The following is a 72,089-nucleotide window of genomic DNA, read 5'->3' on the forward strand; positions in this document are numbered from 1 at the left end:
GGGAGGTGAATCCCCTTTGCTATCTAGGGGCTCACTTTACCCATTTTCCCAGCCTCCTTGGAAACAAAGCCCAAAGTTCCAATAACCAGAGGTATCTGCTCCAGGCTTTCTCTCAGAAGCTCCTGAACAGGAAGGAGGGGAAGTGCGCTCTTCCTCTGGGGCAGTGACTCCTCTCTCTGTGCCTGTCTCTGACTCTGTCTCTTTTTCTCTCTCAGTGGCTCGAAGAGTCAGGCAGAAAATCAGTGCTTGGTGGTGGCTGCAGGGAACTCCTTACTAACATTTTTCTGAGACTTGATTCTGGCTTGTTCCTAGAAGTTGGATCTTGTGCCTTCATTCTCTGGCCTTTCTAATAATTTTTCTTAGCTATCAAATATCTTTTTCAAAAAAGATTTTTAGAGATGACTTAACATATGTAGAAGTACAGAGAAGAGTATAATAAGCAGCCATATATCAGTTATCTTCTTTAAATGGTTATCAGCCCATGGACAAACTTGCTTCATTTCCACCCCTACTCATGTTCCCCCTCGCCTGGATTATTTCAAGCAAATCTCTTATTTCCTCCAGAGCATTTTAAATCTTTATTTCCAAAGTATTAATATTCTTTTAAAAATTGCTGAAGTATATTATGCCATTTAATAATAGCAGCTTAATATCAAATTCGAATTTCTCCAATTATCCTATATTTTTTAAACATTAAAGAACACCTTCAAATCGGGACCAAAACAATGCCTTCTAATCTGTAAATTCAATCTCCCTCCTGCTCTTTCTTTTTTAAATTTGCAATTGGGGAAGCCAAGTTGTTTGCCTGTAGCATTTCCCACAGTTAAGATTTACTAATTGGATCCTTGTGGTATCATGTATCATGCCCTCTGTCCCATGCATTTTCTGTAAATTGATATCAGTTAGCTCTAGAAGCTCCATCAGATTCATTTTTGTTTATTTGTCAAGTCTACTTTGTAGGTGGCACTGTGAACCTCTATTAAGTCATCTAATATCTGGTTGTCTCTCTTGGTCAGGTCAACAGTGATTGATGAGCATTATTTAGATCCATTATTTCATTAGGAGATGTTGATTTTATAAACTGCTTTTGAAAATTAAATTCTCTTATTGTTTGTTGTGGCTTTTCTCTTTATTATCTTGGCATTTCCAAAATCGTATCATCTGTGGATAGAGATAATTTTACCTCTTTCTCTTCTATTCCAGCATCCTTTTAATAAACTCCTGTTTTAACTCAACCACCTAGAATTGAATTTCCTTGCTTGCAACTGAGAACCTTTTATAATAATCAAAGATCAAAAATCTAGAAAGTGATAAAAACAGATTCCAAAAGAAGGTCTACTTTCCTTAACCCAAGCTTCCTTTTACCTTTCCCTTGATGACATTTATAAAGAAAACCACATGTGACAGAAAGCCAACTTAATTTAAATGAAAGGGTGATATTTTTGGCTCATGTGATGGAAAATCCAGGAGCAAATCTGGCTCAGAGCAAAACCTAGGAGTTCAAATGATAATATTAGGGCTCTATTTTTCTCTTTCTTGGTGCTTATCTTTGCATGTTGGCCTCTTGTTTTTGTATTTCAAATGGCTTTCACCATTGTGAATGGCGATTCAGCTACAATAGCTTTAGTTAACATTTCCTTGCAGTTTCTATCTTGAGGAAAAGACAATGAAGACTAGCTCTTTCAGGAAAGTTTCAGGTGTGACCCTGATTGATGCAGCTTAGGTCACATGCTCTCCCCAAATCCAGTCAATATGCCCTAGAGTGGGGTACTCTCCTATGTATGGATCATACACCCATTTGTGAATCAGGTAATGGAGTAAGCCCCACATGAGCCATCATCAGGCCATGAGCTACAAAAGGAATGCTTCTCTCAATAACAAGGATGCTACACAAACAAGATATGTCCACAATACCAGACCCTGGTATCCCTTCTATCACAGCAGTTCTGTTACCTATTTACTAAGTAGCTGCTGTTATTAGTTTCTAATATTACTAATGTCCACCCTGTTCTAAGCGTTGTCTATCTAACATGGTGTTTAAAAAACATGAACCATGTGTTGCATGTTTCTGTGAAGAGTGCTGTTCACAAAGTTCACAAAGCAGAATATAAATAAATACAACAAAAGAAGGAATATAAGGGAGCATTCTGGGCTGATGAGGATGGGGAAACATCTTGTGGAAGAGGTGGAACTTGAAATTGAGAGATTCATGCAACAAGGAGATGTTGGGGACCCAGACACTGGTTGTAAAAAGAGGAAGGCAGCTCTGGTCCTCAAGAAACTTGTGGTCTAGAGAAGAGATTAATAACAGCTTCATGTTATTTGTGCTCTGATGGAGGTATGTGAAAGGTATAAAGGGGGTATGAAGGAAGCAGAGTCCAATAAGCCTGACGAAGGCCAGAAAAGTACCCACAGGTCAGTCGATGTCTGGTCTAGTCTTGCAGGAAGAAGAGTTGGTCCGGTGAGCCCTTAGGGTGGAGTGAGGCTGGGTGGGACCAAGGTACAGAACAATCCTCAGTTCAGAAATGAGTTTGAAGGTGAAACAGAGTTTGAGGGAATCTGGGAGTGAAGAGAAATAAAGTCAGAGGAAAGTGCAAGATTCACAGCCTTACACATTAGGTAGGCAAAATTACGTGAAAGAAATCTTTTTAAAAAAGATTTTATTTATTTATTTATTTATTTATTTATTTATTTATTTATTTATTTGAGAGAGAAGGGACAAGGAGGGAGGGACAAACAGACAGTTCACTGGGCTTGGAGCCCGGCGTGGGACTCTATCCCAGAACCCTGAGATCATGACCTGATCTAAAGTCAGACACTTAACCAACTGAGCCACCCAGGGCCCGCATGAAAGAAATCTTAATAAGGTTACTGGTGCTTAGCTCTCTCTAAAGAAATAAAAGTTGCCAAATCTAAACTCTAAACAATAAGCACTGACATACTAATGTTCTCTTTGTCATCGTAATTTCATTTATTTTTTTCTTAAAGATTTTATTTATTCATGAGAGAGAGAGAGAGAGAGAGAGCCAGAGACACAGGCAGAGGAAGAAGCAGGCTCCATGCAGGGAGCCCAAAGCAGGACTTGATCCTGGGTCTCCAGGATCACGCCCTGGGCCAAAGGTGGCGCTAAACCGCTGAGCCACCCGGGATACCCTGTAATTTCATTTCTGATGGATATTTAGTACACAGTGGTTCAGGTAACTTCTCTCTTTATTTTCTTCCTATATAGATTATTTAATGATCTGGAAATAACACTTGAGTAAATGCCATCAAATGGGTCCTGGTGATCTTTTGGTGTTATGAGGAATCCTTTTGAGATGTGAACAATTTTATCCTTTAGTTTGTGTGTTTAGGAAGAAGAGAGTTAGATGCAAAGTCAGAGATCTGTTTATAATTGGCATGTGGAACCCCTAGGAAAATTCCCAAGTAGGTCCCGATGATAATCAGGTAAGGCTGTGTAATCACTTTTCCTTCTTGGTTCGGAGCAGATGAGAGTAATAGGTTTCTCTTAGGCCTTTCTTACAAGTTGTTTGTATGTTCAATAGGAGCAATAAACAATATATACAAGTACTTTATACAAGGTCCCAAAGTAATAAAAGATAGTTTTATATACTTCTCTGATGGATGGAGATTATAAATCCCATCCTCTATCATAAAACTCTGCCGCAAAGAAAGATGATGAAAATAGTCAGATACTATACTTCATTTTGGTGCTCGCTTCGGCAGCACATATACTAAAATTGGAACGATACAGAGAAGATTAGCATGGCCCCTGCACAAGGATGACATGCAAATTCATGAAGCGTTCTATATTTTTGAATTAAAAAAATATACTTCATTTTGCTGGAATAAGCATAGGTTTGGGCCACCCTGTGTGTTTGCTCTAGAGGAATAACTATGATAGTCTCACATTTTCAGGTAAGGGCTGGACATAGAGCTGGTGATATTGATGTATTATTTCTCATTATGTTTGATAAGGAATAAAGGGCACATGAATTGATTTGATGGGCCTCTATCTAAGACAACTCCAATCTTTTTTCCTCTTCTCATTGAGATTGAAAGAATCAGATTATCTCCTGGCCCAGGGAGAGCAGCGACTCACAAGCCTTGCAGACCCTAAAAACAATAGAATAAAAGACTTGTACCAATGGAGTAGGGGGAAGTATATATCTTCCCGAATTTCATTTTGGAAGAGGAACCTGACAGCACAAATCAAATTTTCTGGATAAGATTACTCCCCCAGCCATCTGGATGTAGAAATGTAGGGAGAGAGGAGATCACAGTTAGGGAGACCAGGAAGGGGTCTATTTCAGGAGTTCAGGCAAGACACAGTGAGGGCCATAACTGGACTATTGGCTTTGAAAATGAAGATGAGGTGGCAGGTTTGAGAGCCATTTAGGAGGTATGGAGTGGACTGGAGACAGAGAAGGAAGAGGAGGTTCCCAGGTTAATAGGGTTTTAAGTGTGTGGTCATGGGTAAAATTTGGAAAGATGGAGGAAAGAGCTGAGAGCCCCCAAAACTAATAATGTTAGGGACATACATTCCTGCTCTGAGCTCACCTGGCCCTGGGATACTCCTACTTTTACTAACTCTTGGGCTCACAGCCTATCCAAAAGTGCAGTGAGGAGATAGGCCCAGGAGCTTGGAATCTATGGAAACGAGTGGAAGACTATTTCAATTTCTTTCCAGGAAGAAATATTGAGCATTTCAAATGAATGAGAGAAGGAGAATGGAAGTACAGCCAGTGTCATGGATGTCACTAAATGCTCAGCCTCCTCTGCGGACACTGGACGTAGGAAATGGGCTACAAGGGCTCCAGAGATGCTCAAGTGTCCTTGTGGCCTTTTTGGTTAATGCTGTGCATCTAATTTATCATGAAAAGGGTACAGAAGTGTTCACAATCCCAACTAAACTCTGAGGTATTTGGGTGTTTGTTTCTTTGCTTGTTTAAAATATTGATGCATGGAAGCTAGAGAAACTACCATTTAGAGGCTGTAAGCTGTTGTTTTGACTCCCTAAAAATCATTTCATTTTTCAGGGCTACCTGTTCTCTTGTGGAGGGAGAGTCATACAAATGCAAAGATATTAACTCAATGGTCTTTAGAGTAATATAAATTCGCCATTTACCTGAACGAACATGGTTTATTATAAACCAGTAACATCATAGACTTAAGGATGAAGAGCTCAAACATGGACCCTGAGCTTTACATGGTCCAATGATTCAGCTCTGCTCTGGCCATGCCTCTCCCTGTAAAGCAATTAATTTCTAAGCCAAGTGGATGTATCCCCCTGGAGCACAACCCCCTCACACCTTATAGACTGTGCACCAGGCAGGCTAATTTATACATCAGACACAGTAGGTGCAGCGCCTGGGGCCTATAATATTGTTAGCGGCTGCAAAAATGTTTTGGTTTCTTTTAAAATCAGAAACAAAAAAAATGAAAAAATGAACTTTTAAGTTGAAAATATGATCTATATAATATTGACATATTTGTCTCTGTAAATAGTCGTAAGATGCAATTTTTATTTTATTATTTTTTTTTAATGGAGGAAGGATGAACATAAAGGCAAGAGTGGCTAGGGCTTCTTGAAGACATAAAGTGGCCTTGCCTCTATATACCAGGACCCCAGAATTCCATGTCCAAATGGCCCAGCAAGCTTTCAGGGTCTGTGTGGCTCTCTTCACCATCTCTTCTTTTAAGAGAAGACTGTCCCACTGGTATGAGCCCCTCAAAGCACAGCCATGACCACAGGACACTCTTAATATAACCTTGGCTGGGCTTTGGATGTGTGGAGTAGTATGTTCATGTATCAGTGTGTGGGGTTCCCTGTGACATATGGCATTGGGGGTAGGGTTAAAAGGGGCAGATGAGGGCCGTGGTAGTTCTCCTCACAACATTGCATTCTGGTATAGACTGTGTGGACAGTAATACTTGAGCAGAGCTGTGTGACAATAGATGAGATAGTACTTTGAATGAATGTAGGATGTATTGCTGATCATTAAGAAGATAACGTTGTAAACTAAACCCATGAAAGAGATGTAAGTTAAACTAAGGCTAATACGTTTTTGGTAAATTATTTAATGATGAATTTTATCTAACAGCTGCCATTTATTTTCTCTTGAGAAGAAATTATCTTTGTTTAGGAAAATATATTGAAAAACCATTGAAATAGAAAAATCTAACATGCTGTGTGGAGGCAAGAAGATGTCAATCTCCTGGGTCCTTAAAGACATCATTGAGTCACTGGGCCACTCTTGGAATCATCTTGTATCTTAGTTGTTGAACTTTCTTACTATCCAAGATATGTTTGGGGATCCCTGGGTGGCGCAGCAGTTTGGCACCTGCCTTTGGCCCAGGGCGTGATCCTGGAGACCCGGTATCGAATCCCGCATCGGGCTCCCGGTGCATGGAGCCTGCTTCTCCCTCTGCCTGTGTCTCTGTCTCTCTCTCTCTCTCTGTGACTATCATAAATAAATAAACATTTTAAAAAAAAGATATGTTTGGTTGGAATTTTTATTTCTTGCATCAAGAAGGATCATGCCACAGGTCCATGAGCCAACCCCAGGCAGTACTGGGAAGATTCACAGCAATGTGACACCAATCCCAGAGAGGGGGATAAGATTCACTCCCTATCCTCTCTTCTAGCTTCATCCAATAGCAGAACAAGCCCTCATCTCTCCCCATTCCACCATCTCAACAGCCAGGTGACACTCTTGTCCTAGAACAGCAGTAATAAATGTATCTCTCCCTCCATCATTTCCTCTCAAAGGCTCTTCTTTTCCTGCAGGCACCTCCCGGGGTTGTAATGTTATACCTATTTGTTTATTTTGCTTGTTGTCTGCTTCAACCAACTTGACTGTAACTGTCATGATGGCAGTGGCTATGTTTCTTTTGTTCACCTAGGAATATGCAATGTCTATCATGTAGAGCCTGGCGTATAATAGGTGCTCACTAAATATTTCTTGTAGCAAAGAGTGAAAGAAAGAGGGAAGCAACAGTTTCTCCCAAGACAGTGGGACATGGGATCTGGACAAGCTGGGCCATTACTTTAGGCCCAGCCCTCTGAGTTAATGTGTATTCTACTAATGTCTCACAGTTGGTTACAACAGAGTGGATGTCCTGGGAGCACCACTGATAATTTCATGATTGTAGAAAGGGTTCAGTATCTACCACCATCCCCACCCCTTGCAAGGCAAGTCAGCTCTCTTCCAATAGCCTCTTAGACTGCAGCCTTTCTCATCAGTCAACACATCGACCCATCACAGAAACATCTGGGCAAGCCAAGTTAATCCTTAGCTAAACTGGGATAGTGCTGATAAGTCAGCCTTAAGAGTTGAAAAACAGTGCTGCTGAAGGAGGGGACATTTTTTTTTTTTTCAGATAATGTGAGAGGCATAAGCCTCAGCGAGGAGGCTTCAATCATAAGAAGATAATTTCTCATAAAAGCGTTAGCTCAAGCAGTCCAACTGCTGTTCTTGGACCAAAGAAATTCAGGGGAGAGAGCTCCTTGCTTTCTTTCTCATCCACCCAAGTAGAAGTCAATCTGTGCCTTTGAGCGCTTAGGCTCCAAGCCTCAAGTTTATCCTGGGAAGCCCAAGGGTTCCAAAGGCCTTTTATGGGATTCACAGGGATAAACAACATCTTAAATATATGTTCTCAGAGGTCAAACCTCTGCCCCAAATCTGAAGATTGAAGACATTGCCTCTCTAATTCTGCTGGTTCCTCAACTTCACACAAGCTATTACAGAATGTAAAACTTGAATAATCTTTAATCATCTACTGTTCTGTGGTCATTTAGAAAATACAGTAGCATCCCTTTTAATTAGAACAAAATGACAAGAATAAGCCACTTATGGATTTTCTTGATAATGGTCAGACTAAACACACACACACACACACACACACACACACACATTTCTCTGAGTGGTATTTTGCAGTAATTTTTTCTCCCTTCCTTTTCACTGCATTTTAGAATTCTAATAAAGGCATTTCTGGAAATTTTTTAAAACTTTTATTTATTTTTTATTTATTTATTTTTTACTTTTATTTTATTAAAGATCTTATTTATTTATTCATGAGAGACACAGAGAGAGGAAAAGAGAGAGAGAGGCAGAGACACAGGCAGAGGGAGAAGCAGGCTCTATGCAGGGAGCCTGATGTGGGACTCGATCCTGGGCCTCCAGGATCACACCCTGGGCCTAAGGCAGGCGCTAAACCGCTCAGCCACCCAGGGATCCCCTTTGTTTAACTTTTTAATGAATCACCCCCTTTGCGAATCAGTGGGGCTTGGGTGTGAGTAACTGATTTAAAATCAATGTCTCCTCAGTATATTCATTCCTCAAATAGCTGATGAGCACCAAATCAGAGGTCAGTTGTGGATAAGAGAAGCCATTGAACTAATTTCATCAGAAAGCTGTTTAATACAAGAAATTAGGTCCTACAAGGTAGAAGGCTCTGGAAGCCAGAAACCAGGGCCAACACCAGGTAGCTCAAGCCTGGAAACTGAGATGCCGGCTTGCCAGGTGCACTCATGGCTGTGGGGCCCAGCAGGCACATGGCTCTACCTCTTGACATGGTGGTTTTCAAACCTCACTTGGGGGAGACAGTTTGGGAGGCTGTTTCAAGAGTGGATCTTGACTCTAAGAGAATCTGCAAAATAGCTTTTCTGTTGTCAGCTTTCTGGCCCCTGCCATAGAGCATGGTTTTCTATAACAGAGATTTAAGGTAGTTAAGTAAACCAATTTTGTGGTGTCCGATATACATTCCTACCCTGCGGGGGATACAAAATGAATAAGAACCACTTCCTGTCTTTGAGGAGCTTCCAGTCTAGAAAGCAGCCGGGTGGGACACCTGGGTGGCTCAGGGTGTGAGCCTGGAGTCCCAGGATCGAGTCCCACATCGGGCTTCTTGCATGGAGCCTGCTTCTCCCTCTGCCTGTGTCTCTGCCTCTCTCTCTGTGTATCTCTCAGGAATAAATAAATAAAATTAAAAAAAAAAAAAGAAAAAAGAAAGCCGATGGCCACACGAGCAGTGAAGTCTATGCAGCTGCCAGGGCTGTGTTAGAGACAGATATTAACAGGGCCGCTGAGGAGTGATGTTTGCATCTGGGTTTTGATTCTAAATTTGAAAATGCATAAATTAATGTGTTTAACTGTAAAGAGAAGATATTCTATTATTAACATAAGACAGCAAATATATTGATGCCTCCTTTAATTCCCTTAAGACAGCAAATATATTGATGCCTCCTTTAATTCCTGCTGTCCCAGGGAGACCCTCTGACTCCTCGTGAGGTTCCTCTCCTGCCCCATCAGGAGGCATGCAGCACCATCATCTGCACTTACTTAGACCAAGGAGCAGGGCGGGTTACTTGGCAGCCCTTAGTCATCAGGCCACTGGCAGAGAGGACTGGCACACGGAAAGCCTGAGGTTGAGTTTACTGTTAGCCCTTTGAGTCACAGAGCAACCCCCATCACCTCCTCCCGCCCCCAGTCTGAACCCAGAGTCCTGTTCAAAGATGTTTCCCCTTCTCTTTGACTTACCTTCTGAATTCATTTTGGAAGAATGTACCAGGATCCTTTGAATCCTCCAGGAATGTTGAACTCAGTGAAAAGTGATGTGGTTAAGAAAGAAAATAATATGCTGAAAGATGTTCATTGCAAGTGGCTAAGGACATCAAAGAGATTGATGAATCTGCATTTCAAAAAGCTGGCAGGGGGTAACATTTCAGCTTACCTCATATCCACCCTGCTTCTCTACTGGGTGTTCACTGCCAATGATGTCTCTTCCTTCCCATCAGGACAGAATATGAATATAGCTAGCCCCAGGAAAGAGATGTCTGGGAAAGGTATTGTCTTCTTAAATCAAAGCAGCTCAAGGAAATTTGTCTCTTTTATTAACGATAGAACATAGTTGCTAACACTGGGTGAGCATTTACTATGTTTCAGGCACTGTGCCTAAACCCTTTATAGGGATTATTTCATTTACTCCTCAGAGCATTGCTGAGTGAGTTTATTAGTAGCTCTGTTTTTTTCAGGAAAAAATGAGGGGTAGTCAGATAAAGCAAATTGCCCAATTGTAAGTGTTGGAGCAAGGATTTGAGCTATGCGATGCTGACTTTTTAATTAAAAATCATACTAGGTTTGAGGTGAAGGGAAGATATATAACACATACAGTTTAGTGGAATCTATTCTTTTAGGACAAGCAAGAGAGGAGACATGCTTTAATAATATGCTGAAGTTTAGCTTCCATTGACAATTACAGATTGTTAAGAAATTGGTGGATAGAAGTGAATGCCAGGGAAGAAATAGGAATAAGTAGCGTAGGTAGGGCATGGAATGACACATCAGTGGTAGAGCCACAACTGCCACCGTCTTTGAATGTCAAGGTTTGAAGGAACCATGCAGAAGGTCAGGTACTGTGGATGACCTCAGATAAGTGGCTGCTCGGACCCTGCTCCCATATTAGCATCACGGCATGATCCACTTCAGGAGCCAGCTCCATTTTCAAATAATTCTTTTACTAAAAAAAAAAAAAGAAAAAAAAAGAAAAGGAAAAAAAAAGAAAAAAAGAAAGAAAAAGAAAAGAAAAGAAAAAAAGAAAGAAGTTTATTTATTTATTTATTTATTTATTTATTTATTATCCAAAATCTGCCTCCCTGTAGTATCTGTAGCATTTATCTAGCCATTGTTACTGGTTCTGTCCTCTGACATCATGTAAAATAAATCCAATCCCTTTCCACCTGACAACCCTTCCAGGTATTTATCCAAAGAAAATGAAAACACCTATTTGAAGAGATATATGCACCCCTATGGTTATTACAATGTTATTTACAATAGTGGAGACATGGAAGTAACCTAAGTGTCCATTGATGGGTGAATGGATAGTGACGGTGTGGTCTTTATATATAATAGAATATTACTCAGAGATTACAAATAATGAAAATCTTGCCATTTGTGACAATGGGGATGGTTGTAGAGAGCATTATGCTAAGTGAAGTAAGTCAGACACAGAAAGACGAATACCGCATGATTTTCATGTATATGTTAAAAAGAAAACAAACAAAACAAAATGGAGATAGACTCATAGTCACAGGAAACAAATTTGTTCCAGGTCGGGGGAGTGGTTGGGGTGTGGCTAAAATAGGTGAAGGGGATTAAGAAGTACATATTTCCACTTATAAAATAAATAAGTCATCCTTATCAATAAATAAGGATGTAAAGCACAACACCGGGAATATAATCAAGAATATCGTAATGACTTCACATGGTCAGTCTCCTATACAGTAACTAGGGGACCATTTCATAATGTATAAAAATATCAAATCACTATGTGAGGCACCTGACTGGCTCAGTCAGAAGAGCATGTGACCCTTGATCTTGGAGTTGTGAGCTTGAGCCTCATGTTGAGTATAGAGATTATTTAAAAAATATACTTAAAAAAATATCCAATCCCTATGACGTTCACTTGAAACTAGTAGGATATTGTGTGTCAATTATACTTCAATAAAAATAAATAAAAATAAAGTTCTTCCCTCTCTCAGCTCCTCTAACAGCGCTTTGTACAACATAATTTTGGACCATTCATCAGTCATCCAGTCTTTCTCTTTTTAGGCACATTTCAGTTGCAATTTCGGGGAAGAATTTTGTTAGGTAAAGTACATAACATTGAATGAGACATATTTAGGGTCTTTAAGCCTCCATTAGAGACAATTATATAAAATCAACTATTGTCAATAGTCCCCTTAAAAACGTATAGTTAGGCATGGACTATTAGGAGGCTATAGAGTAGAATTATGACCTCCCTTGGTCAGACACCTTTAATGAGATCTAAGTTTATATTAGCATTTTGAGTCATCTTGTGTCAACTCAGGCTCTAAATCTTTTCCACACCAATGGCTGCTAAGCCACAGACCAAAAGATAATCACTATAAAGGCACAGAAGAGGAAAGAATGTGGGCTTTCTAAGCGTTTTCACCCATCTAGCAATTCGTGTTAATATTACCCATTCATTCATCACTCCAGTTACTTGTCCATCCCACAAGCATTTACTGAATACATAAATCCACCCAGTTATGCATAACATCCTTGGGTGGGCTGAATGTGAAAGAAATATGAGACATTACTCCTTGCCTTCAAGAAACCCATAATCTAGCTAGAGAAGGGAAAAAAGTGTACAAAATGAGATGAGTTCTTGACACATCATAATGGAAAAGCATGGCATTGAATCAGAAACCCTGAGTTCTAGGCAGAACTTTGATTTAAGCCAGTCCCATCACTTCTCCAAGCTTAGTTTTGCACATAAATAATGAGACACTTGGATTTTTCAGGTTCTTTCCAGTTCTAAGGATCTATGCTTCTAAGTCAGATGACTATCAGCTTCTTGAGGGTGGGAACCACACTAAGTGAGTTTTCCATTAACTGTATAGCTGTAACCTGCAATATCAATTAATACATACTTATTGAGTTGGCTCATTTTAGTACTACCACTTGGATTCAGTTTGGGGTAGAAAAAGAACCCCAACGCAAGCCCAAAATAAACATGGGAGTTCTTACTCCAACGGTGACTAGTGTGAGGGTCCAAAGATTTGCACACATGGCCTTGAAGCTCAGGTACAGAGATAACATATATGCCCCCACACAGGCCATGATTAAGGGGTGAGATCCAAAGTACACACTAACTATACACACTCTGCCTCCTATTTTTCTGCAGAATTTCTGCCCCCTCTCCCTTTAGGTCTCACACCTTCCAAAAAGCTCATTTTGTTCCTTTTGCTCCCTTACCAAAGTGTTTGGTGGTCTGTCGAGAAAAGCTGGATGGAGAATCTGTAGTGTCCCACTTGAGCAACTCAAGAAATATTAATTGACTTTCTCTCAAAAGTGAGATAGTCCCAATACTAGCAACAGTATCTTCTCACTGAGAAGACAAGTTTTCCTGCTATGGAAGCAAGCGCACACACACACACACACACACACACACACATACACACAATTACCAGGTGTTTGCCCTTCTAGGTTAGTCTTTATGTAGCTATCAGTACCTACAGAAGGAAGGCTACAGAATAATATGCCAGGTGAGGTGAAACAAAAATGGTGCTTGCTGTTTGGAAGTTGAGTTTGAAAAGCTGCTTGTGTGGGGGAAGGCGGAAGGTGATAGGTTTTCTGGAAGACTCTGAGTGTTGAACTGGTGAGTTTTAGTTTGATACAAGAGGGAGCCACTGCAGGACTTTTAGCCATTGCAGGATTATGTCATGTATGGTACTTATTTATCCTCATGTCCAAAATCCTTGCTAGACTGTAAACTCCTGAAGGTGGAAAAACACAGGAAGCAGGAAGACAGGCATAGGGCTGGTCCCCCCAACTCTGGCGGAGTGGTGAAAGGCTGTTTTCCTACATCACTTTTAATGAGGAGACACACTGTTGCTGAAAGAGCCCTTGTAAGTGATAGTTAAAATAGCTACTTGAAATCTACAAAGTCTTGGTTTTGAAAATAACTTAGACTCTGGAAGTTGCTACCCTGGGAAAACTTGATTCCCGCCGGCGTCCATTTGAGAGACCGAGAAATAAAAGCTCATGCAACTTTGGAAACACTTAAGCAAATGGCATTTTGATGAGTTAACTGTAAGTAGATAAGGAACACATGGATTAAATCTTCCACAGAATACCCATTGGCTTAAAGCGTAAAAGTCCAGTATTGTTGACATCATGGAGTTTGGGTTTTGCTGAGCTCCCTATCTTTGGAAAATCAGTTTAAGACTGTCATCAGATGTATGCAGCTGTGGGTTTTTCTCAGATCTGCTTTATGGTTTTATGGCTTTCAGAGTGAAGCCAAAAGTCCTCCAATAGTCATGGCAAGATGAAGATCTGGAAATTTTTGAAAGCATGTTCCCAGGCAGACCCATCATGGGTACAGCTTTTTATTAGCTGGTACCTACCTAAGAGCCAAAGTTACAAGAAAACTAATGGGGAATTTGTGTTTAGAGACTGTCCTGGGTCACAAACTTTGCTGGAATATTGTAAATGGAAAAATTGGCCATTTCTGGTTTTCCTATGAATTTAAACTGCAATTAAAATGGAAAATAAAACTCTCAAAAATTTCTGAGCTCATGCATCTAAGTAATGATTGGAGGGATGTTTTGCAGTTCAGAAAACACAGGATCATGGAAAAAAAAATGAAGCAGATCTTGGTGGTTGATGAGCCTCTCCTCCAACTATCCCTTTCTAGCATCTGCAAAGTTAACAGTGACAACTGGAGGCACTGTCATCGTTTTGCAGGGAGGTCATGAGGAGGGGTAGGGGGAATAAAAGAGAGGCTGGGCAACTTTCAACTTTCATCTTCTTAAATGGCAGAGCAACTTTGGTGAAAACCATGCAATTGACATTTCAGGAATCAACGTTTAGTTTGCATGCACAGGATGGCTGCATATACATCATTCATTCTGCAAAGTGTCTGCATAAAACATTCAAAAGCTCGCACACAAAACATCCTGACATTTCAAGAGAAGTGACCACTGAATTAATATTTATATTATCTCTAGATCCATTCCTTTTTGCCATCTTTCAAATTTGATTGTACCTGACATCTCTAAAGGAAGCAAAAGTTTTCCATTTGGGTTCAACATTTTTATGTTGTAATTGATGGATGCAAAAGCTACAAGAGACCATATACGTATCAGCTTTGGCAACATTGATTTAAAAATGATTTTTATTAATAGGACAAGGAATGTCAAGAAAATTCACAGGACCAAGTCAGAAACCTGAAGGACCTGAGGATGTTTAAGATTTATTTACATAAAGCTAATGATTATTTAAAATATGGTGCATATCGTTCAAATGAGAATAATAAATGGGAAGCAGTAGAGCGAATTGATTGGATTCACAGTTTTGCTCCTTTCTGGACATATCACCTTGAAGATAATTAACTTCTCTAAGACTTGTTTCTTTATGATACCAGGATACAGAGTAGTTCCCGCCTATCCACAATTTTGGTTTCAATTTCCATGATTTTGGTTACCCATGGTCAATCACGCTCTGGAAGCAGATAGTCTTCTTTCTGACATATGTTGGAGGGTCAGTAGTAGCCTAATGCAATGTCACAATGCCCATGTCATTCACCTCTCTTCATTTCATCATGCAGGCATTTTAACCACTTCACATCATCACAGGAAGGTGAGTAGAGCACAGTAAGATATTTTGGGAGAAAGACCATATTCACCTAACTTTTATTACCATATATTGGTATAACTGTCCTATTTGATTATTAGTTACTGTAGTTGATCTATTAATGTGCCTATTTTAAAAACTAGGCTTTATCATAGGCATGTATGAATAGGAACAAACATTTATGTAGAGGGTTTGGTACTATCCAGGATCTCAGGCAACCACTGGGGGTCTCAGAACGTATCTTCCATGGGTAAGGGGAGCTGCTATAAAAGGACCTACCCAATGGAGTTGCTACGGTAATTAAGTGAGATAAAATATGAAAGGGTCCTAGAAAGATGCTTCCCTTAATAAATGTTGGCCCTAACCACTTTTGACATCAACAATCCTGTTGTTGCTGCTTCTGTCAGTGACAGCTGCTACTGAAGAGAATAGGACAAAAGGAAAAAAATCAAGTCACATATTTTTTTTTTCTGACAATGAATCTTCTCATGTGTGAGTAATAACTTTATGAGAGACAGAATGGAAAGCTGATAGCACAAGGAAGATAAAGTGAGAGGAAGAGTTTCTATTATAAAAATACTAACCATATAAACCGCTAGATACCTGAGCCCCTTTTAGTTTTCCTCTTAGGACAAGATCCACCAGGTTGTTTGGTCAGAAGCATTGATGTATGTGGATGGACACCATTACGTTTCATTTTTATGCCTCAGCTTCTCTATAAACAAACCAAAATTGCCTGTGGCCCAAACAAAAGAGCATAAACACTTCACTATGAGACTGGGTGGTCAGCTAAGTGAAGCTCATTTCCCCAGACTGAGTCCTGAAAGCTTCTGGTGAAGTTTCTACTGAATGGATCTTACAACCATACACAATGAGGACACGTTTTTGGTTGTGCTTGAGAATGGTCTGATCAGCAGGGAGAAAAACTCTTCCATGCTGCAAGTGGAGCTACTGAGAACTCTCTCCTGAAGTGGTAAGAATTTTTTTCTTTAATTGTCTCAGAAACTTTCTTTCTTTCCTTCTTTCTTTCTTTCTTTCTTTCTTTCTTTCTTTCTTTCTTTCTTTTTTTCTTTCTTTCTCTTTCTTTCTTCTTCTTCTTTCTTCTTCTTCTTCTTCTTCTTCTTCTTCTTCTTCTTCTTCTTCTTCTTCTTCTTCTTCTTCTTTTCTTCTTCTTTCTTCTGAAGGATCGGACAGGAGTCTGGTACCTCACTGCTTATGTTTGATCCTAGCTCTGCCACTTATTACCTGTGAACTTGGGCAAATCACTCAAACAGTCTGTACCTCAGTTTTCATATCTGTAAAGTGGGATACTAAAAAAAAATTAAAGTGAGATACTAATAGTGACAGTCGTGTGGATTAAACGAGTTAATATACTTTTAGTGCTTAGAAGAATACCTGGCCCATCATGAGCCCTCAGTATCTGCTGGCTGTGTTATAATTCCTCTCTTACATATAAGAAAACAAGGGCAGAGAAGTCAAGTAACTTTGCTAAGGTCACATTACTTATTGGGGAAGGAAGGCTTGAATCTGTCCTGAGATCCTAAGACCTACTGTCTTTGTTATGCTACTTCCTAAACAAGCCCTAATCAGGGGGAGAGATGGTCCTTCTGGACAAAGTGGGAAGAAGGAGCCATGATAAGATGAAACAGCAGCATGCATAGAACTCCACAACACTTGCTGTGGTTTCTGTCGCCAGGAATGGAGGGAATGATGGGGTCAGTATATTGATGTCATCTGGACACGCAGGGAAGATGTCCTCCTCTGGCTCTTTGCCATCCTCTGACAACTCCTGCATTGTTCCATGCTCAGCACGGTCCATAAGAAACAGTCTGGGGGCACAAATGCAGCCAGTTCACCATGATTATGAACACTTGGTTTGACAGGCAGATGGCAAATGGGATATGGTCTTCAGGCCTCCAACTAGGGGTCCATAAAAGTCTCAATACTGAATGACTACAGTTTGACCAAATCTAGATGACCTTATATCACTTGAAATTTATTTTAGAAAATTTCATATCAAAACCTGGCATATTTGACTTTTCTTTCAGAATAATGTGATGGCCAATCTAAAATTCTCAGTGCTAAGTTCATATTCTTATTCCATGTGATGAGTATTTATGAATATTTAAGTACAAATTACCTGGACTGAAATTCTTTTACATAAGTCTATCTTTACTCCTATTCTTTTTCAGTAATAAAAATTTCCTTCATGTAATTTCTTTCAACAAATCTAGTGTACTATGTAGTAATCCTAATTATTTTTACTATAAATATACTTCAGAATGTTAGTCTTAGGCTGGGTTTGTTAGGATAGAAATTGTCTTCTACTTACAGATGTGTAACATCTCTAAGGGAGGGTGGGGGGAAAAGAAGAGAGGGAGAGAGAGGGAGAAGAGAGAGAAAGAGATAAGAGACAGAATTTCTATTTTCTTTAGTGCATCGATTTTATTTTCCACCAGTTACTAGTGATGCCTTTTAAACTCTCTGAGCTTTGATTTTTCAACTGTAACCTTCTTTGATATCCAGGATTATGGTGAGGCTCCAATGAAATAATATTTAAAAATTTCTTCATAAATTCTCTGTGATTGTATAAAGAATTATAATTATTAATATGTGTCTAGTAAATAAGCATATACATGGAATGAAATTGTGTGGTTGGGCTCTTAGAACTCAATCTTAGTCTTTGGAAAAGAACATATACCTTTGATGTGGTAGGTTCTAACAGCTTTATATATTCTAATAAGACATTCATTTATGTATTTGATATTTGCCTATGCTGAACCCATGGCCCAAACCCAGTGACCTGCTAAAGCAAAATGATATATAACCACCCTCTTATTTTTCTTATAAGAAAAACATGGACATATATAACTGTCACACAGAGTTGAATATCAAAAATGCCATGAAGTGAGGGGTCAAGCACAGTTCTGTGGCTATATGGGGTCAGGATGGGGACCAGCAAATTACTTCCAGTAGGTCAGAGCAGAAAATGAAAATGTCCAGCAATGTTTTGCGAAGAAGGAAGGCTTGCCTGGTCCCTGATGGTGATGGTACCATGTGTGGGTGCTGGAGGTGAGGAATGGAAAGAGAAAAGGGTGAGTAGAAAACAGTGTTCTAGAAGAGGTTAACTCTATGAGCAAAGACATGAAGGTGGGAATATTTTAGACTGCTCTTTCTCAAAGCATGAGCTGGGGATTTGTGAGTTGATGAACAATGTGCATGTTCCTTTATGGGTTCTTGTGGGAAGGAAGGATGATGTGCAAGCTCCTAGGTTTTCATTGTTATGACTAAGAGCAAATTATTACTGACTGAATAAGTGAATGACTAAAGATGACTAATATTTGGTATATATACCAAAACTTGTAAGTTACTAGATTTTCCTTAAGTCTATGGCTCTATCCTACTGAGGAGTCTGACTGCCAGGATCAAGTTCCTGCTGTCTTTGTAGACATGCAGATAGTTGGATGCCCCGCTCCTCACCATTACCCCTCAGGCATCCCCGGAGGTGAAATCGTTATTTGTGCACTGTAGGTATTGTCTTCAGTGGATCATGGCTTTCAATTTTTCCTCTTTTATTATGAATTTTTTTTTAGGTTTACTCTTGTTTCAGTTTTTGATTACTGCATGATTGCTGGGCTTTTGCCATTTTGATAATTATTGAGCTTTTTCTAACTATATGTTTTATCACCAACTTCTTTTCTTTTGTACAAAGGGAATAAGTGATATAGATGGGACCACGTGTCCTCAGTCCTGACAAAATATATCTCTCCTACCCTGTCCTGCTACCTTTGGATAATCCTGTTAGCCTTCAGGAAAGAAGGTGATATGAAGGTAAAACACAAAGTTCCTGATTAGGTAGGCCAGGGGATAGCTAATTATGATCCATGGATGAGATCCAGTCTGTTGTGTTTATAAATAAAGTTTCATTGGAACACAGCCATGGCCATTTCTTCCTATATGAAGAAAAAGTTCCTGATTAGGTAGGCCAGGGGATAGCTAATTATGATCCATGGATGAGATCCAGTCTGTTGTGTTTATAAATAAAGTTTCATTGGAACACAGCCATGGCCATTTCTTCCTAAGGCTGCTTTGGCACTACAGAAGAGACATTGGCAGGGTTGAGACATTGCAACCGAAGTCCCAGAAGTCTTAAATTTTTACTTTTTGTCCCTTTACAGAAAACATCTCCTGACCCCTCCTCTAGACCTTAGGAGTGAAACTATTTCCCAAAGGAAAATCTGATAGCTCATTTGGGGGAAGAAAATGTGATATGGGCATTTCTAGGAGGTCAATCAGAGCAGGTTGTGGTAATTCACCGAACGATTCCTTCAAAACTCAGAGTGATCTGATCACTTTAGGAAAGACTATGTTACAAACCTCTTTCATCCTGAAAGGGCACAATCAAATCTTTGTAGGTGAAACAGAAGTACACCTATGTAATGTAAGTGATTACTTGAGGAATAATAATAAAATGTACCCACATAAAATTAGTAGTTCTTTAACTTTTCAAGGGTTGCCTATTTTTTCAAATTCCTCCTTTATTTTTTTATTTCCTCCTTTATCATTTTGAATCATCAGGCAAATCTACCTTTTTGTGGAGAAATAAGCTCATCTTGAAACTTTTCCCTCTGTCCTTCCGTCTTCCCCAATTATTGCTCCTAGTCTTCTGTCACTCATATATCTTACGACAAATGGTGTTCGTATGTCTTCTGGTTTGTTAGAATCTCTAGATGGGTTTTGATGGCCTTGAAGATGAATACAAATCTTTGGGATTAAAGACTAAGTCTGAGTTTTATCCTCAGAATATTATGTAATTAATACAAGCCTGGCTTAAGCATTTTTTTGCCTTTGATAGCAAAAATGTCTTTTTTAAAAATAGATTTTATTTATTTATTCATGAGATACACAGAAAGAGAGGCAAAGACACAGGAAGAGGGAGGAGAAGCAGGCTCCATGCAAGGAGCCCGATGCGGGACTTGATCCCAGGACCCCGGGGTCATGCCCTGAGCCAAAGGCAGACACTCAACTGCTGAGCCACCCAGGCGTCCCAATAGCAAAAATGTCTTAAACACACCAGCCATGTGAAGTGTCTACCTGAGATTTCAGGACCTTGAGTGGCTTCCTCAAATGCTTGCCGAGGGTCGAATTGGCTATGAATGCAGCTCCAACTGACACCATGCTTTTCTCCAGAGTTCCCAGATAGGACCCTCATTTTGTTCACATGTGTTCTGATTTTCTCACAGTAATGTCACTGACTTTCATTCCCCAAAACATTCTATGCTACTGGATTCAATAGCTGAAAGTCCATTTTGTAGTCATGCCATTCAACTCTGATGGTTGTATAGTTAGATTGATTAGGTGACTGAAATAGTTCATAATTGGGCTTAATCTTTTATTTTAAAATTAATACTAAAAGATCATCACACTTTATTCACTGAAATTGTGAAATAGTTCAGATTATACTGGGAGGTATTTCCGGCTTGTTGGCCATGTTAAATGGGCAAGCAAATTGTTTACTTCTCACCAAATTTTTATTTAAAAACCCAAATTTCACAACCAGTACAAATTTCCCAGGAAGTGTTTGTTCAAAGTGGATTCCTTTTAGAAATACATGATATATTTCTAAATTAAAAAATTAATCTGAGAAAACATCAATGTTTCAGTGTAGTTTTAGATTCCACTGGTTGTTTTGAAAAAGCGTGCTACATCTATTTATATACAACTCAACATTATAATTAATTCCCAGAGCTTAGAAACCCAGAATTTACTCTAATGGGGTTTTGTTGTTATAAAAAAAAGATGCCACAGTAAGGAAAAATACATGGTTCTAATTATTGTGCTATTTTTTTGTTTTCTGAGATATGTTTTTCCATGACACTTCAATATTTCTTTTGCAGGTGGTCAGCAATTTTATTAACAATTGGCAAACCTACTCATACAAAGCCAATATTACCAGATTATAAAGCAAGTCACTAGAGAAGAAAAATTAGGCTACTCACGGGATTTACAAAATCATTAATGTTTGAACTGCTCTGAACTAAACTGTAGATTACAATTTTAAGGGGGAGGGATATGTGATTTCTATTTTCTATGAACAGCTTCCAACTCTACTTTAAGAGCATATGGAAATTGAAAATATTCCTGATTTTGCAATATGACTATTGTCTTTGCTCAGGATTATGAAATAGTAGAGGATGCAATCAAAATAGAGTGCAAATTTTGAAGGTACATGTTTAAATTATAACCTTGGCTCACATTGCGGTAGCTTCTCAAATTTTTTATTTGGTGAAATTAAATCTTGAATACTATAATTCTGAATTTTCCGAATTTTAATAAGACTTTTCTGAAGTCTTTGGGGTAACAAATGAAATTTCAACACTGTGAGTGACTCACATCTGTTACTTCACATGGTTGTTCTTGGAGTTCACAGGTCAGCATCTTTCCTCATGGGGTCTTTACCCCAAGCTTCCCTGCTCAGATCCATGCTCTTGTCTTTGCTGAAAAAGACTCTCCCTCTCCTGTGAACCTTGTACAACTTCTGTAGATGAACTGGAGATAATGTGTCCCTTTCCCAAGTAAGGGGAACTGGCCCCTAGAGTTCTGGCACCAGCTTTGAGCCTATTGAGTGGGGCTCATGAGGACTTGGCATAGCAACTAAGAGCCCTGATTACCACGTTTTAGACTTGAGGAAGCTAGCTGTGTACTTATTTTCTTCCTGATACTTCCTGATTGTACAACTGAGGCAAGACACTTCATATCATTTGCCTATCTGTCCCTTTACCTGCCATTGACATGGTGGCATGCACATGTGCAGAGCTTGGACTTCCATATCCCCAGCACAACTGGAGAGACCACTGTCTAGCCCTCAGAGGGGAAACATCTGTAAACACCCTCTTGGTTCATCTAATAACGTGTAAGATAATGAAGTGGAAACTAAAGCCTAGTTGATGAATGTGGGTGTGTATTTGGGATGGTGTCTCGGAAACCCAAAGAAGAACCAGAGCATGGACCAACTCTAGTCTCTTAAGAGCACAGTCCCAGTCATTAACATTCTCTTCTCCTAATAAGCAGGAAGATAAAATATCGAGATAAGAAGATTCCATGAATGGTGAATGCCTGGCTTTGGTGTGGCTGACCACTCACAAGACAGCTACTCACTGGATCTCCCTCTTATGTTCTGAGAACCAACTCCTAATCTTTGTAGTAGGGATGCTAAGGATGAAGAGGTATGACTAGAGATTTGGTGGGGGACTAGCCGGTCTTTCTGCTATTATTAAAAACCTCAAACTATTGGAAGATAGTTTGGTAGTTTCTTCCTCAAAAACGGAATATACTAATACCACATGATCCAGTAATTGTGCTACTTAGTATTTATCCTCATGAGTTGAAAACTAATATTCACACAAAAACCTGCCATGGATATTTATGGAAGCTTTATTCATAATTGCCAAAATTTGGGAACAATGAAGATGTCTTTCAGCAGGTGAATGGATAAACCAAGGTATATCCAGGCAATGGAATAGTATGCAGCACTAAAAAGAAATGAGCCTTTAAACCCTGCAAGAACATGGAGGAACCTTACATACATATTATTAAGTGAAAGAAACCAATTGGAGAAGCCTGCATACTGTGTGATTCTATTTATATGACATTGTAGGAAAGACAAAACTGGAAACGGTAAAAAGATCAGTGGTAGCCAGGGATTGGGAGGAGGGAAAGATGAGTAAGCAGAATGCAGAGGATTTTTAGGCGGGGAATTGTTCTGGATGATACTGTAACGGTGAGTACACGTCATTGTATATAGTCATTAAAACTGATAGCAGGTACAGTGCCAAGATGAGCCCTAAGGTACAGCATGGACTTTGGGTGATCATCCTGATGTGTTCAAGAAGGTTCGTCTATTGCAACAAGTGGACCACTCAGGTGAGGGGTGTTGATGGTGTAAAGACATGCCTGTGTAGGGCCAGGAGCTATATGGGAAACCTCTGTACCTTTCACTCAGTTTTGCAACTGAGTGAAACTGCTTAAAATAAAGACTACTACTACAAAAAAAAAAATAAAATAAAATCCTCAAATAGCTCTTAAGCAAAGGTTGAGCCAGACCCCCTAGGCTGGGCTGAAGCCAGTGCTAGGAGGCCTTGGAGGTGGTGATGGTGGGGAGTTCTCACTGGGCCTAGAGAGCCTGAGGGAAATATCACCCAAACAGACCAGGGGCTTTGTGTGTGGGCGTTGTACTCCTCTATCTTTCATTTGTGACACGAGTTGCCCAACTCTGCCCAACTCTCTATGGAGACCTAAGGCCCCCCCTCTCAGTGGGGGACACTGGAATGGGAAGCACATCCCCATGGCTTAAACTAATTTATAAGCTGAGAATGTGACAGGAGAACTGTTTTTGAGATTTTAACTTGCAGTTTGCTCCTGTTGTGTTCTTTTCTGATGCCCCCGGATATAGGCAGGCATTTTGGATTCCCATGCTCCAAAACTTCTTGCAGGGGAGAATGCAGGAGCTGGGGAAGTCAGTGTTCTATTTGTTTTGTCAACTGCAGTTACTTAATATTGCCTGTGAAGTGTCCTGGGCAGAAGGGAAATTAGGGCAGAGCATGTGAGAGCCACTTGCAGGTGAGATTTCTGATACTGGAAGGGGGCAAAAGTTAAGGCACCTGCTTCATGATAGCACCCAGGGCTGCTGAGTTCTGCACCATAGCAGTCTCTGGGTACAAGGCAAAGTCCCAAAAGAATGACTGCATCAGCCTCAGAAAGTTGTACTGGGTACATGACTGGATGGAGAAAACCCTTGTGTCCAGTAAAGAATTAAGGCAGCAGAGTCAGCAGACACAGAGAGTCCAGGTAGGATGGGACAAAGAACTCATGGCAGTGGTGACCGAGGAGGAGTGTTTGAAACTCCAGGAATTTCATCACACCCAGTAATAGCTGAGATTAAATAGAATCAGATTTACATTAACCTAGAGAAAATAAACACACCCCTTACAGCACACTAGCGGTTCTATTTGCAGATACTTACTCACAACATCTGCCCATACTGTGGACAACCTTTAATGAGATGTGCTACAGGGAAGTACCTGAGACCCTCAAATATCTCCATTTCAAATGATGGTTTTTGCTACACATGCATAACTAAGAGGCCCATTTCACTAGTTTGTCAAAGAAAAGGAACACCAAAGACCAGGTCCCCATGGTTTGCAACTGTTTGCAGCTCAAATATGGATTTTTTTTTCAAGTTTCTATTTTTCCCATCGAAGTTTTAAATTTTAGAGTATCGGTTCAGCCCAAGAATAATGCTGTTAATAGTCATTGTGGTTATGCTAATACGACCACTATCTCATAAAACAAAAACAGTGCAAGAGAAGAGACAAGTTTCTCATATGGAGGAATCCTCAATCATTTACGTGAATATATTGCCCTTAAGGAAAGAGAGCATGATTCCCTTTTCCTTAAATGTGCACTGTGCACAGTGACTTCCCAAAAAAATGAGTATGAGTCTGAAAGGGGGAAAGAGAGTGGCTTCAGAGTGGAAAAACCTGATAAACACTACATCGGCCAGGTGCACAGGGTTAGCATTCACAGGGACAAAATCATGTCGATAGTCCATGCCCTTGGTATGATGTGTGGAAAATGGTGTTTTGCCCCTATTATCTTCCTCCTAAAAACCCATAACTCCATCTAATCATGAGAAAAACATCAGCCAAATCCCAACTGACATTCTACAAAATACCTGACCAGTCCTCCTCACAACTGTCTAGGTCAACAAAAACAAGGAAAGAGTGAGAAACTCACAGCCAAGAAGAGCCTAAGGAGACAGGATGACTAATTTAATGTGGTATCCTGACTGAATCTTAGAACAGAAAAAGAACATTAGGTGAAAACTAAAGAAGTCTAAAATATAAATTTCAATTAATACTTTGTGAATACCAATCGATAACGAACTAGGTTGTGACCAGTATAACATATGGATATAAGATGTTAACGGTAGGGGATTTCTCTGTACTATCTGCTCAACTTTTCTGCAAGTTTAGACTATTAATGTTTATTAAAAAGATAAAATGAATCAAAGCAGCTCAGCAGTTTGAGTGGATTCATCTAATATGACATAAAAATCCTAAAAGTTTTGGGAAAGATGTTCAGATTATTCATGTCTATGGGTAAGTTTATACGCTGTTTTTAGGTCACAGAGCTCCAGCCCTCCTGAACAGGATTTTGTGGTGGGAAAAGATTTTATGCACTCCACATTCTATTTTTCATAGAGCCACATAAAATTAGATTTATTTTTTATTTTTATTTTTTTAAGATTTTATTTATTTATTCATGAGAAACAGAGAGAGAGAGAGAGAGAGAGAGAGAGAGAGGCAGAGACACAGGCAGAGGGAGAAGCAGGCTCCGTGCAGGGAGCCCGACATGGGACTCAACCCCAGGTCTCCAGGATCATGCCCTGGGCTGAAGGCAGGCGCTAAACCACTGAGCCACCCAGGGATCCCCCATAAAATTAGATTTAGACACTAACTTTGAATTGTTCTAGTGCACGTGTCTTATTTACAGAAGTGTACTTTTTTTTTTTTTCTTTCTCATCAGCCTATATCCTTACGGGAATAAAGCTACCCAGCTAGTAAACTGCAGAATTAAAATTAGGCCAGTCCTCTTGCGTTATACTCTATTATCAAAGTGTTGTTACTATGTTTTGGTGATTATTTAAATATTTTTTATGATCACAAGAAGATTTCAATATACACTTAATTATGCCAAAATCTTTGAAGTAATAAGAACCCAACTATTTCCATCATTAGTTTTCCTGTCTTTGTCTTTTGTTTTTCTCTTTTTTTTTATTAATGACATACACCGATATTGTGAAGCTTTCAACTAATACCAACTTATAATGAAAACCAGCAGCCTCCATCCATCATTTCTGACCTTCCTGTTCCATTTTCTGAAAGAAAACCGTTTAAACTCTTCTAGCTGACTGCTTCTTCTAGAAGATGCTTCCATAGTCCTAGATAATTGGCTTATATTACTATTTCTTGATTTAAGTATTTTGGATATCATCTGTTGATACTTTGTTTTGGTAGGGATTTAACGTCTATCACCGCACTACTTTTCCCCTTCTATTCATTCAGGGTCTATAGCACTAGTTTTAGTCAATTCACCAGGGAGTGAAATTATGGGTTGAATTGTGTCCCTGCAAAAGATATGCTGAAGTCCTAACTCCCAGTAGCTGTGAATGTGACCTCATTTGGAAATCAGGTCTTTGTAGATCTAGTCAAGTGAAGATGAAGTCATTAGGAGAGCCTCAATCCAAAGTGGTGCCCTTGTGAGCAGGGGAAAACACCACGTAAAGGTGGAGGCATACAGAAGGAGGGTGCCATGAGGCTGTGGAAGCAGAGGCCGGTGTGATATGAATGCCATCTAAGGAATGCCAAGGATTGTTGACCACCACCAAGATCTCGGGGGAGGAAAGGTCGAGTTTTACAAAAACATGGCCCTGCTGGCACTTTTTGGGTTTCTAGCCTCTAGAACTGTGAGTGAAGCAATTTGTGTGGTTTTTAAATCACCCGCCTCTCTCATGGCAGCCCTAGCAAACTGATAACATGTTCTTGGCTCATTGCCTTATGATGATTGAGCTAATATTTTCACTTACATAAGTTTTGTACACATCTGCTTCAGAATACTCAATGGGACCATCTGTCCCCTCAAGGTCTCTTCAGGCAAGCTCTCTTCCAGAAGTTTCTGCCTCCTTGCGTTAGTCTGGACCACTTTTCTATCTGCTCCACCCATTGTCATCTTCCATCTCATCACTTTTTTTTGTTGTTGTTGAAACCACAGTTTCCTGTGGTTCTGTGTCTTCTTCCTTTATTTTTGTTTTTCTCCTTCATTTGCCTGGTGCCTATTTTCCAGTAATTTCCTCATGGAAAATAAAGGGAAATAAAAGATGTTTGCAGGCATTTCTCCCCAGCACCCAGCATTGGTGTTGCTGCTGAGAAACTGTTGGTGCTCTGATTCTGTTTCTTTATACATGACCTACTATTATTTCTTAGCATTTAAAAGCTTCCCTTTATTCCTGGCATACTAAAGTGTTATGATGATGTGCTTCACTGTGGCTTTTTTCCATTCCTGGGCTGTATACTTCCAGTACTGTGTCTGTCTGGAGAGGAGTATTCCGTAATTCTGGATCTCACTGGTTTCTTTTACTGGTGAGTAGTAGCATCCTTGTCTGCTGTGCCCTCTGTGCCTAGTGCAGAGCCTCTGGGATACTTAGCAATCAACTAAATTGTTATTGAATGAATGATAGGAAAGACTGGAATGGCCTTTGAACTGGTCCTTCAGATATCTCTATACATTTGGGTGATGATGAGTACACAAAAAATAACGAGTCCACACTTGGAAAAAGTGACCTAGTCAGTATCTGTATTAGAACAATAGGAGAAATGGCAGGGAAGCTTCTCTGTGGTTCTCTAAACCTCAGGTAAAGTAGTTCTAAAAAAGAAAAGAAAATTTTACTTCCCCGGGAAGGGAAGAGAGCTGAGTGACCGATCCTAAAATGGGTGTTATCCCACATTATAGGTGAAGAAACTAGGGCTCAGAATGTTTTAACAACTAGACAGCAGTGGAATGTGAGTCTCCATGTTTCCTCTGTTCGTTTATGTAACAAATATTTTCTTTTTTTTTTAAACAAATATTTTCAAGGCTCCATTCTATACCAGTTGTGAGCCAAGGCTGTTCTGTGTCCGCAACTCATGCTTTTTGCTCCAGCTCTAGTCTCTAAGCAGTGCAAGCAGTCAGGGACTGTGTAGCTTAAACCCATATAGCAGGGGGTATCCATGAAGAGGCAAAAATGAAGTTGAATGTTGGCATTTATTGCACAACTGAGGAGTAACAACAGACCTGAAATGCAAGGATACTGGAAGAAATGGGAGGGCCCAATTAGGAGAGCCTGGCCCTTGTAGGGAGAGCTTACCCCAAATCCCATTGCATTCATCCCTTCTTCTTCAGGGCACTCAGCAGCGTTTGGGGCACATTAAAGATGCTAAGAAGTATAAAGAATGAAAACCATAGAAGTGATATTTCAGTCCATATTTTCTGGGCTTATTTACTCACAGAATTCTTCACCTTATTTACAGCTTACAAGTTATATTACACAGTACGATTGATTTGTAGAACAAACTCTGGGAAGCATTCTTTTTAACCAAGAGATTGCCAGTTCAGTTAGAATGGAGAGCAAGGGACTGTGTTTCCAGGGTTTAGCAAAGACGCCTGTGCACAAGCAGAGCGCAGTAACCAGGGAACAGATGAATGAATGAATGTAAGAATTGCGAACACCTTGGCAGGGTTAATGGATATAAGTGGCTTTGTTTTTGTTGCTTTGTTTGCTTATTTAAAAGGGTAGGGAGCTCTCACAGAGCCCTTAAAATGACAATTACGCAGGCTGCATACTTTTCCTAGCGCCAGTACTCAGAAAGAATGATATTAAATACCCCTTTGTTTAGTAACTTTTTTTCCCTGAGACCTCAGAGGTGATTTCAGTTACCAAAATAAATAGGAACTTCTCTTTCCTTACCAAAGATATTATGGGTTATCTGATTTTTAAAACACTGCTTTTAAAAGTAGCTATCCCAAATGGATCGAATTTGGAAGGTGTTTTGTTTATCTGGCACATGGAGCAGTGGCAGTCAGCAAGCCCGTATAAAAGAAGATGAAGATCCCTTATCTGGATGGAATTTAATTAAAAATAAATAAGAAGATGGCTACTATTTTAGGATAGCAGAGCCTCTTCCTATAATTTAATTTCCTTTCAAGAGAGAAGACGATATGAAATCTTTTTAGATTCCAACATATTAAGGCCTATTCTACATCACATTATTATTCCCAAGGGTAGTTTTTTTCCCCCAACCTTCAATTCTTTTTTGTCAAGTAATTTTTCTTCAACACATGAGTTCCATTAGCTGATTCAGTTACATCCTGCCCAGTATCTCTATCTACTTAATTTTGACAACACCAAGAGCTGGAACTCTAAACCAACAATTCCAAAAATAGTTTCTTTGAAAACAAAGATGCAATCACAAATAGATTGGATTGAAAAGTTCCCTGGATAATGTCTTATACAGTTCCTTAAAACACACACACACACACACACATACACATACACACACACACAAATGTAATGAACCAACTCATCATACCAGAGGTCTCAAGAAGTAAACCACAAAAATGCATTTATCTCTTTTGTTGTACTTAATGTAGGTTCTTAACATGGAAACTTCATTTGGGTCTGTCTTTATTGTGCATCTTGCCTGTCTTGGTAACATTGGACTTAAATGCAGTCTCCCAGAGGACAGTTTTCTCATTTCATATCACCATACAAGTGATAAGTCACAGCATTCTTTGAGATAGGACTTTCCAATTAGAGAAGGTTCTGTATGAATGTGAGAAAGGATATGGATGCTTTGTGGTAATCTTAAAAGCATTTGGGGGCACCCTCTTTTCGTGACCTTTGAGTAATAAGAGCAGACATTTACATATTTGTGGAGTTTCATGATGTGACAGGTATTGTGCTGTGCATCTAATTTGTAGTATATTATTTAGTCTTCATTATAATCCTATGAGGTATGTGCTATCATGTTCACTATTTTACAAATATGTCAGTGATGTATGGAAGGATTATTCCCCAAAGTTATGGAGTTAGGGTTAGGATTAGGAGTTAGGTGGCCAGATGAGATGAAAAACTATCACCTAAAACAGAGTTGGACTCCAGAACTAAGCCCGAGCACTACACATAATACTGCTTTCACTCTAGTCCTTGTGGGAAAATCTCTTCTCTCACTCCCTTCAATGTTTCTTTCTGATCCATCAGTCCCTCCACCATCCACACCTGTCATTATCCCTGAATAAATCCCAATTGCAGGAAGCAAGTATTTTTCAGTGTCAAACCAAAAGAAGCCACAAATTAGATGTCATTTTAAAAAGTGCCACTAAACTCCCCTGCCCCCCAAAAGTGCATGTGTTGCATGCAGAGTCACAACAACAACAAAAAATCTCATCTATTTCTTAAAATTAAACTAGGTTTTCACTAATAACTAGCATATAAGGAAAAAATTTAAAACATTTCTTATTTAAATTTGTTTTTGCCTAGGGTTTATAAGTAACATAATAGAAATGCTGCTTGATTTTTCATTGAAGATGTACATAATGGAGAGTGGAGAGGGGAAGGCCAGAAGGACAGACTGCGATCAGTGTGTGGAACTTTGAATTCAGATTACCTGGTTAGATTTAACATTTACTGACTAGAAAGACCAGTAGTAGAAAATATAAATAACTGACCTAATCCAATTCATGGTTAAAGAGAGGGTATACTTTTCTTTTCTGAAATGCCTTTTCAACATGATCGTTTTCTATATTTACCACTCAACTTTATAAAGAGTTTCTGAGAAAATAGGTAGGTCTATCTCATTTGATAGAATGGGTGTGTTCTTGGAATCAAAGTAATGAATCTGACACTATCCAACTAAAAATTGATGCTGTGGGGGGTGATTTTCACCTTAGAGAAAGTTAAACAGAAAAGCGTACAACATTGCATTACTTTTGTGAAAATAAATTTTATAAAAATTATTCCTCTTATACAGTGAATGGGAGACACTTCTGGCTGTCTATCAAAGCAGAGTTGGGCTCTATGTCCCAGACTCCCTTGCAGCTAGGTTTGGACTATGATTGAGTTTTGGTCTCTGGGCTGAAGGGACATGTGCTACTTCCAAATCTGACTCCTAGAGCCCTCCCACACTCACTTCTTCATATGCTCTTTCCCCTTTTGGCTGGAAGCAAATGACAGTGAGGTGGAGCCACACTGTTGAGGAGCCTAAGTCCTTGATGAATGGTACAGAGGAGAACCTACTCACTAAGCAAAACCAAAGGAGCAAGAAGTAAACTCTGATCTGTGTATATGCTCAACCAGCACAACATTGAGCCTATCTGAATCAATAAAGTGTAAATTCATCCTCTTTCTAGTCACCCAGTTTCAAAATCTGGGTGTCGTTGTTTATTTCTTTCATTTTAAATTATTTTATGAAAAGTTTTTTTCTTTGCATTATTTCACACATTGACTTCTTCCTCTGTATTCCCATTGCCACCCCCAAATTCAGATATTTACTTCTATACTTTAAGTATTAAAGGATATTTCCAAGCCATTTCTGTACTTTAAGTTTCTTTAATCCACTCCATCCATTATCCTACCAGCTCATTAAGCACCACTTTCCTCATTTCTCATGAAATCGCAAACTCTTCAAGGGTTTCCTTTTGTCAAAAGGACAAAAATTCAAATTCTTCAGTTGAAGAATTCACTTCCTGGAGCCAGTCCATCTTTCTAAACATTTCCCATCAAACGCTAACAGAAATCTTCTGATTCAGCCACTGGTTTCCATATGTAACAGATTCCTTCTCACAACCACTTGTTTGTTCACACATTTTCCCTCTCACTGGAAAATTAATTTTCTTTTTTTCCTTTTGGAAGTCTTAACTATCACTTACATTCTATCTTAAACTCAGTGTTTTCCATAAGCTCTTTAAGCTGCCCCTTCTGGAAAATTATTTTTTCTCCACTGAACTCTCATAGGGCAGATTGTTTACACCACCCATCGTGCATTTATAAAACACTTCCTTGGCTTGTTAATTACCTTTCCTTCATTGTGAAAACAGGATTTAGTCTTCAAGGTAGGCTCTTTTTAATTAATTAATTAATTAATTTCAAAAAAGATTTTATTTATTTATTCACGAGAGACACACACAAAGAGAGAGAGAGGCAGAGACACAGGCCGAGGAAGGAGCAGGCTCCATGCAGGGAGCCTGATGTGGGACTCGATCCCGGGACTCCAGGATCATGCCCCCAGCTGAAGGCAGCGCTAAACCACTGGGCCACCCGGGGCTGCCCCTCTTTCTTTTTTAATAGTGTGACTCATAAACTTCGAGACAAACTCTTAATGTGCTTGAAACTCACAAGCATGGTCATTTTCTCCAGGTACCCACAGTCAGCTTCCAAGTGGTGGTTTTAAAGGGTTTTAAAATTAGTCCAAAGTGGGGATCCCTGGGTGGCTCAGAGGTTTAGCGCTTGCCTTCCACCCAGGGTGCGATCCTGGAGTCCTGGGATCAAGTCCAACATTGGGCTCCCTGCATGGAGCCTGCTTCTCTCTCTGCCTCTCTCTCTCTCTCTCTCTCTGTGTGAGTGTGTCTCATGAATAAATAAATAAATAAAAATCTAAAAAAATATATTAGTCCAAAGTTTCTTTCCTTTCAGGTAAGCTAGATCTTGGGGTTGAGTCTAGCCCACCTAAGATGCAGTAGTCAATCTGACATATTCATTAACTCTCAATATCAAAGAGTAAGTCTGAGTATAGATCCCTCTGTTCTCCAAAGACAATTTGTTCATTCCTCTTCATCAAACTCCAAGATAATATACTCAGGTTACAATGGGAGTGACAACAGGACTCCATCTACCTAAGCAGTCTCCCTCCCCCAGAATAATAGATGTGAAAACTTGACATGTATATATTCATCCATTTGTCTTCCCAAAATTAACAAAGTCAGCTCTGAAGTGATGGATACTAGTATGTTTTTTAAATAACATTTTCACAAATAAAAACAAAACTTTCACATCCACACAACACTAATCCACATTCTCATTCTCTCCACAAACTCATTTAGACTTCATGTTTACCATTTGCTTATTACTTTAAATTTATTGTTATCACATAAATCATAACTTTTCCTGTTTACTGAACTCTGTGTCAGTTAATGTTATGATACTTTATATATATGGTCTCTAATCTTTATTAAAACTCCTAAAAGAGGGACATCTGGGTGGCTCAGTGGTTGAGCGTCTGCCTTTGGCTCAGTTCATGATCCCAGGGTCCACACTGGGCTCCCTGCAGGGAGCCTGCTTCTACCTCTGCCTGTGTCTCTGCTTTGATCTCTGTGTCTCTCATGAATAAATAAATTTTAAAAACCCTAAAAGAGACACCATTAGGTGTTTAGCCAGAAGTTATCCTCTAATCCCCATTTATTTCTGATGATAGAACCCCAGAATTTTTTGGAAGGGAAATGTGACCCACTCTAGATAGACAATGAATCACCATTTTTTTTTTTTTTTTTTGGAACCATCATAAGGATCTATTCAGTTTCTTGCTTTCCAAGTCTCCCTTTTTCCAGAGGTGGCTTTCTAACACAGTTCTGGCTGAGAAGACAACAGAAATCTGCTGAGCATTTCTGGAAAAGTTTTTGGTTTCCTGATAAAAGGATACAGACACTAGTTGCCTCCCGTTTTCCTTTGGTTGACTTGAATGGACTGTGATGTCTGGAATTATAGTGGCCATTTTCCAACTGTGAGGCAATGTCATGAAGAAAAGATCAAAATAAGTACAGAATTGTTGGCTATTGTGTTCCTGAACTCATGCCCATAGCCATCAACCTCCAGATTTAAGATGCTTCTTAATGCTAAGGTCATTCAGGTTCTGTTACTTGCTGCCGAAAGCATTCCCCACTGATTATCCCCTTTCACTAATGAGAAAGTAGCAGCTCAGTGAACATTTTATAAGGGTAAATGATTTTTTTCTTCATTGAAGTTATAAATGTATATGTCTACTAGGTTCTTGACATTATACCAATTGCTGGGAACAGAGAAGTGAGTCAAAATCTCTATGAGCATATAGGTTCAGCATAGATTTTAAATTTCATTTTCCTTCTTCTTCACATCTTGTCAATGCAAAATTATTAGAATGGTGATTTCAGCTTGATTTTAGAAGAGCATAACTCTAAGGAAAAAAGAAACATTGAACATTTCTAAAAGTAATGGTTGGAAAGCAAAGTCCTACAAATGTGTTTATTTGCAAAGCTTATTAACCTAATTAGTGACACAGTCTACCCAGAATAAGGAGAGCATTAGAGCTGTTTGACTTTGCTGGATACATACCTGAGCTGCACAGATAAACTGGCTTCAAATCCTGTGGGGTATGTTTTTCTAGGGGTAAGTGTCAAGCATGATGGCTCAAATTTCTGAGTTTCAAAGCTTCCCTTTTTTGAATAGGAGACAAACTGTTGCTTTAATTTTTAGCAAATTAAAATCAGTTAAGAGTGCCTGGCCCCCAGTGCAGAGAAAATGGTGTCCATAATAACAACTTATTTCCTCTTTGAAAAGGTGGACTTTTGCCTGATATCTAAGTGCTTCTATAAACTTTTAAGAAAATGGAATTCTCATATCATAAGCTTATTGAGTTGCCTCTGGCACCTAAAGCTGTGGCACTCACGGAGCTGGTTAATGTCAGTAGCCCTAGGACTGTCAGGAGAAATAGGCTGAAGGGACACTTTCATTATAAGCAGACTTGCAAGGCATTCCAATTTTCAGCTCCTCAACTCAATAGACCAAACACCTCTGACTACCTCAAATGTGGCCTCGCTGAGTGCTTCCACATTCAGGGGTTATTAGAAAGGATTGAAGCAAGTGACCTATAATGAGGAAGGAATCAGGGCAGCCTCTGAACCTCCTCAGAGAGGTACTGTAATGAACTGGCCTCAGAAGGTCTTTGATGCTGCCTTTGCATACTGTATATGAGCTTTCCGCTCAGTCATTTCCTCTGCACTTTGGTAGCCCAGCATGAAGCCTGCTATTAGAAACAAGGTTTATTGCTGCCTTGCAAACATTTATTGGGTAGTATCTAAAACATGGTGTCAAGTTATAGTAATGTGCTGTTCCGGGAACCTTTTTGAGAATTTTAGTGTTTCAGAAAACTGTCTTCTGAGAATTCTTCTGTTTCAGAAATGAAAAGTAGTAGAGACTACAAACACACACACACACACACACACACACACACACATTTTCTCTCTTGCTTTCTCTCTCTCTCTCACATACACCCACCCACCCACACACACACATATACTCTGATTGCTTGGTAGAGATGTACCATTTTTCTTTCAAGAGAAACATCTATTCCTAAAATAGATCATTCTTGGACTTTTTAAGTAGTGTGCCTCAGAGCGCAAATATCCAGATTTACCATTTGGTTGGAGATATTATTTGCCTTTATTTATACAAGGTCAACCACAGGATGCACATTTTAATTCCCAAGAAGATTTATTTCACATTTCTATCTACTCAATCAAGCTCAAGCTTCTCTAGTTCACCAGAAAATAGGTGGATATGAACTTGATGCAGATTGTTTTAGTGTTGCAAGAGAGGAAGAGCACTTACCTTTAATCATGGTGATGGGAACATGTACTGTGACATCAGACTGAGGCTGTGCTGGTCCTCTGTTCTTCCCCAGAATGTCTGGAGAATGTGTTATATGTGGAGAGGTGCTCAGGAAATGGTTGTTGATTGAATGGGTGATAATTAAACAGGTGAATAAAAGGTAAAAAAATGTTATTAATCTATGTATTTCCTGTTTGATAGTAAAAGACTTTCCCAATTGACATGAAGTTTTTTAATAAACTGTTTATAAAGCACTGTACCCAATAAAGGGATGAAAAAAGACATGAAGGTCTTATTCCCTGATGTCAAGGGGGACCCGATGGAGTTAAGTTGCAAATGAACAAAGAAATAAAGTGAATGCCATCCCAGTCCTTTTATGAGTGGTAGCCCCTCCTTGATTTTCTGATTTCTGATCACAGTTTCTTCACTGAGAACTGCTCCATCGCCCTAGTGCACTGCTTGCTCCTGTCCACACCTGCTACCCTTTCCCTCACCCTCAGAATGTACATGCTGTGGCCCTATTTACCTCCTCTCCTCTTCCTTTCTTCCTCTTCCATTTTACCTTCCTAATTCCAGTTTCTCAATCATCCTTTAGATCCCAACTCCTAGCTTTCACTTTGATGTCCATTTTCTTTGGTGTGTATCCATAGTGTTTTCTAATTATCTCTACTAGGGACCAGCACACTGTAAAGCTCCAGGGAAGTTTATCATTATTATTATGCACATTATTATTCTATACTATAAAAAAATAAGTGGCTATTTGAACAGACCATCTTCCAGCACCAAAACATTTAAAGATGATGAGGATTAAGACAATGTTCTCTTTATTTACAAATGACATAATTGAAAGTCCTAGATTACTTGCAACTCTCCCCAAAAGGGACTGCCTATTCGGATGTTAGTTATATAATTAAAATCTCAACTACAGTGGTACAGACTGAATTGTGTCTTTCCAACATTCATATGTTGGAGACCTAAACTCCTGTCTAATGGTATTTGAAGGTGGGGCTTTTGGGAGGTAATTAGACTTAGATGAGGTCAGAGGGTGGGGCCCTCATGATGGGACACCACACAGCTTGCTCTCTTTCTTGCCTGGGTGAGGACACAGAGAGAAGGCAGCCATTGGCAAGCCAGAAACCAACCATTTTGGTATCTTGATTTTAGGCTTCCAGCCTCTGCAACTGTGAAGAAATAAATTTCTGTTACCCCCTCCCCCCCCAGTTTGTGGTATTTTGTTATAGCAGCCCAAGCTGACCAAGACCTACAGCTAAGCAGGTTCCATTAAAGGTGGTTCCTCATGGGCAGAGAGAATATATTTCCAAATGAGAGATCTCACTCCATGGGAGAGAAACTCCAGATTGAGGGTCTTAAATTTCAGACAACAGAAACAAAAGAATGAATTCAATATCTTCCTAACATCTTTGTGTTCCAACCTTGCTGCCTTTACAATTCTCCATGCATTAAATGTAGAGGTATGTGTTGAATGGTAAATTTGGACCATATATAACCTACCTAAAACCCTTTGCTAGCAACCCATTCCCTACAATAATCTCTTTTTCCTCTGGGCCTTTATATATGCTGTTTACTCCTTTTGTAATCCCCAGTTCTTTGCTCCTCCCTCTCCTCCACACTTTTTAATAACTGAGTGCTACTCGGCCCTCAGAATTCCATCAGTACATCACATCTTTGAGAAACCTTCCTTGGTCTTCTCAAAGCTGGGAAGATGCCTGTCTTCCATGATCCTAATTCATTATAAACATCCCATCCTGGTCCCTAAGTTGTGATTGTTTACTTGTCTGTCTCAGGCAATGAATTATAATGTCTTAGGAGACAAGGACGTTTTCTTCATTCAGTGTATACCTAGAGCTTAACTCAACAACTGGTGTTGTGTGCACACTGAAGTTTTTATTGAGAATATGATTGAATGAGTTATTTACCTTCTGGGTCTTTCTGACTACTACAGTTACCATGACTCATGATCACAAGTCCAAGATTGATCCCCACACTTGAGGATCGTATTTCTTTAGTTAGTGGGACTCTTAGATTTCAATCCCCCTTTGCCTTCTCCTGATCTTTGAGTTCCAGTTATTCTCTGTCTTTTGGATCTAATCACAGTATGAGGAGATATTTACTCTGACATCAGTTTGAGACAAGAAAGGAATAGATTCCAGGGAACATCTCTGTTTTTTTTCTGACTCTATCCTTCATTCCCAGGGCAGAAGAATCCTTTTCTTAGGTTTTATTCTCCCTCCTTTTTACTTCTTTCCCTTTATCATGATTAAATTAGGTTAATATGAATTTACTGTCTACATTAATATGAATTCAGACAACAAAAAGCATCTCTTTCAGCACTTTTTAGTCTTACCAAATGATCCATACCATGCAATAGAAAGTTGCAAATGTTTCTACTTAAACCTTTTCTATTGCTCCTAACAGAGTTTTCCTTTAGATGGTACTGTAACAGTTAAGATAAGCCAGCAATTTTCAAAGCCATATTAGTAGAATCTCACTAGAAGTCAATCTAGTCAGCCAAAATTGATTCTCATTGAGTTTAATGTTTATGAAATCTTGTAATATTGTGTTTGATGTGAAGCCTTATCTTAGGAGAAAATGGACTTTAAAAAAAACTGATCATGTTTAGACAAATTAGTTCTAGTTACAAATATGGTGCTAAAACAAACAAACAAAAAACCCCAAAACATTCAATTTTTATTTAAGATGGTGAGCAACTTGCTTTTTTTTTTTTTTGGTCTGGGATCTGATTCAAGTGTCTCAATTCAGCTTCTTGCAGAACTAACTAAGCTAAAACTCAAAGGAAAAATTTTAAAGATGATTTTTATAGCAATGACATCATTATATAAAATGTTGGCATTTCATATTTTCCAAACAGAAACTTGGAAATAACAGAATACAAGTTAAATAAAAAAAGTTGAAACTAATCCAATTCTCTATTTTTCTTTCCACTTTTTTTTCTAACTGAGCTTTTTATTGCCAGCTTTTACTTTGCATAATAATATATGATGAATTGTCCAGGAAAGACCCAGTGGGTACATTTCTCTTAGAAATAAGCCTCACTGTGCAATAGGAGGCCAAATTCTAGGGCAGCATGCTTATATAATTATGTAAGATTTTCCTTATTGCTGAACAATTGACCACTTGGGCACTTGTCAAATATGTAAATACATGGTGGCACTGGTCACCAGAAGATTGAAAACACAAATCACTCTATTCAAACCCATCCTTATTCTAGAAAAACAATACCAACTCAAAATGTACACAGTGGTGGCAATAGTAATAGTAATAGCATTATTATCCTGGTATACTGAAGCTACATATTAAACATTTTATTTTTTTTTAAAGATTTTATTTATTTATTCATGAGAGACACAGCAAGAGAAGCAGAGTCATAGGCAGAGGCAGAAGCAGCCTCCCCACAGGGAGCCCAATGTAGGACTCGATCCCAGGACTCTGGGATCAAGACCTGAGTCAGAGGCAGACACTCAACCATTGAGCCACCCAGGCGTCCCTAGATATTAAACATTTTAGTATTTGTTTATTCAATACTTCTGAATCATTATACACATGGACTAGAACTGCGGACATTAAAATATTTTGCTAGTATATCTTGTAAAAGAATTTTTTAAAACTATGAATCCTCATAATCTTTGATATATCAAATATTTCATTATAATTTGAAATAATTGCCAAAGATATAATCCTGATTGTAAACATTATTATTATAAAATGATTCTTTGCAATTGATCACAAAAATTGAAATATTTTTATTAATAATTATCAAATATAAAAAGGAAGAAGTTATCAGAAATGCATCTCCTTATAGATGTATCCAGATTCCCCTGTTTACTGGATACAGGAATGGGTATTATTAATCATCAGAAAGAGGCAGGGTTAAGTGAAAGCCAATAACAAAAAGAAGATTTTTGGCCACTGAAAAATGTGAGGCTTTATAAGAGATAATTAATTGATTTTCACTGAGTATTATTTATAGGAGAATTCATAAGGTATTACTATTAAGTTATGCCAAATCTACCAAAGATACAGTAACGATAAATAAGCATACTAAAATGTTGATGAATGAGAGGTACTTTTGGAAAAATCAATGAAAATGTTTCTGTTATGAGTCTGAATAAATGGTTAAGAAGCGATAAAATGTGAAATAACTCTAAACTTGATTTATTTTAAAATGTAATACTGATATGTAAGAAATAATTATGAAACATTTTGTCTCCTTAAAATCATGCAAAATATGTAACTGAGAAGTGAGATGAATAAAAATATTCACCAAGCTCTTTCTTTTTATCCGGAATGGGGAAAATGAAGAGAGTGTGTGTTTTGCAGAAAAGTAGAATTTCTCAGCATATTTTTTATGAATATTGACTATTTTAATTCTGAGAGAGTAAGAGGGGGGGAGAGAGAGAGAGAGAGAGAGAGAGAGAGAGAGAGAGAGAGAGAAAGTGGGAGAGAGAGATAAGGCACAGAGTCTTGCCCTGAGTTTGCTGACTGGTGACATCAAGCATTGCAGGCTTGAACATTTCTTATTGATGACATTTGCCAAAGACTGGCCTCTGGGTGATCCTTTTTTTTTGACAACATTTATGTAATTGAGGGGGCAGTCTTTAAACAAAGCTTAGTATCATTGTGGCCCTAGAATAGAATTCTGCAAATATTCTGAATTCAGAATATTTCAACAAGGACTCAGATAACCCCAATTCTTAAGCACAGACTTTGCCCTTAGCAGAAGTACATTTTAGACAAGGAAAGATATGAACCTCTAATATAAGTTTATAGTGCTTCATTAAGGAGGTTTGTCAGACACAAATATTTCATAATGTTCCTATTTCCTGCCCTGAAGAATTTTACACCCCAGTATAATGTACCACAATGTGATTCAAGATGGATGAGAATTACACTTTTCTTTGGTACATGCGGAAAATAATGATTCTGTAAGGGGACGTGGGAATAAAGAAACCTGGCTGATGTGAACACAGGCGAGTTCTCAGGCATCAGTTTTAAGGAATAGTAAACATATGGAATTTCAGAATCTAGAAATTGTCTCCCTTAACACTATCCATCATTGTATACCTCCTTGGAAAGTCTATCTGGACCCCCCAGGGGTACAAATAGAATTTATTGATCTATAGAGCCAAGAAAGTTTGGAGGTAGAGCAGAAATCAGGTCTGAATTGATTTAATGCCAGCTCTGTTCAGGAAAGTACCAAGGGGGGAACTTGCAAATCCCAATTCTCTCCTCTCCTGGGGATGCAATCAGCCTTTGTATAGAACTGGCCCTTTCCTAAAAGTGTTGGCTCCCAACTCCTCTCCCAAGTTGGGTAAAACCAGGCTCCATTTGGGAGTGTGGTTGTCTTGAGGATAGTTCTAACTTCTTCAATCTCCCGTTATTCCACAGGAGAACAGGCTCTCTTCTATTCACAAAGAGCTTCAGGGAAGTCATACGACAGGAGGGTAAAAAGACAACTTTTAAAAATATACCATCGTGTTATATTAAGAATTTCATTTTTTATAGCTTCTCTATCATGATTAATTGTGGTCCAATTTCAAAATCCTTGGCCAAAGAATCATTAGATCTTTTTCTTGACTACTGTGAGGTCATCTTTCCTGATGGTGGTTGAGAGGACCACCTTTCCCTGGGGATACTTATTCTTACTAGCATTTGCCCACATCTGGTGTCACCACAAATGGATTTCGGCAGGGGGACCTTAGGTAGAACACAGCAAAATAAATATATTAAGATGAAAGACAAAAATATAACATGGATCATTTGATTGTAAGTAGAGGGAACTTGCTGGAAAAGATAAAGTACCAGTGAATGAATTATTTTTTATGTATAAAGGTGAGTCTGAATGCATGTAAGTGGCAATAACATTTGTTGTCTTTTATATATTATGCTGGTTATGGTATTGTCCAAAGATACAGTGTGGCTGAAAATCTCCAGGTGTAACTCACTACTCTTTCTACACTCTGTGCTAAGACCCTTGGATTTGATCCTGTGACGACTACTCAAAAAAGCATTCATTACTAGACACTGTTTCTTGGAATCAGGACACTTTTACACACACACACACACACACACACACACACACACGGAGAAGAAGTATGCTGATTACTGATATCTACCAAGTTAACACATTTTAGAAGCTAAGTATTATGGTTGAATATGAAAGAGAGAAAAAAAATCCACCCTCTCTCCTCAAAAATCCTCCTGTGAGGAGGCTGGATCTGCACCCCTGAGACAATCAGTGATTACTTAACCCAGGATAAGAGGGACTGGGACAACCACTTGTTAAGTCAAGGCAGGTGACTTAGAAATACACATTGTCTCATTCAATCCTACCATAAACTTGGGAGACATATTTTTGTTTTTATTTTACAGAAACAAAAATGGAAGCTTAGGTGGCTAATTCCTGAGGCAAAGATGACTCAATTGGTAGGTGAAGGATTTGAGATTTAAATCCAGGTCTGTTTTGACAAATAACCTCCTGGTGTTTCCTGGAACCAACACCTATGCCCCCTGGAGACTCCATTTCTTGCTGTTAACCTTGGGAAAAAGAGCTATTGTACAGTAAGTGTCAAGATATGAGCTCTAGCTGCATGACTTTTGGGAATCCTTTAAACGTTCCTATAGCCTACTTTTATCATTTATAAAATGTAGACAATATTTTCCTGTTTATCTTCCAGGCTTATTAAGCAAATGAAATAAAGGCTAGAGACTAGAAAGTGTTTTATGATACATAGAGCAAGAAATAATCTTAGAAACTAGTCCAATGCTTATGAGTTTACTGATGAAGAAATGGAGATTTAAATTAATTAACTATTATGATAAACTCTAAGGGTCACCGAGTCCTTTTAACATCTAGAGTACTGCTTTTCAGTCCATGCAAATATGGCATTGTGCAGCGGAGAATGCTGCTATTAATTTTGTTACAGATGTTGCCTTTATTACTGATTCTTGATTCCTAACCAATTCCAAGAGATTGTGTGTAGCAAATATCAGTTCTATATGTAGATTACTCTTTGCCATTTGATAATAATGTAGCTAATATATTAAATTTTGAGTTTAGGCTAAGAGTTTAGACTAACTAGATGTTGATGAGTATTAGCAAGTAAATGCACCAGTTTCCTTGAGATACCTTGATGAAGTCCTTCATAACCCAAGGGTATAGTTCAAAGAGTAGGGTTTAGTAACATCTTTCACAGGTGTGACCTTAATTGAGCAAACTAAATACACAATTGTGAGAAATTCTATATACTCAATTGCCCAGAAATAAAATGGTAATAATAATAAATAATACCAAATAATAATATTTGCATACTGCATTTTCACAAAAAAAACTCATTTCATTTATTTCCTATTCATGTTTTCAAAATATGCTGTCATAGTCAAACATGTCCTAGGTCTAGGAACACAAAGATGAATATCACAGTCTGTTCTCTCAGAGCTTACAGTCTATTGCTCATGTATAGAAACTTTTGGTTTACAGAGCCATTTGAGACTCAGAGGTTCTATTGAAAAAAAATTACATTCATGTACATAGAATTTTGCTGTGACTCTAGTCCATTGGTCAAAACCCCTTCCCTCGGCAAAGCCAAGTTTAGTGGTTCTAGGGATTATGGACCTCTGAACTGTAAATAGACTAAGTATTATGACTATTAATATTTTATAGAAAAATAAATTAAAGTTCACAAAGGTTAAGAAGCTCATTTGGGGGCATATAGTGATAAGTGGTGAAACTAGATAAGAATCCCAGTGACTATATTTTCATTTTAAATTATAAAAGTAGAGTGTGCTCATGGTACAAAAAAATACATGTATCAAAACAAATAGTTCAGGAGTATGCAAAATGGAAAATGCTAGTTTTCAGTTCTGACTCCACTACTGAAATAGCCACTTCCACATCTAACTCACTTACAGAGCCAAGTTTTAAACCCGATCTTTGTAAGTCTGAATTTTAAACCAGATTGTATCGCTTGTTTGCAGAAATGTAGCTCCATATTTATTAAAGTATTTTAGTTGCATGTGACAAGAAGCAAATCTTTCTGTCTTGTCAAGAAAAATATTAACCTGATAGGACAGCATCTGTTATAGAGCCTGAGAAGCAAATGAACTGTAGGTATGAGCTTGCCATTAATGAGATTCACTCCAAACAACACAGTCTGTATCTGTTAGCTCCAGTGGTGGCATTCTTGGGAAAGGACTTGCAATTACTCTAGAGTTCACTCTGGACCAACCAATTCTGTTCACGATGGGAACACATTGTCCAAAACATGGAGCTTTGTGTTTCAACCAGAGATCAGTGGGGGGTATGGGATAAGGGAGGCAGTTCCAGATGAAGGAGGCTTGACTGATTCAAGTAACATGTGTCCACTACCTTGTACTCTCAGAACAGATGGTGCAGCACGTACTCTAATAGCTTAGCACTGTCATCCCAATCAAGGGGGATGGTGATTTTAATATTCTCAATTTTAATGCCTTGTTTTAATATCTGATGCAAAATTTGGTGTTCATTTCTTATTTGCATAATAATCTCTTACGCATGCCAGTGAAGTGGTCTAAAAATGATGAGGGATTCTAACTAGCTACTAGAGAAATTGCCACCAAAAATTTCCCCTCTCTAAGGTCAATATTCCTCAGAAGTCAACAAATATGCTGATGACATATTTCACCTGTTTGCTGCTGATTTTCTCATAAATAAATGTCACCTCTGTAATGGTAAAAATAGTTTTGTTTGTTCTCTTTGTGACTATATGTAAGCCTCAAAAAATCAGAAAAAAAGCATGAAATTCATGAAAATAGTTATTATGAAAGACCTCAGTGCAGTGCATTTCAATAAAAATTAATCTGGTGGATATTTTTAAGAATGAGTTAATGACATTTGACAAAAGAAGCTTTGGCACTAAAATTTTATTTGAGGATGTCAAAAAATATTTCACTTTGTCCTTAGCTATTCAGGTCCTTGGACATAATCACAAGGCTTAAAGAAACAATGAAGTAGCTAGAAATACTTAGATGAGAAAATTAGATTGGAAAAATCTAAGCTAGAAATTGCTATAGAAAACACTCTACATATTACTTTTGGAAAAGGAGTATAGCACAGTGGTTAAGAGCACATGCTTTCTGGAGGAAAGTTAAACGGTTCAAATTCTGGTTCTGCTCCTATTAGCTGTGTGACCCTGACAAATTATGTAATTACAGGCTGTTAGCTGTCTCACAGTTTGTGTGTAGGTAAACAGAGATGATGGTAACAGTATGTCCTTTATAGGGCTGTTGTAAGGATTAAATAATACCTTAAATAATTAAATGATATATACATATATTATTTACATTTATGTAATAAATAATAGAAATACAAGTGTCTGGAATTAGTGGTGGTAGTAGTTGATTTGACCTATTTCACTTTCATTCATTTACCAAAATGCTTTGCATTCCATATTTTTGTGTTGGATTTTAAAAATTGTTTTCACTGAAATTTGGTTTCGTTTAGAGATCATAGGCGGCCCAGAACTTGACACTTTCATATAACATGATTCACAGTATTAAGATATAAAGTAATTCTGTAGATGTTCCAGTTCAGTACTGATTAAACTGAAGTTCTCTGACTGTGGCTGGCTTTTCAGTTTTGAGTGTGGCTCTTGGGTTAGCAACTATAAACAAATTATATGGACATTATGATTAAGGCACATCATATAATTTGAAAGACCTAGACTACTAAAAATATATTTCAGCTTAGAATTTGGAGAATTACATTAAAAATAACCATAATAAAAATTATGTCCTATTTTCTAATATGCTTTTCCTATGATAGAGAGCCAAGCTTTAAATTTGAAAATATCTTCAGCACTTGAGATAAACTCTCCTAAATTACATTGTGAACAAATTCTATACTTATTTAAGAATTACTATAATTTTAAAAATTTAAAATTTAAAATTTAAATTACATTTTCAAAATTTAAAAATTCTAAATTTTTATTTTGAAGGCTTTTTTGAAATCTTAAACTTTCTTATAAGTAAATATACTCTATTTGTATGTTCTATTACCATGCATTATTTAGATATTGACATGGCATTATAAACATTATGTCTTAGTCACTTTCCAATTCTGATGCCAAATTTATTTAGGTTGTTTATTCTAAAATTTTTTTATGGGTTGAAAATAAACAAGTTCTTGGAAAATTTGTGCCAAAATGGTTTCATTTTACATGACTAACAAATACAACCAAGTCTTTGAAACTAGAAAAAAATGCATCAAATGAGGAACTTCATATTTTTTCAAGCGAAGAGTGATAAATGCATGTTAATAGTGACTTGAAAACCCACCTTCATATACCTCCTACACATCTGAATGAAAATACAGCCAGAATTAAATGAGGAGAATTCAATATTTTCAATTATATTATTTGAGAATTATAAAGAAATTCTCCTGGATAATTTCAAAAGAAGTAGTGAAGAGAAGAGGATGTACAAATCATATACTTAAGTAAAGTTAGACAAGAAGGGGAAAAAATCATCCCCCAATTCATGAGGAAGAGAATTGGAACCAGAATCTTACGTAAACTCTTGAAAAGTGTTCCTTCATAAATTGCCTACCATCTGTCCACTAGAAGGCACGCTGAGAAATTAGATTGATAAATATAAATCAATTTTTACATAGCTTGAAAGGGTTAGTAATATTTTGCAAGTATTGTGTAGCTAGATATACTAGTGCATAATACCATTAAAACATTACAAGCCACCAAACAAGTTGAGAGAAAACTATAAAACATTTGAGATTTTTTGAATAAAAGAATAATGGCAAGTAATAATGAACATATTCTTTATACGACAGAAAGGAAACATATGTCAATATGTCTCTGTAATATGTACATTTTCTTCTAAGTTTCATTAACATCTACAGAGAAGCCAATGACATTTCACACTTTTTTATTTTCATTGATATTATCATTTATAATCTCATGTTCCAGAAGCATTCAAACATTCATACAAATGATATAGTAAAGACAACTTTGGAGGTATTTACCATGTTCAATTCTTCCTCCACAACCCACACATACATACATGGACTCCTAAAATAATTTTTATTCCGTAAGACTATGTTTCCAGCGATAGCTGTTTAGAATAGGAATCCCGTTGGTTCTGAGCCATTCTAGACACACTCTCTCCTTAAATTTTGAATCTGGGGCTTGGATCGTGAGCTGCTGCACAAGGATATTGAAGACAATGGCCAAGAACAAACTAAGAGGACAGAAGTCCAGGAGTGTATTTCATATAGCCAGCCAAAAAAACTTTAAGTCTAAAAACAAAGCAAAACCAGTTACCACTAATCTTAAGAAGATAAACATTGCGAATGATGAAAAAGTTAACAGAGTGAATAAAGCTTTTGTAGATATTTTTTTGCAAAAAAATTTGCAAATTTTTGCAAATTTCTCAAAAGGCCTTTCCCTTGAACCTCCGTAGAAACAGCTGATTTCAGTGTCATGAAAATGAACCAGTTAATGTTGATGAAGCAACAAGATTAATGGCTCAGTTGTAATACACTGGAGATACATCAAATATCCCCCAAAAGACCAATAAGTTGAATGTTTTACACACACACAAAAAAAAAGATTTTGAATCTGGGATAAAGAGTACTAGACTCTGCCAGCTCTTTGAACTGAGAGCACCCTAGAGCTGTGAGATAACATACTCTACCTTACACTTTGGAGAGGCAGAGTAATAAGTCTATAGAGAAATATGGTTGAAGCACAAGTATGAAGAGAAGCAAAACCAGACACTGGGAGAGAAAGAGAGTCTAAGACAGGGCTTGCTGTGATTCCTGGTATTTATTACTTTTCCTGCCCTTTCTCAGGCTCAACTCCCTGTATTTGGAATCTGTGAGAAACACTGAATTCTTACAATATTTTCTTCTCTTATTGCATGGTCTTGTCAGGAGACTACTGTCCATATGAGGAAGCACTGCATTTTTTTTGCACTCAGCAAATATTTCCTGAATGCTTACTATGTCCAGAGGACTGTGTTTTGTACAGTGTGAACAAAAGAAGAAGATAGACACGATGTAGAACTAATCATCTGACAGAAATTAATGATGATGTTTAGTAGAAGATGCATAGCACTCACTGTGGACATAATGAAACACCTGACCTGGTTTGAAGATATTGGGGAAGCATTCCATGAGAAAGTGACGTTTAGGCTGAAGCCGATGAGTGAAAAGTATGGAACTAACAGGCTTCACCTGTGTATAAATGAGAAGCCAATCAACCTTGCTTCCCAATAGTAAATACCAAATACTGCCAGAAAGAAAGCCTGTTACACTGTTTAATATTTTAAGGCCTATTAAGCTGTTTAAATTTTCACAGGTAATCTGTACAATTTGAAGAACAAAGAAAGAAAACCAAATATGGAAATATCATTTAAAACGAAAGTGAAGAGCATTTGACATATCTCCCACCCTCTCACCCAGTGATTCATGATTCTAAGCATCCAAAAATTTCTTCCAAACCCAGAGGTTAAAGTAACATGTAAGGTGTTTAAGACAACTTAGTAAAAACAAATTGACCTCGGCACAGTTATTATCTCCCTATTTTGGATAAAAGGAAATTAGAGAAACCTGAAGCTTGCCACATGGGATATAGAGTAAGAATTAAGTAAATTTTGTCTTTAGGGGAACTGGCTTCAACCTGATTAATCAGCTAATCAAATGTCTTTGTTTAATTTTAGTTTCCTTATCAACTTAAAAAAAAACTTTTCAGAGGACACCATCTGTGTAAACACAGCAGTTATAGGTAAGAGGAGACAGCTTCCTCTTTGTTCAGGAGTCTTTGCTTAAATTTTTTCCTTTTAATTATGGCTCAGCTAAAGGACATAAACACATGATATTTTAACACAAAAGACATATTTTTAAATGCTAGATAAGTATTATAATTAGTTAGGTAAGTGCAGACAGAGAGAATGTCAGGCAGGAATAGCTGAGTGAAGGTCCCAAGGCAGGGAGGAATGTGAAAGGTTGTTATATTTGGACAGAGGAACATGAGGGGGAGGGTGAGAAAAGAAGTTGGAGAGATAAGCAGAGGCCAGATTATGCAGTGTTTTGAGGCCATAATAAGACTTTGGAAAATTTATCATAAAAGCCATCAAAAGGTTTAAGGCAGAGAAATGATACAATCAGATATGCATTTTAAGACAACAGATTAGATGGAGGAGATATAAAAGTTTTTGTTAGAAAGTACTTGCATTAGTGTGTATGGCTTGGACTCAGCTAGTCGCGATGGTTAAAACAGACAAAGGGGGAATGGATTTGAAAGAGATTTAAGAGGTAGAATTTATTGGTTTGGTGGTTAATGTGTCCCACGAAAATTCATAAAGGATGGTAATATTTGTAGGTTGTACCATTTGCTTTGATTGGAAACACTGGAGAGGGAGCAGGTTTAGGTCAAATTCACTTTTGTTCATATTGAGCCTGAAGCTCTTGTGAGACATTTAAAAGGAGAGGTCAAGTAAGCAGGTCTGGAAATCAAAAAAGATATCTGTGTACAATCTTTAAATGTAATGCTTATTGATACATAGGTGATACTTGAAGGAACGGATATAGTAGAGGTTCTTAGGATTACACAAAGTCAGAGGAGAGGAGGCCTGAAATTGAGTCTCAATGTTAAATAGAGGTCCAAGTTTTAAGAGTCCAGTTTAGAAGGAATCTAATAAAGGATCCCCAAAAGAAATAACCAAAGAATGGGAAAGGATCCAGTAGGAGAGTCCTGATTGTATGTCCAAAAATACTTCGGGAAACAAATTTTCAAATAATCCCTGAGAACTTCTGAGGAATCTCAAATTTCTCTTTCAACTACAGGGAAATACATTGATTGTGACAAATCAGCCACCAGTCATCCACACAGCTAACTTTGGGGAAGATTTGTGCTAGAACACAGCCCTGCTTTCTCTCAGTGGAGAGCTCTTTCTTCTCTACAATAATGTGAGAGCCACTCTTTAGTGGTTCTACTCAAAATTCTGTCAGAGTCAGTGCAAGGGGTAACACTTTGGAAGGATGGAAATGCCAAATGCCAATAGGCAGAGAAGGTAGGGTTCAGAATTCCCAACTTATGTTTTAGCTGTGAAAGCGTATCCAAAAGGCACTGCAATCTTCCTATTGTTGTCCAACAGAAATGGAAGATTATTTCAGGAACAGAGTTCAGGAAACCCCATGCCTGGAGTCCACCTGGCCACTAGAGGGCTCCAACCACACAGGTGATTGCTTTAGAATGCCCAGGGCTTAGAACAGGGTGTTCAAAGGCTATCTGTGAAACTAATGTATTTTTGTACATTTCAGTCATACAATAGAGTTAGTGTTAGAAACACTGACCGAGAAAAAAATAGATGAAGTGATTATATTTCCCTCTGCTTGGAGGTCTTTTCCCAACTGCATATAATTTACACAGGTTGGCAACCTACAGAATTCTTTGTTAGCAAATTATAGTGTACAATTACTTCTTAACTCTGTTTGTCTTTGTTTCTTTACTCTCTTGTTCCTGTGAACAATTTCATCTTTCCTTCTTCATGAAGTCTGCAAAGAGAGAAAAGAAATGAAACTGACACAGAGTATGGGAAATTCTACTCTTTTCTGACCCTGTCCTACTGGTCTACCATGAACACTTTCCCAAATGCCTCTTAATAAATATAACCATTATGTAAAGTTATTTTCAGAGTCCCAAAAGCGAGATATGTTGTCATCATGCATTGTCCCCAAATTCCTCAAAGATAAGCCAACCACGTCAGACTATACTAGATTTGGAACTCGTCTATTGTAGGCTTTTGAATAGTTTTTTGAATGTCCTTGGGGCAAACTTGGGTGTGGGGCTGGAGGAATGGCAAGAAGCAGCCTTTTCCATTCCATCTCTTGGCTGGACCTGCTAGCCTGTCATCCTGGGATTCCTAAGCATAGAAGTCTGATTCTGGCTGGGTATTATTCTTTGCTCTGAGAAAGGTGGGTTCTCTAGGCATAGAAATAAGAATTTTTTCTGCTTTCTTTTCAAAATGAATTGGTTCTACTTTGGAGAAAGTCCCCAGCAGACCTCTAGAGGGTGTATTCAGTATCAGCTCACAGCTTTGTTGACCCTTTTTATTTTTTTCTCGGGAATTGCAGAGAAAAGCGATTACAGCATTCAAGGTGACAGCCAGGAATATGGACTGGACAATGCAGGATAAGTGGGATCTCATTGCACTTGTATCACCAGCAGTATGTGGGTGTAGAGAGTTACTATGTAGTCTCTTTCTTCATCTCCTAGTGATGAAACAGAATCATGATAGTTAAATCAGAATGTGATCTAGTCTCTGGATTGCTATACATATTCCTTTCTGATGGATTTCTCCTTATTTTATCAATGCCAGGTCACTTAGAAGTATAATTTAAGACTTCCATATATGTCATTTTTGTATATATTTTATGGTACAAAAATTAAACGAAAAATACAAATGAATATATTGTAGGGTGTGAACTGATTCATTTTATTAAGCTCCTAACTAAATGTGGTATTAGCCTATATTTGAAGCCATTTAAAACATTTACAAAATGTATTTCAAATACTTTTTTGACCAAAGATCATACCAGGCAGCTAACTTGATTTGTGAATTTAACTTTGTACATTTTGCCTTTATCAATTGACATCACTTTTGATCTGAGAAGTTTTGAAATAAACTAGAATATATAATCAGAGGAATAAAATATCTTCCCTTAAAAGCCCTTGCTGAGATGCCTCTCAAATGCTTCTTGATTGTCAATAGAAGCATTATTCACACAGTCTGAGGAGCCCCAAGGAGAAGAATATTTTGGGTAATCGAAATTGCAGGTGGATATCCTTTACTAATTACAGAGCACAGAATTTTTAAAATTGTCAAGAGCATCATGTCTTAATTTTTTTTCTCTCTTAAAAATTTTGCCATTGGAATAATGGCACTCTAAGGAAGATTTGTCTGTGCTTTCCCATCCGTTTTACTTTCTTCTACCTTTTCCATAAATTAATCACAAACAAGTTCTGGAGTCAATGGGAAGGACAAAGGTTAGATGTTTCCATTTATAACTCTGGTTTCATTTCTTCATAGAGCTTTTTGTTAGTTTTCAAGTGAAATTTGTTTGTGTAAGATGCATAGGCTGTGAAGGAGAGGGAAACCGTACAGAAGAAGAAAGGAAAGTTGTCAGGGAAGAGGAGATTGTGGTAAAATACCAACCCAACTAGCCTTTCTACTTGAAGAAAATGCTATAGTTCTAACAGAAAACGCATCACATGTAAACAGGAATGACATCATAAATCATTTCTCTTCTCTTCTTACTAATATCCAAAGCCACAGGGTCTGTCTGCTGCTGTATCTCTTCTAAATCAAGCTCATGTGGAACATTCCACTGGCTTACTGTGCCAAAGAGTCAGAGAGAATCTGACAATAAATACACATTGATTTGGTCAGCAGAATATAAGCTACCACAAAAATTGGTTGGGCAGTAATAAACTCTGGAGTTGCACCATTTATAATTCTTTGTGTTTCTATTAAATATTATGCATGGGTCCTTAAGTTAGTTTCAATTCAATGTTACGGTGAACTACTGACTGCATAGATCTGTTTGCCATGTGGGTTAAAGCCACCTGTTGAGTATCAGGGAATGTAATCAAGTGATTTGCCAAGAACTCCATCAGAGATGTGTCCTGTGCATTTTTCTGAGTTGAGAACATCACCTAAATAAAGCTGATCAACCTATAGTAGTATGTACAGTAATGCACCTGACCTGGGCAACACAATGACCAGTCCCCAAAATTAAAGTGTCAGTTGCATTTCTCATTTACCATAATTCCAAATACAATTTCTTACATTCTACTTTCAGGACTTTGAAACCGCAGCTCAAACTACCCATGGATTTGATTCTTGTCATATTTCAGAACTCAAAGGGCTGACCTGAGTTTTGGGTAGAGTATAAAGTGAAAAGTATATACCCTTTAATGACAGGTGAATACACTTTAGTGGGAATAATTTGTAATTCAAAATTTTCCTAGATTAGAAAGCAATAGTATGACAGTCGAGATTGAGACTCCGTTTATAGGGGCCGAGGACTATTGTGTGGCTGTTTAATTTAGTCAACAGTTCAGATGGTCTTTTGAGATACAAAGTTTAAGAAACATATGTGATTTACTATTTTTGTTTTTTTTTTACCAATGTTTTCACAATACTATCATCTAGATGCAGCATGTGATCTGGACAGCAAAAATATTGCACAGAATTAAGCATTTTTGTACAACGTTTGTTTAGAGTTGGCTACATTATAAAAAAATCTATTTCTTGGGGGAACATGTCTTCTATTTCTCTGATGTGCAGCTGGGTGTAAACATCTAGTTACATAATCATGTTTTAAAAATGGAATTTAGTTGCATATACAGTTTTATGTATGACTGGTTATTTAAGCATTATGCGGAGTGAAGTGGTTAGTAGTTTTAAGTACATATTTTCTTGTTTTTACAGAAGGCAACTTGATACAGTCTGAAATGAGGGAGAGCTTTCTCTCACCACAAGCCTTAGCCCCCATCATGAGGAGTGGCCATCCACCCTTGAGGGGTCTTGCAGCAAGCTTTGGCTCTCCAGCTCCTTTCCTGAATCTTGCCTTCCCTTTGAAGGGAATACATGTCAAGTAAAGTTAGATTCTCTATCCAGCTAAGACAACCTTCTGCAAAATTGTGAAGCAGGTCATCTGCCTTGAGATTACCCACCTACTTTCCAGTGCCTGCCTCTTCTATTCATCAATATCAACTCAACAACCCTCCTCGTGTGCCACTATAGCATAGTTAGGAAAGGTGATTCAAAAATCCATTCCTAGCCAAGATGGTGGAAGCTAGATCTGTTTACCATGACCCGGGGGGAAGAAGAGCATCTGGAAGAGAGCCGTCCAAGAAATGGATTCATAAAGACCATGTGCCTTCTTATACTAAACTCCTAATGTACTATATTGTCTTCTCTCCCAGTGGGTTATGAGCTCACCACTGGCAGGGCCCATGTTTAGTCTTTTTGTCATTTCTAGTATCCACAAGATGAAAAGTGGGGCTTCATTAATATTTAAATTGATGAGTGAATGAATGAATGAATGTTCTCTACACCAATTTCAGACAGAATATTATCTTCATAAAGGTATCCTCTTACTTCATGTTTTGCATCCACTCCTTACCGTCACTGCAGCATGAGTGCTCTACACAATCCATATCACTAAGTCACCCAAAACCCACTTTGGCTATTTTCCTGGCCCGGGAAAGAATATGTCAGGAATGTGAAAAGGATGTTTTCTATTATGTCTTCATTCGGAGTTTTTATCTTAGTTTCCTTTTGGATAGGAAATAGAGACTGTACACGAGTGTACATAATAGCCAAAAAAATGTTGTGAAGGAAACAAGCTGATATATTTGTGAGCCTCATGTCTTAATCTTTTTTCAGCTTTCTACTCATTTTTTTAATTTGACTTCTGTTTTTTGCCACATAGAGCAAAGGTTGGCAAATTATGGTCATTGAACCAAATACGACCTGGTCTGTTTTGCCAATAAAGTTTTATTGGGGGGAATCCCTGGGTGGCGCAGCGGCTTGGCGCCTGCCTTTGGCCCAGGGCGCGATCCTGGAGACCCGGGATCGAATCCCACATCGGGCTCCCGGTGCATGGAGCCTGCTTCTCCCTCTGCCTGTGTCTCTGCCTCTCTCTCTCTCTCTGTGACTATCAAAAAATAAATAAAATAAAAAATAAAATTAAAAAAAATAAAGTTTTATTGGAACACAGCCACTCCCATTTGTTTTCTCCCTATAGTAGCAAAGCTGGGTAGTTTTGATGGAGACCCTATCTATATGCTTTCGAAGCCCAAAATATTTACTATTTAGCCCTTTAAAAAATGTTTGCCAAACTCAATGTATAGTAAACACAGTGTCAAATGCCACATAGAATATAAGAATATTGATTTTTTTATTTCTTTGACCTTTTCAAGGAAGATTTCACACTGAAGTGTAATGCTTGTTGAGTGAAGGCCCAGGCAGCCTATGATCAAGTCCTAGTTCCATTTCTTGTAATCTTTTTGACCTCACACAGACGTCATGGGGATGTCTGCTCATACCTCTTCCAAGAGAACCTGCTACAGGGGGTATAGTTGGCTGGTAGCCTCCAGGATACTGCCTCTTCGTATCCAGCATGAAGCTGGTGCCGAGGGCACACTTCCCTCATGTTGCTCCCAGACAATAACTGTACATGATGAGGTTAATGGTGCCTGATCCAGGAATTTTCCAGGGAGCATGTTTACTTGGGGCACCCCACCCCATTGTCCTGGCAGAAATTTTCAGATCTATGCTGTAGTTTGAGTTCTTCCTACTTGGTCCTGCCAAGTCTTCCTACTTGGTCCTATCTAGCCCACCTCATGAGATGAAGATTCTCCATGCCTGCTTCTTCTCTTTCCTTATTATATTTCACAAGCATTTCCACAGTAAATTTCTTGCACATCTAAACTTATCTCAGTTTCTGCTTCTTGGAGAACTCAAACTGAAACATGATTCCTCTGGGCTTTGACTTCCTCATTGATAAAGTAAGGCCAGGAGTAGCTGGAGAACTCAGGTGATTAAGCATTTGACTCTTGATTTTGGCTCAGGTCATGATGTCAGGGTCATGGGGTCAAGCCTCATGTTGGGCTCTGCTCCATGTTTTGCTCTATGTGGCAAAAAACATGGAGCCTGCTTGAGATTCTCTTTCTCTTTTCCTATGCCCCTCCCCTTGCTCTCTCTCTCTCTCTCAAAAAAAAAAAAAAAGAAAAAGAAAGCTAAAAATGATAACTATACGACAGAATTTTTATAAAGATTAAGTAAATAATGCAGACAACATTTTTGGCACAATTTTGGTGCAGTTCTTGGCACCTCCCCCCCCCCCACACACACCTACTGCCATGGGCTTTGGGAGGGCCACCAGCCAGTTACTGCCTGTCCAGCCCCTCCTTCCCTCTTTTTCATCATGCAGTGACTGATCTCTGAATCTTGTGGACATGGACATTCTTTCTACTCTTCCAAACTCCTTTCAAGATTAACAATGAGTCTTTTCAGTGAGCATAGCACTTCAACACAACTGACATGCATGAAATGTTTTCTGGCTTATATGGTACACATGTCCATTAATCTGGTCTCAGATGCTTATGTGTCTAAACAAACAATAAATAGGAATGGAATTCAAAGAGGTTTCTCATCCCACCCACCATGTATATGTATGTGGCGGGTGAGGTGAGAAGCAGTAAAATTAACAACACAGAGGGTGGAGTAATTTAGGAACAAAAATGCAGTCCTGTCCCAGAACTCCTGGCAGTAAACTTTGATGACACATTTCCTGAGACCCATCAGAGGCACTCCCGAGCCTACCAAGGACAACCTTAAGCTTATAGTTTCAAACCGTGAAATCACATGCCCCCTTTACAGTTAATCACAGCAAAAAATGCTTGAAGCCTTGCCAAAGGGTGTTTGAATATCCCAGGCAAGTGAACAGACCGTTTGCTTTTCTCTACGCTGGGACAGTGATCATCTGGTGTGAGGTGGGGAAGCAGCCAGCCCCAGGAGTCTCTGCCCTCCCCCATATTCCCTCCCTCATACCCAGGTTGGAATATAACCCAAGGGTTATGTCTTGCTACCCTACCCTTTGCCTAAGGCAACTCAACAAGTTGGGGCAGTAACATTGTTGAGAATTATTTAAAAATCTGAAGAATAGAGACTTAGAAGTTAAAGGAAGTCATCAAAATGTCCCTCATGACATTTTTTTTTTTTTTTGCAGAAGAACTTATGTTATAGCCAGGCTTAAAGTATAGAACAGACATGCAAACTATATAATACATACTATATAAACTGGGATATTAAAATAAAATGCATTCTATGTTGCTAGCTGGCCTCCAAGCAAAAATGGAAATGGTTGGAATTAAGAATTTGTGTTTCCCCTCAACAGGTCAATATTTAATGGTAGACCTCATTTTTGGTAAAGGTGCTTCACTGGTCATTGATTTGTCAGAACTGCTTATTACATTTGTTTAAAATTCAAAAACTCTTTTAGAGTTTTGATTTAAAACAGATTATCCAGCTCTACCTCCCTCAGGACCCCCTTAGCCCTTATAACCCTCTGGGTCTCAGTTGGCTGAAAGGCCCTTGCATATACTCCTAAATATTCTGACTCCACCCTCTCATCTCTCACATGCCCTCCGTGAGTTCCGGGAGCAGCAATGGGCTTCCTCAAATGTGCCAGGCATCATTTACTTCTGGGTCTTCACATGGAAAGCTTTCTCTGCTGGAGAACCCTTTGTCTCCCCCATTCTTTTTTTTTTTTTAAATAAAAATGTGTGTTTTTTTTTTAAACAGGTCTATAAAAGTAGAAATCACATACAAAAATACAGATCACTCTGACATGTTAGCAAAATAGCTTATGGCTGGACTTGAGTTTGGAAGTACTATACATTTGAGGGCATCTGGAAATCACAGCCCAATTGGGTACTATCGCCAGCCCTTGTCACTAATCTGTAAACAATAATTTCATGTAGTATATGTAGCACTTTTTAATCAGTACAAAATCAAAACATAATTATTTCCCATATAAGACCACTTTATAATGTTCCTCCTTAGGTCTGGGCAGATAAGGGCACTTCAAATTGCTGTTTCTGACATTTGAAGAATCTGATTTAAAAACAATTAATAGAAATAACAGGTTTTTAGCTTTTTTGTTCATTTTGAACATATGGGAAGATCATCAATTTAAATTAAAAACTTAGTGTTTTGTTTTAAAGTAGAATTTAATCCTTTTTCTTCTAGAAATTATTAAAAAAAATCACTGTTGCTATCAAAAGATCCCCCCATTCTTTTTTGTACTCTTATCCCCACACCCTCCACCATCTTTGCCTGAATAACATTTCCTTATTTCCTTGTCCTTCCTGATTCCATTCAGTTATCACTTTCCTTGAGCAGCTTTTTTGAGGCTCTAGCATGAACCAGAGAATTTGCTTGGTCAGGGAACTATGGCCAAATCCTGCACACCACTTGTTTTTGTAAGGAAAGTCTTACTGGAGCACCGCTATCACCATCAGTTTATGTATTGTTTATTTCTGCTTTTTTGCTCCAGTGACAGAGTTGAATAGTTAGACAGAGACCATATGGTGAGTAAAGCTGAAATATTCATTCTCTGGCCCTTTACAGAAAATGGTTGCCAGCCTGTAGTTCATCACTTTTGGAATCGAGGTGTCTTTGAGTTTAGAAACATGATACGCACAAATATAAATCTGTAATGGAGATTAAGAGGTGATGATTTGGGCCATTAAAATTTTTACTTTGCATGTTTTTTTAAAATAAAAAGACCACTACTATAAAATATGACTTACAAGAAATCAACTTACAATGAATATCTCAGGGAAGTATCTGTTTTATAGGATCAGCTATATCCTGAATGAAAGAAGAGGTGGCCTCCAGCTTTTATTGCTCTAGGAAACTGTCTTTTCTATTAAGTTGGGAATATCTGGAGGGAATTTAAAGTCGTGCAAATATACATTCTTATTGTGATAAAACATACATAACAGTATAAAATCTGCCATTTTAACTATATTTAAATGTACATTTCAGTGACATTATGTTCACGTCTTTGTGCAGATATCACCACTAACTATCAATTTTCATAACTTTCTTCTTCCTTCAAGCCTGGAACTCCCTACTCATGAACCCTGGCAACCATCATCCCTACTTTTTGCTTCTATGAATGGACTACTCCAGGTACTTCATGTAAGTAGATTTATGTAGTATTTTTCCTTTTATGACTGGCTTATTTCATTTAGCATAACATCCTTAAGTTTCATCCATGTCATAAAATATGATAGAAGTGCCTCCCATTTTTAGGTTGAATAATATTCCATCATCTTACCCCATTTTGCCTATCCTTTCACCTACTGATGAACATTTTGATTGCTTCTACCCTGACAATTCGTTATCCTAGTGGGTATGAAGTGGTGTATTATTATGGTTTTGGAATGCATTTTCCTAATGATCAGTAATGTTGAGCACCTTTTCCTATGTTTATGGGTCACTTGTTTATCTTTTTTGGGCAAATGTTTATTCAGAGTCCTTTGTCCATTTTTTACCTGAGTTGTTATTGTTGTTGAGTCATGAAGTTTTTTATATATTCTTTTTATTTTATTTTTTAATAATATATATATTTTTATTGAAGTTCGATTTGCCAACATATAGTATAAACCCAGTGTTCATCCCGCCAAGTGCCCCCCTCAGTGCCCATCACCCAGTCACCCCATCCCCCCCGTATATATTCTGGATAACAGCCCATTATCAGATATATGACTTGCAAATATTTTGTCCTATTCTGAGGGTTGCCCTTTCATTCTGTGGATAGTCTCCATTGATGCACAGAAGGTTTTAATTTTGATGTAGTCCAATTTATTTATTTTTCTTTTGTAGCCTGAACTTTTGGTGTCATATCCAAGAAATAATTGCAAATCCAGTATCATAAAGCTTTCTCCTAATATTTCTTTGCAAGAATTTATAGGTTGTGCTCTTAGGTCTTTGATCTACTTTGAGTTAATTTTTGTATGTAGTTTATGGTAAGGGTCCAACTATTCTTTTGCAAGTGGATAATCTAGTTTTCCCACACAATTTGTTGAAAAGACTCATTTTCTCATTGAATGTCAAGACTGTCTTGGCATCTTTGTCAAAAATCATTTGACCATATATGTGAGGATTTATTTCTGGGCTCTGTGTTCAATTCCATTGATCCATATGGCTGTCTTTATGCCAATACCACATTGTTTTTTCTTATTTTAGTTTATAACAAGTTTTGAAATCAGGAAGTGTGAGACCTCCAATTCGGTTCTTCTTTTTAAAATTTGTTTAGGCTATTCAGGATCTCTTGATTTTCCTTATGAATTTTAGGATGGATTTTTTTATTTCTGTAAAGAATATTTTTGGGTCAAAAATACTTTTCTGAAAGCCTATCTACTATATGAACCAAAATCTTTTCTCCTATTCTTCCCACTGCTGTGACTTGAGTGGTTTGTTGTTGTTGTTGTTGTTGTTGTTGTTACTATTGTTGTTTTTGTTGTTGTTCTGCTTCTTTTTCACTCTACCAAAGTAAAGACCTTTTAAATTTTATTTGTTGATAGTGTATTATCTGTGCCTTGTCTTGTCTAAATTAGAGGGTTGCACATCAGACATAAGGTCAGCATCACTTACCTTGAGCAGTTACTTCTCAGTTGGGTCAATATCATTCTTTGGAAGTTTTTGCCTTCTCTTTGTGCAGAGAGACCATAAGCCTTAGGCATCCCACATTTCTGTGTACTGTTGGATGGGTCATGAGAAACTCTCACTCATGGCTGATATAAACATGGTCATATGGCTAATAATGCTTGTGTGTAGCTGGTAGGAGCGCAGCTGGAAAACATAAAGATTCAGCCTTTCTCTGCCAACTGGATTTTAATGACCAAACCACAGAGGTTTGGACTATTTAAATAAAATAGGACAAATGGAAGAAAAATCTAATATTCCTACAAAAAAAAAAAAACAAACCTAACTGAAAAAACAAAACAAAAAACAACAAAAGCCCCCAACTCATGTGATTTGTAATCTGTAGGACTGTAAAACCAGTGTTATATTTGAGAGGAAAGAAAGTGGAAAGTTTTCTTGGATACGCACAGCAGCCACTATTGGAGTTTCAGTATTTGACCCAATAAACTGCATTATTAAAAATTTGCAGGCAGAAATCTCTTCCTTTTTCCTTTCGGAGGTTTGGTTTGGTTTTATTTTTTTAGCTGCCTTCCAAAAGGAATTCCAGAGTTTTTTGACAATTTTATCATTTCTGACTTAAGCCTGTTGCAAATCTCTTTGAAACAACTAGGCCCAAGGGTGGCTCAGGCAGCTGCCTGAATTCCACGCAAATGTAAAAAGTCTCTTCCATTTTAAGTGCTATACTTTGCCGTAATAGAATCCAGATGCTTAAACCATTCAAAGATTACCTTTTACAGTGTGAACAGAAGCATGAATGTAAGTGTTATGTTAGAATGTAGTTAGATTCCAATTGTTACTAAGCTTTCTGAGTGTAACTTCTGAGGGAGAGTTGAGGCAGAGAAGCCTACATAAAAGGGGACTGAAAAGGTGGACCCAGTAATGTCTTATCATGCAATCACTAGAGAGTCATAATTAGATTAAGCTGCTGCACAGTGTACGTAATTAACAGCAAGAGAGACCAGGAGACTCCTTCTGAGAGTGCTAAAATAACTCAGCAAGCAGGAGCCAGGTTTCTCCTCCGGTGGAATTCATGTAATTCCCACTACGGGGTGAAACCGAGTCCCCACAACTCAAGATGCTGTCAGCTACTGTAACTTATCTTTACTTCCCAGTAGAGTGATGAGGGAGATTTCCTGTTGTTTCTTAAATGTCCTACCTGGAGTGCAGGTAAGCTCTCAAAGTCTTGCACCCTACCATTTAATTTATTGTGGATACGCTGGCACATACCCTGTTTTCATATCCATGTTCAGTGATGTCTGTGCACACACACTAATGTTTACCAATACCAACTGTTATATCAGAATGACTCATTTTTTTTCAGCCATAAGAATGCCTGATGGTTAAACAGCTGACTAACCCAAAGCATAGCCAGTGTAAATATTTGCATGACATAAATTGTCTAGTGACTTTTGCCTTTAGGACAAGCAAGGGCAGTTTGCAAATTCTCAGTGACCAGTCTGTGAATGGTAGAGCTAATTATTTTTCTGAAAAAAAAAATGGGTAGAAATAATTTTTGCTATTTTGTATTTGCGGGCTTCATCAAAGGGCATTTACTATGCAACCACTGGATATCTCAGAATTGAGAGTTCATATTCAAAACCAAAGATGAAGAATCCTGCTAATGGTCAAAAAAGCTAAGAGATTTCTGTTGACATCCCAATGGCTTCACCTGGGGATCTAGGTTTCCTTATTTGGAATGTGAGGAGTTTGGACAAATTTCTAAGTTCTCCTCTGCTTCTAATATTTTATGTTTCTAAAAATCCTCAAATAAGGACAGACTCTGAATAGGAAGTGTTTCTCATATAAATATGATTACAAAAGTTCCCTGCCCCAGAACCTTTATGCTCTTATCATTTCACGCATTGTGTTGTCTGAGATTTGGTCAGGAGAGTAGTCCTTTGGGATAAAACAGAAGTTTTATCTGCGTCTTCTGCATCTTCAGAAGTTTTGATTGGAAAGGCAGTTGTGCTAGTAGGTGGGGTAGTACTGAGTTATTATTTCCCACTAATTTATTAACATGGATTTGGATCCTCAGAGACTGGAACTAAGGAACCATGTGTAGTGATATTCAAAGGAAAGGAGTATTGATGGAAAGACCAGATAGTTGGCTTCAGACAGAGAGGTGGAGAAATCTGAGAAAATGAGAGTATATTAAAATTATTTATTATTATTATTGAGGCATTCTTTGTGAATTAAATAGTATTCATCCAAAGGCACAAAAAATTACTGATAGAATGTTTTTCATTAGTCAATGACTTTGTTTCGTTCTCAGGAAAAGCAGTAGAAATTTGCATCCCTCATGCCTCTAGGAGGACAGTCCTCCATTCCATGTGAAGATTTCCATACTGTTGGAGGAAGGTTACTCTTTTTTTTTTTTTAAGGTTACTCTTTCTTAAGGGACACCAAAGATAAGTGCTTGGTGGAAGCCAAAACATGGTAAGGAGACAAACAGTAGGGTTCATGAACCCTGCCCTTTTTTTGGTGCTCTTGTGCTGTGGTGCAAGGTAAAGCTTACCTGCAGTTCATTGCTGCAAGAAAGGCAGAAGTAAGGAAACACATATTAGTTGACCAATACCTTTCTGACCATAGCTATTCTAAACGTTTTTGCAGTATGTATTTAAGGTCCAGAGAAATTAACTAATCTTCCTAAGGTTGTAGAGTCACGAATGGATAGAACCATTAATTGACCATGCTAATACTTATGCATTATGAAAGTATGATTGTATGGGAAGGAATTGCCTTCTATACTTCTTCTCATTACTACAAGCCTGAGAGAGAGGCCAGGAAGTTAGAGTGGACAATTATCTTAGGTGAATCCTAATTTTTTGGCCCTTTATTTAGGATGCTTGGAAAAGTTAGCAAGGACATCTTTCATTAGTGAAGATGTCCTATATAACACAGATCTAAGAGGCTGTTCACTTTCTCAGCAGTGTGGTGCCAGCTCAAGGCTCTTCACAATTTGGTCCCAAAGCAATTTCCAAATCTCATTTCCAGGTTTCCCTCTCCTGTACTGCTTGGTGGTGCTTGGTATTTTTAGGCTTCCTTATGTGATTGAGACAAAAGGGTTGAATTCGTGAGAGTCTGCAGACTTCCTGCAGATAAGAAACTTAATATCATTCCCTTCCCCCAATTTCGGAGAATTATTCTGTTTCTGAATGTTTAGAATGCAGAATTGGGAAATAGGGCAACAAACAAGTGCATCAAAGTGGATGGAGGAAAGGGGGATGAAGAGAAAGGTCCAAGTCACCTGAATCAGGTGTCAGGAGAGAAGGAACAAGAGTTAAAGAGGGTCAGCATTTATAAGGCTTGAAGTGAGACAGGATGTTTCAAGGAAAGGGAACAGTGTGAATGGGGTGGGATGTGTGGGAGAGAAAGAATTCTTTTCAGGTAGGAGAATGGGAGCCTCCTCAAGTAGTAAGAAGCTGAATGAAGAACTGGGCAATCTGGCAGGTCTTGACAAGAGTTGCTAGGGACAAGCACTTAGAGCTCCTCTAATGCTCTTTAGAGCTGTAAGTTAAGATGAAATTGCTTCTCTTAGCAAGCTCCTCCGAATGTGACTCACCCCAGGACTGACTCACTGAGTCATAGCTACAATAGCACCACACTTACCATTGCTTATGCCCTTGCTGGGCGTGAAATACCCTACTTTTTTCTGCCAGGCAATAGTTTGCTTTTTCTTCAAGGACACGTTCCGTATCTTTCTGGAGCAGTTCACATTGCACCATTCTTCCTCAGTCCAAGCAATCACTCTTTCTTGAGCACTCCAGAAGCACTTTCTAAATTACCTCCAGTATAGTACTTATTGCAGTCTGGCACTTTATATATGGGGATACATTTGTTTTCTCCATATGTCTTGGCTTGATTGGGTTTGTATCCTTAGTATATTGCAAGATGCAGTGAATGTTGCATATGACCAGGGACATATTGTACTAAATTGAGCAAATCAAACTTCAGTCTGGTCCCAATCAATTCAAATATTCAAGTTTGTCCTGTACACGGGTCTTGATGTACTAACATTCACATACAAGATTTGAAACATTTTATACAACTGGAATAAAAAAATGTTAGTAAAAATCTATCTTTATTTATTTATTTTTCATTTTATCCACAAGAAGCCAGAATGCTGATGTGACAATTCATAAGTCTTAAGTAGTCTTTTTTATGGTCTCTGCTTCACATGTATCTAAATCTGTTATTTGGGAAGGTTACATGAAAGTAACAAAAAGAATGTTTAAAAAATATTGTCAATATTGTCCGATTTTATTTAGTTTCATTACTAAGGAGATTTGTCTGCCCACCCTTGTTCAAAGTTAAAGGAGCCTGCTCAAATTCTTTTGGGACCTAAGTGGAATATCAAGAAATATAGAAGGAGTGCACTCTCCATTCTTGCTTGGAAATATATTTGTATGATACCAGGTTTGTGGTAGTAAAATGAAGTGGTTCACCAGGTCATTTTAGTCACTGCTAACGAAACTCTGTTTCTATTTTAATGATACAGACACTTCAAGATTGTTATAGTTTGAATTATATACATGATTGCCTTAATTCTACTCTTTATTTGGAATAATTGAGCATCTTGTCTTTGGGACCACAGCAGACATGGTGGTTCAGCCAGGAACCTTAATCCCATTTTCTCTTGCTGACAAAGCCTTCCAATCCTCCACCGCCCCATGTTGTACTTGGGAATCTACCCCTCTCCCATTAGACTCATGATGAATGACTCTCTCCAGGTCAAGGAGTAAAGCTAAATTGGATAAACCAGCAATAATTTATCTCAATATGGATATAGGTCAGGGATATAACTATGGCCAAGGAGACACAGGGCTAGTATTCTGGAGGGTATCCAGGAAAAATTTCCTTTACTTCTTTTTTTTTTAAAAAAAATATTTTATGTATTTATTGAGAGAGAGAGAGAGAGAGAGAGAGAGAGAAGGAGAGCAAGCAAGCACATGAGCAGGGGGGAGGGTCAGAGGGAGAGGGAGAAGTAGATTTCCTACTGAGTAGGGAGCGCAATGTAGGATTCAATCACATGACCCTGGTATCATGACCTGAGCCAAAGGCAAAAGCTTAACCAACTGAGCCACCTGGTTTCCTTTATTTCTAAGTTAAAGTAAAAATGATAAAAGGATGAAACCATCTTTATACATTTTAGTGCCTGGTTTTGATATTTGTAACTGCCAAAGAACAAAGTTGACGGGCTGAGGATTCCAGAACAAAAAGATGGAAAGAACCTGCATCCTTGGTATTATCTTTGAGAACTGAATTATGTAGTCCTAGGGTCATTCCATCTTAGCACTAAATGCTAGGTGAGATGAAGAACATACTTTATTGTCCAAGACAGATAGGCTTTTATGTTTTTATTATTTACTGCCAAAGGGATGTTAACTGACCTAGAAAAAGAAGGATATAGGAAAAGAAGAAAGATATAGTTCATATTTCATCTTATAATTTAATAAGAGAGAGTAAATCCAAAAAGGAAATGAAAGAAGAAAAAACATAAAGTCATAGATCAAGTAGAGGATCTTAACTGTTTTTGTCCATCTTTGTCAGTCTGGTGAAGTCTATGCCCTTCTCAGACAAATATTTTTAAATAAGTAAAATAATAGGCTCCCCCAAATATTATATTTCAAAAGTTCTTCAGATTCAGAACCCTAGAAGGAAGTATAATTAAATATGACACTTAGCATTCTTTTTCATGGAATTAGGCTCTCAGAATCAGCATGACTTACATACTCAAGCCCAGTGCCAACTTGTTCAATGGCTAAAAGTGAAAAGTTCAGTGAAATCAATTATCTTGTGTTTCAACCTTATAATGCATTTAACTTTAAAAAATGAACTTAATTTAAAGAAGTTGTTTTCCCCTATACACATTACCAAAGTTGTCACCGAGTTTAGAAGTTATTTTCTCCCCATTTTCTGGATGTAAAGATGTTCACAAAGGACAGTTACTTCCCTCCACCTTAACTGAAAGAGCTGTGCAATGGAGTGTATTATTGGTCCCAACTATATGCTACCTCTCCTCCCCCGTTCATGAGACCCATCCATGCAGATTTCTTCCCTGGTCTGCTTTCCATGATAAGATTATACTTCCCTGGTCTGCCCCAATGATACCAAGCTTGGCCATATGACTTGATATGGCCAACAGGGTATGAGCAGAGGTAATATGTACTAGCTCCCAGCTGAAGCTTTAGAGTATTGTGGTTTTACCATCATTATTTTTTCTCTGTCATGAAAATGTAATGTACCAGATAGCATCACTCCTTTAACCCAGATCCTAGAATGATGAAGACACACAAAGCAGAAATTGGTTCATGGATGACAAGTCACATGAGCAAGAAATACGCTTTTGTAGTTGTAAGTCACTTAGATTTCAGAGTTGTTTACTACTCTTCATGAAAAGTAATTAATACAAGTTGATGTTTATGGATAATCTTTTGGATTTCTTTACAATTATCCTTTTTTTCTGTTACCATGAAATTTTGTTATATTTTTAACTCCTTTTTAGTATCAGACTTATTTTTTCTCAAACTATAACACCAGATGGACCTTAAATATTCATTATCATTTACATTTTTTTTTGTTAAGGTTTCTTTTCTTCTTGCTGGCAGAGTAGTGAGTTTCACAGTTCTGACCTTTATTAGACAGAACATGAGTGAATGAGAAATGGATTATATTGTTAGATAGGTCACTCCCACTATAACAACATGATATGGACCCACCCTGAGGCCAAAATGTCTAGATGAGGCCTTTTCAATTGGAGGAATAACCAACCAGAATTGAGAGAAAGCTATATGCACAAAATTAAAAATCTAGATTAAATTTTAAAATGTAGTCAATCATCTTGATTTTTAAAAATTTATTGCACACACGCCCAATCTCCACATACCGAAGTCTAAAGTTATCATCATGAGTGGTCTTAGCCATTTTGGCTAAAAGTTTATGGCTTCATCAGATCAAAGTTGAGGCTTTCAGAGATACTATCAAGACAAAGATAGCAATTTTCTAAGAATAAGAAGAAAATTTTAAGTCAAAATTTCACCGCTGTTCTGGCAGATGCTGCCCATGATTCCCATTTACCATGGCAACATTTGTGCTTCTGACTTGTTTGATAATTTTTTTTTTATGACTAAACATGGAAAGAATTTTGGTTTTGTGGAGCACTGTCAAGAAAGGAGAAGAGGGGGTCTGTTTGGGCACTGTTCCCAGGTCTAAACTTAGTGGAGGCAACCAAAGAAGAGCAGTTATTAATTGACATTGACAGTCAAATCAAACAGGTCAACTCCTGGTGATCCAAGCAGTTTATTCAAGTCCCAGGCAACTCAGGTTCTCTTATTCCTCTTGTTCAATGCCTTCCCTTATGTTGTTTGCTCTTTATTAATACTTCTACCAGAAAAGCAGAAAGTGTATATCCAATTGCCAAATAGCTCAGGCATAATGAATTAGCATAACAGATTCTAAATCACTGAGATCTAAAAGATATATATTAATCATATAATTTCATGCACAAAGTGTGCTGATCATTATAAATTGACTGGAAATCATTTACATAGAGATCCAACTGACCTCCTTCCCCCTTGTTTAACAGATGGATACTTACTCATCCTGGAAGACAAGGTTCCACCATCACCTTTCTGTGAATCCTTGCCACATTCTTAGCCAGTTGGTGGATAATTCTTCTGGGTTATTTTAGGACTTTATATCTGCCTTCATCATACTTTTACTATAGTACTGTTGTAGAGTGCTGCTTTGTTTTCAAATGTAGGATATAACAATACTATGACAAAATAATAAAAATAAATCAGTATCTCATGCAACTATTAGATTTACTGAACACACAGAAAAGAATCCAAATATGTTGTTTGACCACTCTTTGAATACAGAAGTATACAGTTTAACTGACTTTTCCAACTAATTATTTGTCAGTGGTTTCATATGGATGTAGCTTAAATAGGCAACTTGATTCTTGGTGGAATTCACAAAAATGATACCCTGACTGGGGCACCTGGGTGGATTAGTCAGTCAAGCATCTAACTCTTGATTTCAGCTCAGGTCAGGATCTCAGGGTCATGTGAAATTAAGCCTTATTGGATCCACACTTAGGACAGAGTCTGCTTGTGATTCTCTCAAGAGAGACTCTCCCTCTACCCCTCCCTTCACTCACACTCTAAATAAATAAGTAAATAAATAAATAAATAAATAAAATCTTTTTTTTTTAAAGAATGATACCCTGATTAGCCTAAAAACCTTAAAGACTCGAAATATTCTATATGGTTCCAATACAAATTTGTATATGAATAAATCCAAATAGAGACTATCTGTTCACCCACCTACTATTTGTTTTGCCCACGAAAAAAGTAGGAGTGATTCTTCTGCAAAAGTTATATATTTGTTTTTTTTAACTTATATTCCAGTTTGTTTGTTCAACATATATTTGTTGAATATCTTCTCTGTGCCTGGAAAATTATGGGGCTTACATTTTATTGAGAGGAAGCTAAAAAATAATCACAAAATCAAGATCAGATGTTAGTAAGATCTCTGAAGACAAGACAAACAACAAGATGAGATAAAGAATGGCTAGGAAGCTGTGGCTACCTCAGAGAGACTATCAGGGAAAGTTCCTAGAATCGTACGAAGGAGCTAGCTATGGAGAGCCTAGGGCAGAGGCCAGAGTGCAAAGGTCACAAAGTGAGAATGAGAATTAAATAGGGAATAGAGGTAGGTGTATTATGGGAGCTAAGGTGCTTGTGTCTGCAAGTAACAGTACTTAATTCAAACACTGACGAGTACTTATTATCACACTGGACAAAGATTAGAGTCATTCCGTTGTTCCATAACATTATCAAGAACCTGGTTCGGCCTGTTACCTTTGTTCCTCAGGGAGGTCCCTTTGTGGGCAAAGTGAAATGGGCTAGCAGGAGAAAGACAATTGATTCATAGCTATAACTTATATGTAGAATCTAAAATATAAAATTAAAAAGTCAAACTCTTAGAAACAGAGATGAGAAAAGTGATTCCCAGGGGCTTGGGAATGGAGGGAAGTAGGAGAGACTGGTAAACAGACCAAACTTTCAGTTATAAGATGAGTAGAGTCCAAGGATCTACTGTCAAACGCAGTGATCATGGTTGATACTCTGTATTTTATCATTAAAATCTGCTAATAGAGTAGAACTTATGCATTCTCATCAAAAAAATAATAACTATAAACAAGTAAGTCTATGAGGTGTAGACGTCTTGATTAACCAGATGGCAAAAGGCATCTAGTGCCACAAGGTGTTGGTGAATCAAATCACCACAATGTACACTTTAAATATATTACAATTATATGTGTCAATTATACCTTGATGAAGCCAGAAAAATAAACAACGCGGAAAAATTATCAATTAAATATCTTACATATTTTTTTTGACACTTGATTAAACGTATTTATTCACAGCATGCCTGATTCTGTGACAAGCAGGCCTGTGCCCTGGTTATTCTGGCTTGAAAGGGCACTGTGTTCTGCAGACGGGTGCCTGCAGCTCTACCTCTTAAACTCCACCTGTGTGTACACCTTGGTGATGTCATGGTACCTGCTCTCAGGGGGCTGGTAGCTGGAGATTGGTGGTGTGTAATCTGGCCCTTCTCTTTCAAAGGGGAACAAATTGGGGTCCCGCTTGTTAGCCTCTTCATGTAGCTCTGGGGATATGAGTTTTTTTGGTGTTAAGTCTTCAAAATCTAGTATGCACTAGCCACATTTCAAATGGTTCATAGCTCCATGTGACTAGTGACTACTGTATTGGAAAGCACAAGGGTAGATAATGAAATATGAAGAGGCAGGAGAGGAAGCAGGGAGTAGAGAATCCTGGCAAGAGTCCCAGTCAGAGACAGTGGTGTCTTGGACTGTGGCAACGTCAAGGAATATGAAGTGAAGTCAATGACTTTGATATATACACATTTGGACATAAAGGCAATTAGGCTTGCTATGATTTCTGCCATTTACTGGTTGTGCGATCTTAGACAAATAACCTCTTGAAGGCCAGTTTGCTCTTTTGTCAAGTAATAATAATATAGTACCCTTCTCCCCCAGTTGAGAGAATGGGATGACATAATCCATGGAAAGCTCTTATCACAGTTTCTGGAACAGATTCAGCTCTTTAAAACACGCAAGTGGTGTAAATAAAGAACTGTAAGGTCTCGGGAGGCAGAGAGTATTGCTGAAGGTAGTAATCAAAGAAAGTCACTTTTCTTTCAATACATTGAAGTCGTATTTATTCTCCATTTTCCTCCTTGACATTCTTTAAAAAAAACTTTCTTAATTAAAAAAAGTATTTATTTATTTGATAGACGAGAGAGAGAGAGAGAGAGAGAGCACATGCACACAAGCAGGAGAAGCACTAAAGGGAGAAGCAGGGCTCCTTCCTGAGCAGGGAGCCTGATGCAGGACTCGATCCCAGGACCCTGGGATCATGACCTGAGCTTAACTGACTGAGCCACTCAAGTGACACTCTTTTTTTTTAAAATTAGTTTGTACCTTTTGGCCCCCTTTACCTATTTTGCCCACTCCCCAATGCCCTTCATCTTGGCAATCACCACTATGCTTTCTGTATTTGTGAAACCAGAACAAAGAAAGTAACTCTTAAACAGATCCTTGAAGTTTAAGTAGACTTGAGCCAGACAGACGTGATAGAAGCAAGTGCCCTCAAAGAGGCATGGAATTAGCAAATCTCAAGGTACATGTAGGAAATGGCAGGTAGTTAGATTTGAACCAAATGAAAATTGAATAGAAGGGGCTGGAAGATATGACTGGAGAGTGCTGTGGGTATGTCGAATCTCAGCTAAGAAGTTAATTTTATTGTACAAGTACTGAGAAGTTGTGTTCTAATTTAATCAGAGGAGTGACATCAAAATGATATTTCGGTAACATCATCGAGTTCAGTTGTACACAGAAGAGATTCGAGAAATGAAACAGTAGACTCAGGAGAACTAACCAAGAAGCTGCTGTGGTCATCCAGGTGTGAGACAGTACAAGAATGGCTGAAGAGCTGAATGCAAAAATATTACAGATAAACATTTTATCGCCGTGTTTTCTATTCCTATGTCCAAACTTCTTTGTAGAATTCCATTCTGTTTACTTAACACCAAGTTCTTCACTGTTTTCAAAAGTGAAAGGCTACACAGGCTCACAAACATATCTAACACAAGTATTAAATATATAAGCAAAAAAAGATTTAGAAATAAGATTTATCCCGCATTATTGGGAAACCAATTATCCATACATGTTCATCTTCTGGTCCCTGGAACTTTTTTCCCTTTGAACACCAAAATGCTTTAACAATTGTATTTATTTCGGTTGCCTACATGTCTGGTTTAATTTGTTATGTAGCAACTGGCTATTAAGTGAGTTGTATGGAAAACCTGTGTGAGGGGTGGAGTGGAGAGGGTGACTTATGTTAATGGAAGGAGCAAGGGACTTGGATTAGAAATATACACACTATTTCCTTGCTACGTGATCTTGGACAAGTCACTTCATATCTCTGGGTATCAAAATGAGGTGATTGAAGTAAAAGATCTCAGAGTCCTCTACTTAGTGTAACATTCTATTAGTCTATCAAAACAGAGAAGTGAGAGGTTTCAAGGGGATTAACATTTCATTTTAGTATCCCTCAGCGTGTTACTTGCTTGAGAAAACTGGCCGAAGTAGAGGGGCAAAGCTTGCATGCTTATCTCTCTGAATGAAGGAGAGATTAACTGTTTTAGGAAGATTTGATTTACTTCTCAGAAATATAAAAATTGACACCGAAAAGTCGCATTTGCCAAAACAGAATGTTTTTAAAATCAAAGATTCTCGCCAAGCTCAATCCCTCTAAGAGTCGAGTTCTCATTTCCCCTCACTGTTGTCATAAATAATGTGAATAATAATTTTCCTGTAATAACACCTTTTTTTTTTCTGGAGCCATTGCATGTTACTATTGGAAAAGCAACTTTTCCTATTTCTAAGAAATGAGGCTTTACTGAGAAAGCTCCTTGGACTTCTGAGATGTCAAACCAACCCTTTTTGTTCAAGTATTTTACAAGTTTGCTGGTAAGTTGAGTGTGAAGGACTCCAAAGCCTGGGTTTAAAAGCTGATGAGAAAGTGCCTGGTAAAGCACATTCCTTCATTCTCTAGCTCTCAACACAGAAAGAGTGTGAGATGTGCAGCAGCTGGAAAAATTAAGATGCATATACTCCCCAACAAATAAAGCTATTTTGATGGGTGATTTGAAGAAAAGGTCAGCTTTAACATTTCTTTGCAGTGAAAGAGAAAGTGAGTCATACAACTAGAGACCTGGACAAGGTAAAGGGTCAGGTAATCCATTCTCCCCACATTGGCTCGAACCTTCTCAGTCCTTATAGG

General features: G+C 38.1%; 1 protein-coding gene, 1 long non-coding RNA gene and 1 other non-coding gene across 3 annotated transcripts; all 3 read left to right on the forward strand.

The window, feature by feature from the left end:
- Positions 1-3,710: 3,710 nt before the first annotated feature.
- On the forward strand, positions 3,711-3,817 carry LOC129515456 (U6 spliceosomal RNA). Its single transcript, XR_008665590.1, has one exon. It is a non-coding gene; the product is annotated as a U6 spliceosomal RNA (small nuclear RNA).
- A 12,180-nt stretch (positions 3,818-15,997) lies between these two features.
- LOC129515286 (uncharacterized) lies at positions 15,998-58,206 on the forward strand. The gene is made up of 2 exons (XR_008665550.1): positions 15,998-16,134; positions 58,125-58,206. It is a non-coding gene; the product is annotated as an uncharacterized LOC129515286 (long non-coding RNA).
- LOC129515285 (ribosomal biogenesis factor-like) lies at positions 46,648-46,960 on the forward strand. Its single transcript, XM_055334102.1, has 2 exons — positions 46,648-46,785; positions 46,901-46,960. The coding sequence occupies exons 1-2, from the start codon at positions 46,648-46,650 to the stop codon at positions 46,958-46,960; spliced, it is 198 nt and encodes a 65-aa protein (XP_055190077.1).
- Positions 58,207-72,089: the final 13,883 nt, after the last annotated feature.

The sequence above is a fragment of the Nyctereutes procyonoides genome, unplaced genomic scaffold (assembly GCF_905146905.1).
Source record: "Nyctereutes procyonoides isolate TBG_1078 unplaced genomic scaffold, NYPRO_anot_genome, whole genome shotgun sequence".
Classification (NCBI taxonomy): domain Eukaryota; kingdom Metazoa; phylum Chordata; class Mammalia; order Carnivora; family Canidae; genus Nyctereutes; species Nyctereutes procyonoides.

What these genes read in the sequence shown, in the direction of transcription:
- LOC129515285 (XM_055334102.1), top strand. Translation starts at nt 46,648, where the DNA reads ATGGCCAAGAACAAACTAAGAGGACAGAAGTCCAGGAGTGTATTTCAT. An exon ending in ACATTGCGAATGATGAAAAA is followed by an intron (nt 46,786 to 46,900) that starts GTTAACAGAGTG and finishes AGCTGATTTCAG; the next exon opens with TGTCATGAAAATGAACCAGT.